The following is a 69,182-nucleotide window of genomic DNA, read 5'->3' on the forward strand; positions in this document are numbered from 1 at the left end:
GAAGAACTTGCCAAGCTGGGTACAGCAGGCTGTAGACTGTCCCTGCTGCCCCAGTGGGCCCCAAGGAGTCTGTGTGTGTGTCTGCAAGGAACGGGCTCAGGACCTGGGCTGGGGGAGCAGTGCTGTGGGCTCTGTGGCAACCCATGGGCAGGGACCTCCCAAGCATCCATCCTACCACGTGCTGGGCCCCATCCTGCAGCCCAGCCCCGGTTCTGCAGGGGACAGCTGGGGCCCAATGAGGAGAGCAAATGGCCATGGAGAGGGAATGGTGCCCATTCACCCCTCATACAACACGCCCCGATGGAGGACCTACAACACGTGCCATTCTAGTTTTGAGGCACGAACTGTAACAGATACACACGCAGGTCCCGGACGCTGTCCTGTGGGCCCATCTTGTGACAGGGACTGGGATGTCCCCCTGCCACCGCCAGCCTGAGGGAAACCCCAGCCTCTCTTGGCTCCCCCCGGTGTGGAGCAGAGTGGCTGCCGTGGGAAGCAAGCCCCACTCTTAGCAGCCAGTTGGGATGCCGGCCAAGACCTACAGGAACTGCTGGTAGAGCTGGGGGTCCATGCAGAGGTTGGCCGTGGTCCTGCTAGAGCTCGGGTACTCGCTCAGGAACCCCCAGGGAGGGCTAATGGTGACAAAGGGCACACGCCCCACTAGCCTGTCTGGTGGATGAGCAGGTATTTTAGCAGCAGTGACCACGCCCACATACATACCTGGGCTCTAGAGGTATGGAAGGCTCTAGAACTGCAGAGAGTACAGACAACAACCCTCACCAGCTAAGTGGCTCCGTGCACGCTCTCTGAGCCTTACGCAAGTGTCTCCAGTGATGGGTGTTGGGGGCGGAGCTTGGGGGACAGCACAGCCGGGTCAGCGTGCAGAAAGTCTTGCCTGGTGAGCACCTGCCACGTCAGACACAGGAACCAAATCAGAGCCTCAGGGCCCCTCGAGTGGCTGGTGATTTAAGCCGTGAGCGTTCCTACACAAGGGCTGTGCTATTGCTCCCGAAAGAGTCTCTCTCCCCCTGCAAGGCGGTGCTTTTGTTCTGGTCTTTTTGTAATTGCTGCAACTGTTTTCGAAATCTTTTCTCGGGAGTTGTTTTCAGAACTGTGACCCATTCTTAGATTCTTCCATGGACACCTTGAAGGTGGATTTAACCCGGTTAGAAATAGCACAGAGTCCCCCGAGCCCCGCCGTGGTGGTATGGAGGGTAAAGGAGCTGGGGATTTGGGGACTTTCCTCTTCTGGTGCTTGGTCTTCGGCCTTGGGTTGTATTGAGTCAAATGCTGGAGTGGATTAAGGTCCCAGGTGTTCAGTATACTCACCTCCAGGAGTCTGCAGTCGGGGGTGGGGATGGGGATGCAGAGGGACACAGACCCAAGGTGCTGCTCCCCCAAACTCAGTCCCTTCCTACCCCTCCCTCTCTGGAGACACCCACCTGTCCCCACTGACCTGCAGTTCCTGCCATCAGAACAAAGAGCCCAGTGAGGCGGGACTGAACCTGGCCCAAACCTGCCCAGAAGGTGCTCACCAAACACTGAGTGAGTGAACTAGAGGCACCCCTTCGTGAGCACTCCTGGCAATCTGAAGAGGTTCTCTTATCTTATGCACGGTTCCCACAAAGGGCTTGGGGACATGCATGACAGACAAGAGGGTGTGAGCTGCCCACGTCCCCCAAGTGCAAACAGCAGAAACCGGCCTTCCAGTGTGTGCACTGAGGCTCTGCCTCTGCAGCTCTTCTTGCTGCACACGTGTGTGCCCATGCACACGCACATTCCCATATACACACAAGGGTCTCACAACCAATATGACATGAAAGTGAAAGCTAGCCATCGACATAGAGTGGCTGGGAAATCCAGGCTCCCTCATTACTCATTTCCAATCTCAAAGCAAACACTGAACCCAGGTCATTGGAAGGAGCTCTTGAAACTCCAGCATCTGCCTCTGCACGTGCACACACAAACACACACACACACACACACGTGTGCATGTATATGCATGTGTGCACACAGACACTGTACCAGATCACTTTGCCGGCTCCCGGGAGAGCAGCACAATTGGCTCTGTCCACAACAGCACACATGAGACAACATAAGAACATGAGACTACTGGCCAGGCTTCATGGGATGAAGCATGATGACATCTATGGTCTGTGAGAGATCCATGCTGTGCTGGGGCCAGATGGGTGGGGCTGGGGCGCCAGGAGCCATGTGACTCCACACTCTGAGCATTGATTCCAAGGAGCTCTCAGCGGGAGCTTGACCGGGAGGACGGAGCTCGCCTCGCTTGGCATGGACAATCTGGAAGCCTCCCCCACCCGTGGGAAGCCTGGGTGCCCTCCCAGTCATGCCTAACAACCCAAATGACCCGAGGGGGTGGACAGCCTGAACAGACAAGTCAACTGCCCAGGGCATCCTAGAGCTGCCAGTGGATGCTTGCTGGAACAAACCCAGGAGCCTGGCACCATGCCCAGTGCCCCTTTGCCCCTTGGGTGGGTGGCCTGGGCCAGAGGCTGAGGATCTTCAGCTCCTTCCAGGAGCCACTTCCCTCAGGCTGTCCTTCTGCTTCAACCCAAAATGGGGTGTGGGGACCGCCCGGGGAGGTTGACTCCAGCAGGAGCCTGGCCGCAGAAAGAGAGTGCCACGAACCCCAGAGGCAGGAACACAGACCCATCACACTGGGCCCCTTACATGTAGTCTCCCCCAGTCTCCTACAAGCTCCAGGTCAGGATCTCCAGGGAAAGGGATGGGAGGAAGAGCAAAGAAAACACTGACTCCGTGTGACAGTGGCCTTGGCCTGGCCCTTCCCCCAGCATCTCTGAATCCATGCCCAGGGGATGCTGAGTCTGAGTTCTGAGTTGATCCCAGACCACCTAACTGGCTCTAAAAGCTTCCTACAACTGAAAAGAGTCAGACCCTAGCTCAGAGACCCCACACTTGCCTGGCCCAGCCTCAGCCTCTGGAGAGGGGCAGCTTTCTCATTTACAGCAAGGGCGTGGGGCTGCTGCTGTCTCCGTCCCAGGGCCTTTGACAAGACCTCAGACGAGGCCCTGGCTGCCTCAGGTGCAGAGGAAGGGCAGCTTCCCTCCAGGTCCCCAGTGGGGAGACTTCAGAGGCCTGCCTGCCTGCCTGCCTGAGGCTGAACCCACTTCCCAGCAGCTCCCAGAACAGGGGCCTGAGGGCCCAGACCCACCGGGTCACAACTCATGAGGCAAAGCTGATGATGACAGACCCGCTGAAGAAGCCGATCTGCCTGGCAGCCTCGGGCGGGAGTACTTGTGCTCACTGAGGCAGCGCTGGGGGCACGGAACAGAGGACAGAAGTTAGGGCACCCGAGGGTGGGGGTTAGAGCTAGCACAGATCCGAGAGTCAGCGTGGGCAGCTTCCAGGGGGACGTCCAGGCCAGAGAGCCCAGGGACGAGAGAGAGGAAAGACAATGGAAAGAGCTGTTTTGTTCGTAAAGGTGACATAATGGAGGGCTGGAGACCTGGAAGGAAGGGATGATGCCCGCCTCCTCCATAAGCTGCTGCCCTCCCCGCCCCACTAGCTCTCTCTTTCCCGGGGATAGAGGGTCTAAGTCAGTCCTGCAGAGGCAGGAGCACAGCTGGATCCTCGAGGAGAGAGAGGACCTGTGTCCTAAGGCAGTAGACTGGTGGGGAGATGGGGGAGGGGGCAAGTCGGGGGAGGGAAGGTGGGAGAAGGAGAGTCCGGGGGCAAATGCATGGCAAGCCGTGAGAAGACAGAACCCGGCAGACCCGCCCCAAGACCTAGACCCCACAGCAGGGAAGGGCAGTGGGTAAACAGGGCAGGAACTGGAAGGAGTGTTCAGATCCACACCCATCTGTCCCAGAAGAGGAGTGACTGGCTCCTCCCATGGTAGGGGGACAACGTTTGTTTTTCCGGTGGCTCAGACCTCACAGCTGGTACAGAAGCTCACTGTGGACACAGACTCCACAGTGACTCCACAGGCAAACACAGACACTAAGAAGCGCTTGGTCCTTCCAGCGTGTGGACTCACTGGGAGTCCAAAGAAGCAGGTGCAGAAATCCGGTAACAGCGTGCAGGGGAAGGCACACAGTGACAGAAGCCCTGGGGCATTAGCCTTGCCCGCAGGCTTCTGGGAACTGGCCGCCAGTGGGGAGCGCAGGAGCCGGGTGCAGCCCTCTGGACTGGGTGGGGTGCAGGTGCAGGAGCAGCACAAGCACCTGCATGGGGACGATGTCAAGGCGCTGGCAGTGGCCCTGTGCCATCGGCAGCATCCTGAGCCTGGGGAGGCCGAGCACCAGGAGTAGCAGCAGCACAAAGCCGGCAGCGTGGAGCTGGCAGCCATCCGTGGGAGAAGCAAGCAGGACACGAGGTTCCCCTGTAGAGGAGCCATGAGCAGGAGAGCACTGCAAACAGGAAGGCCAATGACTGTCCCCACACCTAGGCCACCACCAGCCACTGTCCTGCACTTAGCACCTCTATGCTTGGTGCAGAGTTGGACTCCAGGAAGGTGTTCAGGAAGCCCACAGCCTGGTTCTGCTGGGCCCAGAAGACAGCCGCCAGCTCAGAGTGCTTAGCAGCATGAAGGGCCTGTCAGACGCTGCTAGCAGCTGGTGGCCCAGGGACAGGTTCACCAGGAAAGCGTCCAAGATGCACGGGCGCATGTGCAGCCGTCTAAGTGCCGCGAAACAGCCCCAGCGACACAGTCAGCGGCGCTTTTCCCTGGCCCCTGGCTAGCGGCTGGCCAGGCTCCCAGGGAACAGTGGCGGCAGGTGCCCGCGCTCATGGTTCCACTCCAGGCGCAGGCGGGGAAAGTGGGGCGGCGGAGGGGCGCGTTCTTGGAGTCCCAGAGATCCACCGCACACGATCACGGTACCACGGTACGGAGCGCCGCGCGAAAAGCGGTGGTAAGCACGGGGTCCCCGGCAAGTACGCAGCCAAGCGCGCTGCGCTGCAGAGCTGGCGGGCGGGCGGAGCGCAACGCACCGGTCACTTCCTGCGGCGCTGTCCAGGGTGCTGAAAGCGCTTGCCGTCCCCCTGCCAAGGGCCAAGTTGCCCGCAGCACCATCCCGCAGCGAACCTAGGGGGGAGGGGGAGGGGTCCTGGGGTCACGGAGTTCTCTGCAGTCGCCACATGCAGCGGCTGGAGGAAGCTCCACGCCCTTCTGTCCCACACCAGGACGGTCCTTACAAGGGTCACACCTCCTCCTAATCCGGAGCTTCCTGGCCCAGCTGAGATGCTTAAAAGCTGTCCGCTTGTCCCTAGTTGTGTTGCCTTTTTCAGCGCACCTCCCCCTCCCCTGAGCTGGCACCAAACTGGAGTGATCCAGCAGTCTCGGGGCAAGGGGAAGCAGGAAAGCCAGCGGCTGAGGAGCAGGGAACTGTGTTGGATGGGCAGACAGAGCTACAGGAAGAAAGCCCAGGTGCACCTGGGTGGCGGTGCCCTTTCCCAGCCCCAGTTCAGGGCCAGGGATTGGATCTCTGTTTGCTGAACAAGAAGGGCAGCAAGAAATGGAAATGGCATGGGAAGAGAAATGAGGGAAGGAAGATGAAGAAGGAAAAGTAAAGAGGAAAGGAAGAAGAAAGGGAAGGAGAGGTAAGGGAGAGAAAAGCAAAGAGGAGGAGAGAAGGAAAGTGGGACAGCCTGGGAGGCATGACTCCTTGCTTGGTGCAGTATGGAACCCCGTTTGGAGGTGAGCTCTGCCTCTCCAGGTAGCTCTTGGAGGTCCTGGGAGATAGGGTCTGTCTCTCTCTCCCCCTTTGCTGCTGCCTTTGGGCTCCTGAACCTGTAGGAATCTTGCAACCCCTTCAGTGGCCAGTTGGCAGGACAAGAATGGAGGGAAGACACTTGGAAGCTGCCAATTTCTGGGAAGCTTTTTGGCAGCCCTGACATGAAAGGAGCCAGAAGGCAGTGGCCCTGCCCTGTCTTTCCCCACTCACCCACTCTCACTCAAAGGTTCTGCAAGCCTAGCCCTCTCCCAGGGACAGAGTGTGGCTAGTGGGGAGGGGGATCACCTTCATGGGGGTTTCCCTGGTGCCATTGCTATAAGGACTGGAGAGAACACAGGTGGCTGGGGGAATAGGGTGGACAACCTGCACTGGTCCCCTCACCCCAGCCACATGGCCTTGGACAAGTCACTTCTTGGGTCTTCTTTTCTAATATGTATAACAGGGATATTAATAATTATCAATCACACCTGACTTATGTGGTTGCAATTAGGATTTAACTAATAAATATATAGAGAAGGCTTCAAACAGTGCCCGGCACACAGTGAGTAGTCAGAGAAATGTCAGCCTTTAGCATGACTCCATTTTATAGTTGGGAACAGGGAAACTTAGATAAGTCAAGTGTCTCTTCCAACCTCACATAACTAGAAACCAGGGGCTCTAAGAACCAAACTCAGTCCTTATAGCTCTGACCCAACCTTCCGTCACCCTTCCAAGTGACCTCCTACAGAGACGACATCACAACAATTCCAAGCCCAGTCTCCATCCTCCAAAGGCAGTGACTTCCTCTCTCACTCTCTCTCCCACTAAATGCATTCAAATCCAAGAGAAATTCTCATCAGATCAGATCTTGTCTGACACCAGAGCTGTAACAACAAAGCTGTCCCTCCTGACTTTCCTGGGAAGAGCAGGCAGGTTTACAACCCCAGATGAAGTGAAGGTGGCCATGACAACATGGCCGCAGGGGCTCCTCCAGTCCCTCCAAGGCTCCTGAGTGGCCATCTGTGGATCGGCGGGTCAGTGGAGACATCAGATGCTCCGTGGGGAGACTTCAATCCAGCCTGTGATAGCAGCTCCTGTGCCCTTTGAACATCTCCAAGGAGAGACAGATTCCAGGCAGGTTGCTTGGGGGGGTCAAGAGCAGCATTCTGAGACATGAGTGCAGGAAAGCTTTGCCCATCGGTGTTACATAAAGGCAAGCCATCTGTTCACCCACAAGGATTTCTGGGTGCCCCACATGCATAACGGACTATGTCAGAGAGGACACAGACTGTGGAGATTAATAAGATTTGATCCTCACACTTTGATGAGCAGAGAGGAGATTGGACAACATAAGACCTGAAACACAAGCTCACTGACCACCTATAAGAAATAACGATTTTGGGGCGCCTGGGTGGCTCAGTCGGTTAAGCGTCTGCCTTTGACTCAGGTCATGATCCCAGGGTCCTGGGATGGAGCCCCACGTTGGATGGAGCCCCACGTTGGTCCTGGGATGGCAGCCCCTCTGCCTGCCGCTCTGCCTACTTGTGCTCTCTCTCTCTCTCTCTCTGTGTCAAATAAATAAATAAAATCTTTTTTAAAAAGAGAAATGATGATCTTATTTTTTTAAGATTTTATTTATTTATTTGAGAGAGAAAATCAGTGAGGGCAGAGGGAGAGAGAGACAAGCACACTGATCACGCATGTCCGGAGCTGAAATCAAGAGTCAGGGGCTCAGCCCACCGAGCCAGCCGGGGCCCCACTGATCTTATTCTTTTAAGACAAACGAATTGTTTCAATTATAATGAAATACTGTCACTTGTGAACCAACTCATTTCCACAAATGTGCCTTGGAAGTTTGTTATGTGCACTCAGGGAGGGGGAAAAACATGTGTAAGTAGAGAAAAGAGCAAGTACTAACTGAGGGTATTAAATTTTACCTAATTTTAAGCGTATTTTGTGATTGCGCTTATCTCTTTTAACTGTATTTAGCTCCACCACAGCCCCCGCCCCCGGGATGGGTATTCCTGTAGTAACTGGTACTCTGTTGATAAGATCACAGGGCTCAAACCCAGGGGGAAGGGGCAGCCCAGGCAGTGAGATCTGAGCCCTGAGGCTCTGGGGGACAAGAAGGAGTGCAAAACGCAAATATGGACCTCGATCCACCAGCATGGTCCCTCCAGTCCTCAGCCTTCCAGGCAAGCATCCCCAAGGAATAATCCGAAATATCAGGAAAAGTGCGGGAAATGGAAGGCAGGAAAGAAAGAGAAGTGGAGGAATCAGTGCGCAGCAGGAAGCCAGCAAATCGTTACTAGGTCCCCCCAAGGCAGAGCAGGCTGCAGCGGCTCACAGGCATCCGCAGGGCTCAGCCTAGTGTGTGCTGTGTGGTGGAAATCACAGAAAACACGTGGCCATCTCAGCCCTAAGCAATGCCTGGGAAAGCCAGGATGGGATGTGCCCACCCACCAGGGCGGTCAGAGACATGGTGGGATTATGAGCACCTGGGGTTCGTTCTGCTTCCTCATACTTTCCTATAACTCCCGCATTTGCTGTAGAAGCAGGAGCTGCGTGACAATAGGAAATCGCACAGGAAGAAAGGTCCCATTGAAATCCTCTGTCAAAACTCCACACGGTGTTGTCCCTTTTTCAGCCCAGACTCTGCCCTCCATGACCAACTGGTTGGTCGGCTTTGGAGCATCTTGGTTTTATAAAACTGTGGTAGACATGATTGTCCCTGGAAGGGTAGGCAGGGAGCAGAGAGAGGAAGACGTGAGTTGAAATTCCCCAGGCTTGCAGAGGGGTGGGTGACCGGATGGGCACGCCTTGGACACCACGCTCATCATCATAAATTAACTTTCCAGTCAGTTCCTTAGTGAAGCACAGAGGGTCCCAGGGCCCTGGGGAGATGGCATCTGTGCATGCAGGACAGAGATAGGAACAAGCCAGAAACCGGACATGACCCTGGTGGACAGAGGCTGTGGCAGAGAGAGACCCAGGGCTCCTCCAGGGCCCCCACGCGGCTCCTGACACAGCCTGGGTCTCCCCAAAGTCAGGACGACAAGACTCTGGCCAAGAAGGGGCAAGTACGAGATAAGTGGATAACGCAGACAGGTTGGTGGGAAGCTCATGGCTGTGGACTGTGACGGGGACAGATGTGAGGAAAGCTCAATGGCAGACTGTGTGAGCTAGGTCTGTCCCCAGGGCTGTAGGACAACGGCCGAGGGCTGTGGCCGGCCCTACAGGGGCTGTTTGGATCTTTGGTCTGGCGGCCCTGGAGGCTTTTGGGGTCTTAGCCTGTGCAGCCTGGGTTCCTGCTGCCGGGAGCTCTCGGCAGAGAAGAGCCCCACCCTGAGTGAGGAACCCGGAGATGGAGGAAGGGGAGTCTCAGAGAGGTCCCGGAGGTGGCCTGGCTCCCCTGCCTACATGGGCCGCCTCCATTGGTCCAGAGACCCCAGAGCCTTTAGACCACACGAAGCCCTTTGCCTGGTTTTTCCGCTGAAGCCCTTGAAAATCAGGGTTCCCTGCTCAGATGCCCCTGCTCTCCCATCCCACCCCTCCTCCTGCAAGAGGCAAAAGGAGAGCCTCCTCTTTCCTAAAACACAGGAACGGAAGGATTTCCGGCGGGGCTGACAACCTGACTCAGTGTCAGCCGGGGCCCAGTTTGTCTTCCGACAGCGGGCCAAGGCGCCGGGGAAGGAGGTTTCTGCTTTGGAGCCATTTGAGCCTGGGCTCAGATCCCTGCTCTCGGGCCCTTCCGAGCAGGGTGAACTTAGACTCTCTGAACCTCTGTCTCCTCATCTGTGAAACGGGAACATGACGGGAACACCCTGAATGTTCGTGTCTCCAAAAGTCACGCGTGGAAACTCTACTGCCCAGGGAGGTGGCCTCAGGAGGCGGGGCCTCTGGGAGGGGCTCAGGTCCTGGGGCGGAGCCTCTGCTGTATTGCACATTCACTGGCACAGCTAGTCCCACCCACCCTCCATCTGTCTCCCAGAGGCCCCGCCCCCTGAGGCCATCACTGGGGCGGTAGGGTTTCCACGCATGACTTTTGAGGAAAAGGACGTTCAGAATTGTGCTCCCAATTTATAGATGAGGGGACTGGCCTCAGGATGGCTCAGGGTTCCCTGCTCAGAAGGGACCGAGCAGGATCTGAGCACAGATGATGAGCAGCCCCAGGCAGGGCTCAGCTTGGCAGACAGCCAGGTAAGCCCCAGCGCCCCCTTCCGATGGTAAAAGCGGGGACAGCGAATGCTCACGAGCTGCTCTTTCCACCTCTTCCTGGCGGTCCAGGGAGGTGAGGGGCCTGTCCCCGTGCTCCCTCTGCTCACACCTGTTCCCACAGGGCTTGCAGATCGTGACCAGGGGAAGGTGCAACAGAAATCACTTGAAAAATCGTTAATGCACTTTACAGACAACAGAAGGGTCTTCTTTTCCTTGTTTTGGCCCTGGACAAATCTAGTCCCAGAGAGGCCAGGGCACTGGCCTTGGCCCGCCTAGTAGGGAGGGGCCAAGTTCTTGGACCCTGGGGCCATGATGCCGGCATGGCAGGCCCCTCCACTGCTCTGTGCCTGGTGGCCAGATTAGGGGGATCCTGCTTGCAGCGCAGTCCAAAGCTTGGCCCCAAGAAGAGACCTCAAATTCCCTGCCACTTTGTACATCATGGATCCCCCTGTTCCTTCTGTGGTGGGCACGGCTAAGCAGCACCTGAAATCCTGAAGCCCTTCGCGCCAGGCAGATACAGGCCCCTGCCCCAGGCAGCAGCCCCCACTGGTGACAGAGACGGGCACAGGTCACGAGCCCCCAGAGTGTGATGCGTGGTGTCATCAGTGATCAGGACTGCAGGGGCTGCCTGAGGGGAATAAGCATCCAGCAGAACAGGTGAGCCTGGCTTAGACACTCGGTGCCTACGTGGCCTCAGACGGAAGGAACAATGGGCAAAAACTAATAGAAGCACAGGACAGGTGCTTCCTAACTGTGGGCGCCCCATTCCCTCCCCAAGCCCAAGGGCGAGCACAGGGAGAGATCACCACCAGCACATCCCGAGGTGGCTTGCGTTGCTGGGTAGGGGCGGAAAGGGTGGGCTCCCCACGCCATGGGAGTCAGCAGTGGCCTGTGGATCCCTGGAAGAAGAAGGGCCGGCTCCCGCCTACTGTTGCATCACTGCCTCATCCATGGGGCCCAGCGGCCAGAGTCCAGGAGGGGCAGCCAACAGACCCCTGTGCCCAGTGAGGCCAGGGTTGGAGAGGAGCAAAGAGGGGTCCCCCAAGCTCTTAGAGGGGATCACATCTAAGCCAAGAGCTGTGCTCGGATGGTTAGCCAAGTGGAGACCATGGAATGTTCTCAGCAAAAGGGATCGTGTGCATGCAGGAAACTGAGAGGCACCCTACTTGGTAAGGAACTGGGCTTGATTCCCAAGGTGGGGGGCTCCTTGTGCTGCTCTCTGTTGCTGTGCTGGCAGGGCACAGGGCACAAGCTACCCCACTTGGCCCAGAGAGAAGACAGCAGACCCCAGCCTGGGCCCCAGCAGGGAAGGAAGGTCATGAGTCCCATTTCACAGATAGGAAGACTGAGGCCAGCGGCGGCCTCTTCCTTCCTCGAGTGGCTTCCTTTGGATTATATCGACTTTGAGGCAAGTCATTTCTTTGTTTTCATACCAGGAAGAACCCTCTTCAGATTGAAATTCCTTCCAGGAACCCTGCTTTCTGCTTCCTCAGGGAGAATGGTCAGGCCACCCCCGTGCTGAGAAAGGAGGTTTCTCATCGCTGTCCCCAGTCCCCTGCACCACTCGCTCACCCCGGGCCTCACTCCTGGCCCTTTCGACCAGCCTGACGGGGAGGAACTCTCACAGGTGCTCTAAAGGAGAGAAAAGGTCAGGGCAGGGAGCTGGAATTGCCGAAAGGGGGACTGGGGGCTGTGACTGTACCGACGCCAGCAAACAGAGGAGGTGACACGTTGTTCCAGCCTCCCAGCAATTGCGGTTACACGGGGAAGAAAGACAACTGAGTTCTGCACCCTTAGCTGGGAATGCAGCTCCTGGAGATCAAGGAAGGTGGGCAGCTCCTGGAGATCGAGGAAGGTGCCCTACACTGTTGTGGGCACTAAAAAATAGGCTGATTCGTTAGCTGGGGGACCCACCGGGTTCCATTTGGGCAGGTTTGGATCTATGCACCTGAGAACCCAGGTGTCCAGGCTTCTTACTGAGCTGATGAAACGGAGAAGACACATGAGATGGCGTAGCCCATGTTACGTAGGGTCTTACTCTGAATCCGTGTGTGTGCACGTACCTGCATGCGTGTGCTGGTAGGTGTGGGTGTGGGCAGAGGGGTGTGGAGGTGAGCATGTGTGCAGGTAAGTGTGGAGGTGAGCATGTGTGCATGTGTGCATGGAAATGAGTGTGGTGCAGAGGTGCATGGAGATGAACGTGTGTGCAGGAGTGTGTGGAGAAGAGTGTGTGTGCAAGGGGTGTAGGTGTGAAGGTGAACGTGTGTGGAGGTGAGCGTGTGTGCAGAGGGGTGTGGAAGCGAGCGTGTGTACAGTTGTGCATGGAGGTGAGCATGTGTGGAGGGGGTGTGGAGGTGAGTGTGTGTGTGCAGGTGTACATGGAGGTAAATGTGTGTGCAGAGGTGTGTGAGTGTGGAGGTGAGTGTGTGTGCAGGGGCACGTGGAGATGAGCGTGTGCATGTGGTGGGGGGTGACTTGTGCGCCCAGAGAAAACATGACATGAGGTTCACCAAAAGATTCAAGGTCGACTTCTCTAGGAACAGGATTTTTGTCCTGATTCCTAAACATCCTATGTGATCTCCTGCCTGTATCTTTCTCCTCATTGTGACGTGCATGTCCCATGTCAAAAAACAAAAACTGCTCTTTTCCAGAGACTCCGCCGCAAGGCTGCCCTCAGTGGAGCTGCAGGAACACATGTCAGCTGTTTGTGGTGTTGTCGGTCTGGAAGAGCAGCCAAGGTCCCGTCCACTGGGGTCTGCGTTGTGAGGCTGGAGGACCCTCTCCCTGCAGCCTCCCTCCAGGGTGCAGCCCGGCCAGGGGTCCCAGCCACCCCATGCACAGGGGGAGTTCTGAGGAACATGTTAAAAATTCGTAATTCAGCCCACACTGTAGAGACCCTCGGCAGGAGCAGGGATGGCCTCTCTGAGGAGGATCCAGAGGGACCTGACAGGGAGCAGACGGGGAGGGGGGCATTCTCTGCTGAAGGAAGTGACACGGCAGGGCAAGGGGCCTCGGGGGCTCGCGGACGACCCACAGGCCCAGACAGTGGCCTTGCAGTGTGTTCTTGTCTCTTTCGCAGGACACGTCACCCACAGCAACATTATTTGCTGTTTGTGGGTCACAAGTCTGGGTGGCGCTCACAGTCCTACGTGGCGGGGGTGCGACCCACATCGAGCCTAGTCCCCTCAGCATCCCGGGTCACTCTCAGGCCTGTCCCTGGGACCCTCTGCCTCCAGAGCCAGGAGCATGGCCCATTCCCACAAATAAGCCCTTTGGGAAGAAGGGATGTTCCTGATGAGGTCAGGCCCACCAGGATGCCCCTTCGTTAAAGTCAGGTTCCCGGTCTCACCCGCATCCTGGGTGAGACGATGATCCCGGCATGCATGCAGGGGCAGGACCCAAGGCAGCCGCCCTCTGCCAGAACAGTTCTAAGCACTTAGCCCAGATTAGTAGGGCTGTGGTCAGTGGTCTCGGTGTCCACTTCCGGCCAGGCCAGCCAGAGCCTGAGGGCAGTGAGCCCAGAGATCAGCAGGGGGCATGGTTGCAAAGCCACTAGCCTCCAGGCCCGGCTCAGGAGACCACGGCCCAGCGCCCTCAGGGCTGACCGCCCGCAGTCCCAGGAGCACAGGGTTGCCTGAAAAGCTTCCAGGCCATCTATTTGCCACCCTTCCCTCGCTGGAGGCCCTCCCAGGAGGGGCAGCTAATGTAGGGAACAGCTGGTGGAGAGGCTCATCCGCCCTGGGCTTGGCCGCTGAGGTGTGGCAGCTTGGCTCTGGGCCGTGGGACCCAGGCCAGGCCCCAGCTCAGCAATCCTGGGATGCCACGGCGTGCCCTCGGCCACGCTGGATCCTGTCACTCCTTTCACAACTGAGAAACCAGGGCCTGAGGGTTCTAGACTCTCCGTGCATTTCTCCCTCGATCTTCACATCCACTCTGGGAGAAAGGGGGTATCGTCTGCTTTCACAAACATGAGGAAACCAAGCTTTCACTCAGGTGAGTTAGGACAAGCTTCTGGGTCCCTGTTACATTCAGTCAACATGCGTGGACTGGGCACTGGCTCCAGGCTGGCCCCAGCTGGGCCTGGGGGCATGGATGCAGATGTGCTCTGGTCCCTGACGTCCATGGCCCACGACGGTGACACAGGCACAGCGGGGAGAGGGCAAGGGGGTGAAGGGAGCCCTCGGCCTCACAGATCCTGTTGCCTGCAGGCCACATGCAGAACACACTGGGAGTTTCCTGGGGCCCCCCAGGGATCCACCTTTTCTCACACCCCCACCAGCCTGCATGGACCTGCCAGGAGTCTGACTGGCCGAGGCTTGACTCTGCCCAGTGGCCCTGCTCAGTTACCCATGCCCCCAACCCCCCTTGTCCCCTTGCATAGCTCTTCAGTCATGCTCACTGGGGTGGCTCCTCCCCCTCCTGCTCAGCACAGATGCAGGTCCTGTCTATCTCCTTGGACAACAGCCTTCACTTGGATGCCTCCAGGAATGGTAAGGTGACCCATCCCCTATTCTAATGTTTTGGACATTCTTCCTCTTAATCTCAGGTCTTTGTGTAGGCCATTCCCTCTGGCTGGAGTATTGTCCCTGCTCCACCCAGTGTCCACTGTTCAGGCTGGCTCTGACCCTTCTTCAGGTCTACTCTAGGAAATCTCAGATTCTTCCTCAGTCAGGGGGACATGTCCTCCAGGGACCCCAACAGTCCCATGCCCTGACTGTGATGTCACCACTACATAATTACCTGCTTACATTTGGGGTACCCCCTCTAAGCTCTGGGGGCAGGGACTATATCATGGCACCACCATGCCCCAATGCCAGGCCTTAAGCTACACCCTTGAAGTCCCCAGTATTAACTCACATTCTCCCCAAGAAAGCCACACAGGAAGTCATTATTCCCAGTGGGAAGAGAGCCAGCTTCCCTGTAGGTATCCCCCTCCCCAGTGGAGTGGACATCAGTAAGTCAGGGACAAAGCAGCTGCTGGCCGCCAGCAATGCTGTCCTTCCAGCCAGTGTACTGAACAATCCTTTACCACCCCAGCCTTATAGATAGAGTACTTGAGTCTCGGGTTTTTAGTTGATAATGGAAATCAGCAATCAGGATTTGGCTCAGCTAGATGGGAGAGAAAACCCAAACGAGCAGAGAAATAAGGAAGAGTTTTGTCTCTCCCATAGTAAAGTCCAGAGGGGGAACATCCAGGGCAGAGGCAATGGGCAGTCACAAGATCATCCAGGACCCTGGCTCCAACCTTTGGTTCCGTCATCCTTACAGAGCAGCTTACATCTTCAAGGTCACCTCCTGGTCCAAAATTGCCACTGGAGCTCCAGCCATCACATACAAATTCCAGGCAGAAAGGAGAAGGAAGGGGAAGAAGGCAGAAGGGATATATACAAATAGCCCAGTCCCTTTGAACATTTCTCGGTAGCCTATCCAAGCAACTCCTGTCACCTCTCTTTGACCACTCTGGGTTACAAGGGAAGCTGGGACATGGAGTCTTCCAATGAGCGCATTACCACTAGGCTGATTGCTCACCCTTTTGCTCTCAGCCTCATCCCTGCTCTGTGTCATGGGGACATTTCTCAGGCTCCCAGGCCAGGTGGCCTTCAGGTAGGCTCTAGCGGTGGGAGATGTGGCTGGGGGAGGGGAGAAGCAGACTATCTGCTCTTTCCAGGGTCACGTGGGATCTCTGGACCCCTGCAGTAACAGCTGTAACAGCCTCGGTGCCGGTCCCAGCGGGCCATGTCTGCAGAACTCCACCAGTAGGCATGTACATGGGCTCAGCCACCGGAGCGAGCAGCCCTGATCTCAGGGCATCAAGCTCCTGCCACTTGCTCCCCCAGCCTTTCCAGCACTCAGTGACCAGCACCTTGTATTAGATCCCGTCTGAAGGACCTGGATGGGCTTCTGTTTTCCAGACCAACACCCTGGGACCCAGATCAAGAAAAAGTGGGCGGTCCTCCTGGTCAGTATTTCGTCCTAGGAAACATCATTTACACACACAGGGGACTGCGCAGGTCCAGAAGCCTGGCCTCCGCACCCACGGAGTCAGGTTGCTGCATCCCAGAGCACAGAGCAGAGCACAGAGCAGCTCCCAGAGCACAGAGGCCCAGACACACAGCCACACGCATGCAAACACACTCACACATGCATACACTCGCATGCATACACATTCACATGCATACTCACATGTGTACATGTACACGCACGTGTGCACACACGCATAGTCATGCACGCGCACACGGTCTCATTTGCTGGGACGTCACTTTTGTGACGTGGCTGCAGAGGGCTTTCCCTGGGGTGAGGGGAATGAGGGGGAGCTGGGCTGGGTTGGGGGGAAAAATGGAATCTCTAAGCACAACCCAGTGCCTCGCCCACAAAGCCACCCCCAGTCCCCGCAGCCACAGGCTCTCTGCACGCCTGTTTCCTCAGCTCCAAAACTGGGAACAGAAAGTCAAGACAGAAAGAGGAGGTGTCCAGGCCGCAGCACCCAGAGGACGAGTATCAAGCCTCGGTGCCTGTCCTCACTGCGCCGTGCACCCTCACGCCCCCCAGGGGCAGCTAGACGTGACTCGCAGGAGCCTGGTCCCCACCCCTTCGCGTGCGTGCGTGTCTGCACAGAGCTGCGGGTCTGGCATGAAGAGGAGGGCTGCATTCCAGTTCCCTGGCAGTGGTTTCTCCCCTAGCGGTCTGCAGATGAGGAAGCATCTCGCAGAGGACCATGTCCAGGGTCAGTGGGGGTGGGGCTCCCTGGATGTCGCCCCCCCTGTGCTGCCTGGGGCTCCCTAAAGAATGAAGTCTATCCCAGGGGCGGCCATGTAGACACAGCCCGAGCAGGGGTGAGTGGCAGGCAGATGGAGGCCCGCCCCAAATGTATGCCACGTTGGGTGACACTGGCGCAGCACCACCACCCCGCGCACACTCCCCCAAGCATGCCTTCCCAGCGCTGACCTTGCTCCTCCCTGGAGGCCTTGGCCTCGCCCGTGAAAGAAGAGTCCAGACGGGCTGACATCCCGGGAACACAAACCTTCCTTCCTCTGAAACTTGGAATATTTGAGATTCCACAGGATGCCCCAATGAACTTTTCCAGAAATATTTCCTGAGCAGCAAATTCTTCACCCTCCTTTGAAATGCGTCTTCCTTCTGCCCTGCTTTTCTGCTGCCCTTTGCCAATTCCATGGCCCAGAAACCTCTCCGGTTCACAGGGAGGCCTGCGTGCTTTTCAACTGCCTTTACTGGAGGGCCCTCGATGAAAGGCTGAGTTTTCAACCTCTGTCAGTCCCGGGGCCTCTATGGAAATGGATTCTGAAGGTGTTACCCACAAAGCACCTCCCACTAGAAGCCCTCCTGATTACCACCCAACCCTGGGGCAGAGACCTGGCTAGAGACCTGAATTGCCCTCTCCCTTCTCCTCCTCTTGGCCACCTCCTATTCATCCCTCAATACACAGCTGTGTTCTCACGGCTACCAGGCAGACTTCTCCCAGGCCAGGCCTGTCTTTGGTGCCTCCTCTGGGCTCCCCCAGCCTCTCTTCTCCCCTCTGTCACAGCAGAAACCACCCAAAAAAACCATCCAACAAACTGGGGTCAGTCAATACAGTTCAAAACCCTGCTTCTCTTTTACTGGGTGACCTTAGGGAGGTTCCTTAACCTCTCTGAGTTCAGTTTCCTTGTCTATAAAACAAGACGCTAATATAGCCTCTAAGGATGTCTCAGGTGTTCAGTAAGGTTATCTTTACAAGCTTCCTGGCACTGTAGAAGGACGCTGTCGCTGACCATTGTCGTGGCTGCTGTGTTGGCCGTGGACGTGTGGCCGTCTCTCAGCTCCCCGGCTTCCCTGCTGCACCCAGTGCTCCTGGGGTCAGGAACCGAGTGTGGCCTGTGGGGCTGTTTGCATCTGCTGAGCAGAGCGCAACTGCGCTGCCCGGAGACAAGTCTAGGACACGGGGAGGATTGCTGGAAGGAAGAGCAGCTTGGACTTGGCGGGGAAACGGGGCTCCGATCCACGTGGCCACCCACTTCCTTCCAGAGCATTCCTTTTCACAGTGGAAAGTCAGCCCTGGCAACCTCCCCTGCCGGAGGCGGAGGCACAAACACCGGCCAGGAGAGGGCTCCTCCAGATGGGCTGGGGAATATCTCAACTGCATCCTGGCCCAGCGTGCTCTCCAGCCCACTGCAGCCACCCAGACCCCAGCACGTGGGATGGGACTGCTCAGTGTGGGAGGCCAGGCGTGCGCCGGGGAAACAGCCAAGCAGGCTCTACAGGGGGGACCCAGACCAGGTACTTTCTCTCCTGAAAGTCAAAACGAGGAGATTGAAGACCTCTTTAACCCTTGCTGTGTCCAGCCCTCAACAAGACGTGGAGGGGTTGAGGGGGGCAGGGATTGAAGACCCAGCCCCTGCCGTCCAGCTGGAATACCACCCACGTCCTGCCTGTGATCCCATCGCTAAGATGGGAGCCGACGGGGCACAGGGGGCCCCCAAAGGGGTCCATCCTCCTCACCTGCACACCAGGGGCTGCCCTACCCCCGGCCTGCCACCCCACCCAGCCCTTTGTGTCGAAGGCAGGGTATCCTACGGCAAGGAGCCTGTCTATGAATGCACATGGTCCTTCCGTTCACTCTTTCTGGGCCTCAATTTCCTCATCTGCACAATGGGGAAATGAACATTACCCACCTCGCAGGGATGGTGTGTTGATTATCTCTGGGAGCAAAGAAGTCTTAATTAACTGTGCGTTTTTGCCCTGTCCGAGATCTGTTGCAGCCAAGCCAGAGACCAAGGAATCAGGCAGAGGAGAATGGAAATGCATTATTAGCTTGTTGGTTAGAAGAGAACAAAAGGTTGGATTCAGAAGAAGGTAGCTTGATTGTGCAGCAATAATCACTTCCTAATGGCAGGCCCTGGGCTTAGGCTGCTGCCCAGCCAGCAACAGCAGGGACCCCCAGCAAGCCTCCGCAAGCAGCTGTCCCCAAGCCTGGCGGCTGGGAGGAGCCACCACCCTGCACACCTGGAGTGGCCAGAGGGTGCAGAAACTGCCTGGGTGTGAGGTGTCCTCCCTCGAGGAAGGATGCTGTCCTCTGGAGGGGGCCCAGCGATGCTGGAGGCCAGAGCCCAAGAGGATCCAGGAAAAGTCCCTCCTTAGGATCTTGGGTGTGGGAAGCTGCATTCTGCCACCCTTGTCCCGTCCATATATTCACACACACGGACAGGGTGTAGACAGAACCGGGTGGGGACTTGGGGCACAGTGACGGCTAGCTGTCATACCGCTGGCCACTGGTAATTTGTCAAGCCTAAGTGCATGTGTGCCAGGCATGGGGCTAGAAGCTGGAGACACAGGGGTCCTGCCACCTGGGCCTCCAGCCCCTGTGCTCCCGGCTGTGGGTATCCGGTGAGCCAGCAGCTTCCTACACCCCAGTTCCCTGCAGGGTCCTTGAAGGGACGCTGTGAGATAGTGCACAGCCCCATGAGCATCCCTTCTTTTTCCCCTACCTCGTCCAGTCCCCGGTCCCAGAGAATGGTGGGTGTTTGCAGATGTCTTCGATCTAGAGGAAGCTCCCCTCCACTCCTAGTCCACTGAGAGTTTTTACCAAAAATAGGAACTGGTTTTGTAAAAGGTTTTTTAGCTTCTATTGAGATGATCCTATGTTTTTTTTTTTTTCATGTTTTGCTTGTTAATGTGGTAAATTACTCTGATTGCTTTTTTAATGTTAAACCGACCTTGCATACCTGGCATAAATTTGCTTCGGCTGTATTAACCTATTTACATATTATGGGATTCAATTTGCAAAATTTTTATTAAAGATTGACACCTACATTTATAATAAGAGATTAGCTTCCAGGCGTCTTCTTCAGACGTGAGGTCGGCTGGGACCCCGGATCCTCCTGTTTCTGCTTTGGCGTACTCCGTGTGCTGTGCTGTGTGTCTTCAGAGTCACAGTGCAGCTGCTATAGCTCCAACTAGCAGATCTGCATTCCAACCAAGAGGAAGGGAACAGGAAAAATTTGAAGGGGCGAGCACCTGGGGTCTGCCTCCCCCCATCATCCCTTAAGGAACATTCCTAGAGAACCCCTGGACCATGTCCACCTCCCCCTCATTGGCCCATGCCTGCAGCTCCAGCTGACCCTGCTCTTCCCCCCAGCCTGTCTGCCGGGGTCACCCCAAGCCCACCCCTTCTCCAGCTCAGCTCCACACCTGACGCCTCACCTCCCCACCAGAGGAAGCCTGGCTTCTTCCCTAATCAAGGTTCCCCATCACTTCACACATGGGGAAATAGAGGCCTCCAAAGATGGGGGCCCACCCAGGGGCACTCACAAAGTTAGTGACCCAGCAGGGCAACCAGGCCAGCCAGAGCCCTTGTAGGCACATTCCATCTGGCTCTCTGAAGATGACATTTGGAGGGGATGATGGATGTCTCTAGGACCACCCAGAATGTTGTCCCATGGCCAGTGTGCCAGGCGCCCTGAGCCCTCCGGAAATACGGTTATTGTCTTACTTATAGTGAACACTCTCTTTCCCTCCCCACACGTTTCTCTGACCCGACGCAGACCAGATGTGGCTCTGAGCCTCGGCTTCTGTGAAGGTTCCTTTTATCTTCCCAGAAAGCACTGTCTGCCCTGCTGGGCTCTGGGAGTGCAGCCAGGCCACCCACCTCCTCCTCACCTGGGGCACACTAGGACACAAAATGGGACCTGAGGGCAAATGACATGATAGCATGGGCAGGATCCACCCCACACCCCTTGTCAGGGTTGCAAAGAACCAAAGGAAGCCTTTGATGCATCCGGGGCTGCCCTGTCTCCTGCCACCTCCTGCCCATTTGAGAGATGGGCAGCCTGAGGTCCCGGCTGGTGTGGCCACAGGGGCCTGACTACGAAGCCAGCTATGAGAAGGGCCACCTGCCCCTGATGGTGCTCTCCTGGGCCTGGCTGTCCCTCCAGAGCCCTCACTCCCCCAGCCATCTCCCCTCCTGCGTTAAGGACCCCCAGTAGGCCCTCTGCCCCCTGCTGCCCTTACATGTGACTGAAGCCAGGTTGGCAGAATCAGAGCCCTTGCAAATGCCAGCCAGTGCAGAGAAAGGGTGCTTTCAAGGCAGAAAGTTTCCTGAATACGACTCAGTTCTTGGAAGTCACTTTTTCCTTCTCAGTCTGAGGAGAGGAAAGCAGCTCCCTGGGGGCCTGCTCTCCCTTGCTTCCTGCCAGAAGCCTATGCCTCGTGGAAACCCAGAGAGCACGGGCTGCCTCCCAGGCCAGGCCTGCTGCTGACGTGGCCTTGAGCCTGGGCCACCATGAGAGAACTCAGGAATCTTGCAAGAAGCCCGTGCTGAGAAGGGGCCGTTTAGACCCAACTGCCTAGCCCCTTGCGGCTGGCCCCCAATAGGTCATCTTGGGGAGCTTTCTGGGCAGGGGGCTGCCCTGCCCCTACTCTCATTTGGCCCTTCAGCCCACAGATTTCCACCCCAGAGCTCCCCAACAGCCCTGTGAGCCCCTCCTTCCTTCCCTGGAAAGCCCAGAGGAACTGCCTTGGGCACCCACCTGGTACAGGTCAGAGCAGAAGAGTCTGACCCCAGTTACCCAGGAATGCGTGGCTCAGCCCACAGCCTATACTCCTGTGCAGGCTGCTCCCTCCTGTAGTGGAAGACAGGCTCAGCGAAGGGGCATGGCCCAGCAGACTGTCCACATCAGGGGACTCAGGGCACCTGGCCCGTGTACAGGTCTCATGTGGGGACTCAGAGGCCCAGGCTCTGCACACAGAGGGTTGGTGACGGGGCTGGGACATGCCTGCCACTGCCTCTAGGGTAGGAGGCCCCGCACTGCCCTTCCACATGGGGAAAGAGCCGCACCAGGGTCTCGATTCAACACGCCACAATCCCCACCGGAGAGAAATGAGTTTTGAAATAAATTTCTGGGTGGAATCAGAGCTCCGGGAAACCTTCAAAAACTTCCTGGGTCTACTGGAGGCTTCTGTCCTGTCTACCCTGTCCAATGGCTTCCTGCTCCCTTTGTCCTGAAAACCTGAAATAATTCAGGGCTCCAGATTCAGCACCAATGCTGCCCCACGGACGGCTGCCTGGTGATTGTGACCAATCACTGAGGGCATGGCGCTTTGTCTTGTCTTTGTCTTGAAGTGGGGGCGGCACCTGCATGGAGAAGAGGCTCGGTCTGCATGCCAGTCCCTCGCTCAGGGTTTAAAGATTTTTTTTAAATTTCTTTATTTGACAGAGATCACAAGCAGGCAGAGAGGCAGGCAGAGAGAGAAGAGGAAGCAGGCTCCCTGCTGAGCAGAGAGCCCGATTCGGGGCTCAATCCCAGGATCCCGAGATCATGACCCAAGCAGAAGGCAGAGGCTTAACCACTGAGCCACCCAGGTGCCCTCGCCCAGGGTTTAAACTCAGCTCTGAAGAGAGCAGACTCCAGAAATGGTGTGCGGGTAGTGCTGGTTACACTGTTACAAGGTTACAATGTCACAAATGCCCTTCAGGACCTCCAGGCAAGATCACACAGCCCGGTAGCACGGAGCACGTGGGATGTCTGTGGTTCAACAAGCCTCTTGTAGGAAGAAAGGATGGACAGATGGGTGGTGTGTGACCAGGCAGGCCAGCTGCTCCCCTTGGTCTCCGAGTCTTCGTTTGTCCAGTGGAAGGGACTGCCTTGTTCACAGCACTGTCATGAGTGTTGAGCGAGAGGATGAGTGGGTCGGACTCCGTGGGGCAGCTGGGACACTGTGGGGCAGACTCACACTCAGCAGTGGGGTGGGGACCCCCGCTCCGTGTGCGGGTTTTTGCTTCACCCCCCGCCAAGGCCGGCCACAGCCCCCAGGAGAGAGCAGGGTGAGGCCCGGGCCTCGCACCCCCTGCAGGGGGCAGAGGGATGGGGGGGAATCCCAGCCCCGCACATGATGGCCAGTCACACAGCTTAACTCAGCACTGCTGCGCGGGGCGACCCAGTAACCTGTCCCTTGGGAAACAGACAGACACATAGGTACACGCATGTGAGGATAAAGAGAATCCTGCACTGAAGTATATAAGCATGTGTGTATGTGTGTTCTTCTATAAAGGTAAAGTAGATATACACGTCTATGCAATGCTTGATACAAGCCTAATATGCATGTGTGTATATGCATGTACATGTATGTTTATGTAAAGACATTAATTAATAAAAAATATTTTATAATTTCATAATATAAATTGTACTTAAATAAAAATATATTCGTTATTTGTGCATAAAGGACTATGATAACATAGTCTTTTCTATAAATCTGTACATTCATAGATTCACACGAATGTATGTCCAGACACATGCAGACAAGAACCGGTAAGAAACATACACATTGGAGACACAGCGTCCTGCCTCCCTGACGACCCCTCGACAAGGGGCCCCTGGGTATCTAAATATCTTTTGACTCCTGATCTAGAAAGTAAAACAAGAGCCCCCTCAAATTCTAGCAAAGGGCAGCACAAAACAGAGTTAAAAATGGCCCAATCCATCTCATCGTTTCCAATAAAACCTAAGTTTATGTGTAACAATCGTCATCAGAATTAATTTCCCATGCACTTCCATTGTTTCGATCCACTTGGTTCTAATGACCAACGTAAGGATAACTAAATCCAAAAGATGATGTAAAGTCTTCACATATAAAGAAGGATCGTAGAACTTTTCTTTTTTGATCTGTTTCAATTTACATGATTACGTTTGTAACACAGCAGCTTTGAGGATGGCAAGGCAGAACCGCACCATTTCCAATTCAGCAACTGGGGTCTAGACATCACAGACTAAGGTGTGTACTTTCCTAGAGTGGATAATAATCAACCACATTTGTTTAAATGCCAACATTAAAAACTAAGCTTATTTGGCCATTCATCACCATTTAAACTTGGGGTGACAGTGTGGAGACAGCTGTTCAACACTCACTTGGGGGACAGGCAAGAGGAAGAGAGGGAGCGCCCTGTCCCCAGCCCAGCCTGGCCACCCCTCTGGAAACTCCCACCTGGCCCCAGGAGCCCCAGGCCGGGTGGCCTCCTTTGGGCAGGGCACGTGGAGATGGAAAGGGAAGTCAGACCCCATCTGGTCTGGGGGGACCCAGACCCTCGGGGGACCCAGACCCTCGGGGACATGAAACCGGAAACCCTGCAGATACATGCCCCCTTCACTCCAGGCACATGGGGACAGCACTCTGCGCTCCTAGGAATGGGACGTCTGAGGTTCTAAAGGCCCTTTTTTGGAGATGAAGGAGCCCAGATCCCCCTTCACTTTCATCTCTGCCTGGAAATGACCTTCTCTCTGAGTGGCAGGGGAGGGTCCAGGCAGCAGAACACATAGCAGTCAATCGGGAGTGGGCTCTCAGGTGGCCCACCCAGAAGGGGTTCCTGGCCTCTGTGGGAGGCTGGCACAGTCGGTGTTAAGGTCTCTTCTCATCTCCCCTGCCCCGCCCCGAGCCCCGGGCTGTTTTCCTAGAGTTTGTCTCGTTAAGAGTATCTTTTCTTCTGTATGATTATTGATGGTTTGCTCCTGTCCCTTATAGTAACAACCAAACCCAGAGCCAGGACCACCGACTAATGTACCTGTACGCCCTCCTCCCCACCAGCGAGACAGTCCAAGAGTGAGCCGCCCACCCAGATGCCCAGGCCCATGCTCTTGTAAGCAGACATCCCAGGAAGGATCCCCACCTGTACATGCGTGTGGCAGGGGCAGTGGGGAGGGGCCCATCCTCCACCCACTGCCCTGGCCAGATCCTCAACATCCTTGTCCAAGACGAGGTCTCTGCGCCATGAGCTGGAGCTGTGGCCCACACCCCAGGGCCTCTGTATGGTCACTGCTGGCCAGTGTTCTACGGCGGGGATCACTCCTGACCTGCCTGGCCTCTTCAGGAGGGAGCGCTGTGCCCTGCCCGGGAATACTTCAGCGTTCCCCTAATGCATCTTTCTGATGGAGTTAGCCACATCCATGGAAAATGTAGGATGGACTGAGCATGTCCGCAGTATGTGTGACCACATTATCATCATGTCCCACCCCCCTGAATATGCAACAGTCTTAAGGACCCAGAAACAGGCCACATTCCTCTTTAGAGCTTCTGTATCCGACATGACACTGGGGTCACAGTCGGCACTCAGCAAATGGGGGGTGGATGGATAAATGGAAGCATGGATAAACACATGGGTGGGCGGGTGGACGTGGGGTGGGTGGGGGATGGGTGGGCGGGTGGACGAGGGATGGGTGGCTGCAGGAAAGGGAGGAAGACAGGACGGGTGGTCGGATGGGTGAGCCATGGAGCAAGCCGGCAGTGAAGGCTGAGCACGCCTCGGGTAAAGATAAAGGAGAATGAGGGCAACAGTGCACACATCCTCTTCACAAGAACGAAGTCCATTTATTTGCTAACTGATGGGAAATAACAGGAGGTTTGATGTGGAAACAGACTCGTGGACCCCCTTGGGTGCAGCCCGCCCAACCAAAAAAGCCTGTGGGAGGGGTGTGTCTGGCCTCGGTCCCTCCAGACCCCAGGATCTGCAGGGGCCTGAATGCGGGTCTTAATGGAGACCCCTGGAGGCCATCGGTCCTTGGGGAATGGATTCTGAGGGCCACTGTGCTCCCCCACTCTGAGGAGACACACTCCATCCTTCCAGGACCAACCCACCCTGCTCCCTTATTCTGATGGCTGTCCTGGAGGGTCTTCATGATGCTCTCCGAAATGGTCTTTCACCTGCATTGCCAGTGAGCACCTGCGGGCATCCCACCTTGACCCGGACACGGGGAGCCTCCATTCTCCGTTCCACGCCCCCAGGCTCCCCTGGTGTCTCCGTGGGGCTCCAGACGGAAACATTGCAGGGCCTAGAGGTGTCCTCCAAGACCTGTCCCACGCCCCTTCCACCACCACCACCGCAGGGATGGCAGGGGACTGCGGACGTCCCTGGAGGTCAGAGGTGAGTGTGAAGCCAGAGGTCTGGTTCTGGCCCCAGTTGTGCGGCTAAGTTCCTGCACTTAGCTTTGGGCTGTCCCTTCTTCCGCAAGATGGGGGTACTGACGCCATGTCAGGGGTTCACGGTGACATGTCAGGGCCTCAATCGAAGTAGAACAAAGTGTTCACCAGGGCAACAGCACTCCTTCCAGAAGCTCAGAGCTTGTCCTGAGGTGTGTGCTCCCAACCCCTAAGACCTTGACCTCTAGAATGGAAGGACTGCCCCAGGTCCAAAACCTGACCAGCCTGTCCCCAAGTCTCAAAGTTCCGCCTGCCAGGTCCCAACCAGTGTCTGCAGCTGACCCTTCGAAGAGAGGCAGGGGTCCAGGGTCAGAGCCAGTGCCCTCCAACCAGTCCCAAACAGGCCCCAGGGAGGGGTTCAGCTCCCCTCCCCCACAGCCCATGTCAGCAGATACTGAGACTTTTATCTGGGGCCAGAGAGAGACTTCTAGCAGCATCTTGGTGCAGAGTGACCCCACAGGGTAAATGGGGCCAACCAGGGGCTGTACTTCCAATTTGAGCAACTCCCTGCATTCTAGTCAGACGAAAGCCTTCTTGCGCATCCAAATCCTTGAGGGAAATGACCATGCTGAGGGAGGGCTGTTAAGATCCTGTTAAGACCCGGCTTCCCCATGGAGGGTGCTGCCTCCCAGTCGGGAGCTCCAATGTTGGGCACACACCCTTCATGAACTCATCTCTCTGAGCCCGGGATTCTGCACCCGTGAGAGGGGATCAGACACACCGCCATAGGGGAGACCCTGGGTGTCCTGACCAGAGCTCCCCTCCCCCAGCAGCAGGGGGGCTGGCTGACTCACAAGTTCCCCTTCAGAGGAAAACTGCCTTCTGTCAGCACCTCCTCTGAGGGCCGCCCCCACCCCAACCCGGAGCACATGCAGGCATGCCCAGATGGCTCCTTTCACTCTCCAGAGACCCTGGGTGGGGGGGCGGGGACCAGGCTGCTTCCAACAGAGACCCTGCCTCATCCTGAGAGCATCCCCAGCAAATCCTGAAGCCACAATCCTTGCCTCAGGCTCTGCTTCTAGGGGACCTGGGTGCAGAAAGAGCCAACCCCTGTCCAGGGTCTCCCCCATGCCTTCTGCCACAGCCGGCCCAGATGCTGCAGCCTCAGTCGTCCTTTCTCTCGGGAGGGGCCTGGGGGCACCTGCCTTTGCCCCTGCTCTTTCATGAGGGAGGGCACCTCAGCATCATGCAGAAACCCAGCTCCAATGGCTAGAGTGGGATTGAAGATCCTATTGTGTTTTCAGGTTACTCGAGAGCTGCGATTACAGAATCTCAAATTTATCTGTGCTCTGTTTTCTGATTTCCATGGAAACGCCACAGGCTCTCTGTCATCAGCTGTGGGAGGAGTGGCTGGCTGGGTGCTCCCAGGCCCTGCCCCTGCCAGCCCTTTGGGGGAGCGTGGTGCAAGGAGAGGCCAGGCAGGGAAAGGGGTGGAAAGCAGGTGTCACCCAAGGACACCCCTGCTTTACAGGCGAACACTTTGAGGCTCAGGGAGGGGAACAGACTTGTCCCCGAGAGCAGAGTCTCAGGACCCACTGGGAACAGGACTCTGGGGACACGTTGTCAGATGCGTGCAGCCATCACCTCATGTTAGGGCCGATGTCCCCGAGTCCTCATTGCAGCAACCACACAGCCACAGTAGGGTCAGCTGGACCCTGGTGGCTGTGATCACACACTTGAGGGACAGGCTCCGTGAGCGGCTGCCTGCACGTGGAGGTAGCTCGGAGTGGCCCTCAGCTTGGTCAGGCTTCCCCTCGGGCTGGGGAGTCGGTTGAGATGCGGCCAGGAGTTCCTGTCCATCCCACAAGGCCAACAACGACCAGCTGGCTGGAGATGGCACAACTGCTGGGACTGTCCCCTGCCTGCCTCTCCCAGCCCCAGTTCTCGCCCCAGGGCTGCTTTGGAGTCCTGTGTGGACAGAGCAGATGCCCCTGACTCCTGAGAGCGTGCTGGGCCCAGCGTTTTCGGGACTAGACCTCCACCTCCTGGAGGATCCAAACTGGGGGCCAACGGTGCAGACCGTGGACATGCGGGCTCGTTCTCGGGCCCTCAGGGCCTGCGTGCTTCTGTTCACTGACCAACAGCCCTGCTTCAGGTTCTGAGTGGAGTGGACAAGGGCGGAACCCCAGACCCCCAGGCAGGGGGCACCTCACCCCCCAAGTTAACTCTTCCTGGATGTTGTAACAGACATGAACTCTAGTTTAGCCAAAAGAGAAAGGAGAGAGAGAGAGAGAGAGAGAGAGAGAGAGAGAGAGAGAGAGAAGGGAAGGAGGGAGATGGTGTCACAGAACCCACAGCCAAGCATGGCTAGGGAGCTCAGGGACCTTCTAGAACCAGGCAGTATAGGAGCCTATGGGACTCTGTTTATCACTTATGCTTCTCTCAGGGATTTGGCCTGGTCCATTCTAGGTGGAATCACAGGACAGAGTAAATCCCCACCCACGTGACCCCAGGGTTTCTGTCCAGCCAGGCCAGGTCCCTCTGTTGTGACTGTGTGGGCGAGGCATGCGGTGGAGAGACTGCCACTGGGTCCCGGAGCAGGCGGTGCCCCTGGGACAGCAGGGGGTGGAGGGGAGTGGAGGGCGGGGCCCCCCACAGGCCCAGGCCAGGCTGGGGGAGTCGGCATGGCCACAGGTGTCTATAGCGAAGTGGGTTCCAATGGGGAAGCTTTCTCTGGCCGGTCTCAAGGGAAGGCTGGCCACACTGTACTGGGGGGCTCCACGGAGGCAGCCCTGGCCCACCAGCCTCAGCCAGGCCCTCGGTGAGCCCAGATGGAGGGCAGGCTGCCTGGCTGACCAGGCAGCACTTCTCTTGTGGAGCAAGATGGAGCTTGAGCTGTGGTTTTTATTCCTGCCAAGAAACGGCTCCTAGTCCTCCACGCTGGGCCTCCGCGGAGCCTGGCGGGGGGGCGGGCGCCAAACAGGCGAGGATCCACAGAGGAAGTGCACACGCAGCACTTGGCCGGCCCACAGGGACCCCCGGGCTGAGGGAGGGACCCCAGGATGGAGCAGAGCCAGCCCTGAGGTTACATCGGGTGAGTCGGCGTGGAGTCTGGAGCCGTGCCCTGGCCGAGCCCCGGCTAGCTCCGGAGAACCGTCCTGACTCCCTTCCAGCCTGGGCAGCAGGGCTGCGGGCTCTGTAGCTAGCACCAAGGTCTGGCGATTCCACAGGCTGGTTAGGAAACCGGGTGTTCCAGGCAATGCTCTCTGGGGTCCCCGAGGGTTTGTTTCACCACTTGGCTGGAGGACCTCTTTGCACTGAGCTCTCAGCGGGGTCCAGCATCAGGGGTGCCGCTCCTGGAGCTGTGGGACACCCCCCCATGGCTCCAGATCTCAGGGAGGCCCTAGGACATCGCGGGGACCCCATATCTTCATCTGGGACCCACGAGAGCAGGAAGAGCCCTTTCTCCTTCCCGTTCCATGTGCACTCCAGCGAGACAGCCCAGATCCAGCGCTGGGCTGCCATTCACTGTGTGGCCTTGGGCAAGTGTCTCAGCCTCTCTGGGTCTCTGATTCCTCCTCAGTGTAAAGACTGCAGGTGAGGACACCCTCTCTTGGGGGTTGTGTGAGGACGAAAGGCAACCCAAGGCAGGGGACCGGGTACATGTTTCCTGCCTCTCTGACCCCGTGACTTCAGGCCTCCCTCCACTGCCTCTCCAGGGCCACAAAGAAAGCCCAGGAGGGTTTCTGTCCACCACCCCTTTTACAGGTGAGAAAGCGCCAACCAGTGCTCCACCCAGGAGAGCAGCTCACGACCCACATGTACAGGGCGGACGAGTGCAGGTAGCAGAGGTCACTCCGGGGGCACGCCCTCTGCTCCTCTCCAGGGCCCCGCACATCCCTTCTCATGTGGACCACAAACTCTGCCCCTCTTGGCTTGGATCTCCACCTGAGTGAGTCTGGTGCTTTGGGCCGCTCCCTGGTTCAGGTCCTCAGGTGGGTCCCTTTGGGCACAGTTGGGGCAGAAGTGCTCCCTTCCAGGGGCTGTGGGCTGGCAGGTCTCACACTGTGATTTATAGTATGAAATATATATTTGGTCTTCATCCATCCTGGCACAAAGCCCCCAAAACTCTTGGGATCTCTCAAGTTCTGACAGTGACAAAAGTGTCTTGTTGTGTGAATGAGGTGACCTTTGAAAATTCCCCTGAGGTCCCACGGGGCTTGTTGCCAGGGAAACCAATCACGAGATTGGAGGGGGGTCCAACTCTCAGTATCCCCCTCAAGCCCCAAGGGCACAGGGGCTGGAGACTGAGGCCCAGGAGCAAGGCCGGGGATTGGATTAGTCAGGCTCGTGGGCACGTGGGCGAGCATCGGGGCCAGTGACCGTGGGTGTGCAGGGACGGGATGGCGCTTACATGGGGAGCCTCTCTCCCATCTGGGGGCTCTGAGCGATGTCCTCTTATCACAAATCAGTGACCCCCATACACGACACACTGGCCCAGGCTCCACAATGTCCTCTAGCCAATGGTCAAACCCGAGGAGGGGGCTGTGGGACCCCGGGATCCACAGGCAGGCGGTCAGAGTGCGGGTGACTGTGGGGTCTGAAGTGGGGAGGGTGGCCTCGTGGGACTGAGCCCTTCCCCGTGGGGCCTGACGGCACCTCCAGGAGGAGTGAGTTGGGACTAAGTTCAACTGGGGGCGATCTCAGCCAGGGTCCATGGAGAACTGAGCTAATTGCTCGGTAGTACAGGAAACAAAACCTCCACTGGTCAGCCTGGGAGGTGGGTGGAGTGGTCGCTCGTGTCAACTTATGGAAGGGATCGGGGCGGGGAGGGGACAGCCTGCAGCCTGGGGCAGGGGGACATAGCCACGGAATCTGGGACCCAGGCAAGCCGCACCACTGCTGATGGCTGAGGAAGCAGAGACCCAGCAGAAGCTGGTCACCAGGACCCATACAGGCCTAGGAGCATGTGTCTGCAAGGATGAGGACCAAAAGGCTTGTGCCCACCCACACTGGGGCACACATACCAGCGGCCCCGATGCCCCTGTCCTTCCTCGAGCATGGGCAGGACCTGCTCGTCACGTATCACCAATGGGGTCCATGGGGGGATGGGTGCCGCTCCCACAGTCACGGGGCACGGCACTGAAAGAGGTCAAGCCGGGCTCTCTGCCTTGCTGGCTCTCAAGAAGCAAGTGGCCCCATCCGGAACTTGCCTCCTCGAGCCAAGCAAGGGCAGCCTCTGGCCAACAGCCGGCAAAGAATGGGGTGCTGTCAATAACCTCAGGCTTTAACACACAGATTCTTCCCCAGCCAAGCCTGAGCAGAGATCCCATCCCCTGCTGACTTGTGTGCAGCCTGGTGTGGTCCCGAGTGGACGACTCCTGCCACAGCTGACCCGGGGCTCCTGGGAGGGGACACATAAGTCCTGCTCTAGGCTGCTTGGTTCATGGCTCCCAGCCGTAGATAAAAGACAGACAGAGGGGTCCTTATTGTCCACCTGACCCGTCTGTGGGAAACACGCAGGCGTGGTCAACCAGCGCCACAGAGAGAAGTCAGGCATGTGCCCCGAAGTCATGAGGACCCTCCAGGGATACACTCAGGACTCAGGGAGTGTGTTGTAAAAACACGCCCGTTAGCCTTTGTGGCCAACATTCAGGACTCTGAATTTTCAAGGTTGAACCATTTTGGAGAAGACCATGGCAGACTTATCAGAACAGCCGGATTCTCTCTCTGAAGGCAGCGTCAAGAACCCCTCTGTGGACACAGTCAGTGCTGTGTAAAGACCCAGTGGTGTTTCCCTCTAGGAGAGGTGGGAAACCCGGATGTCCGGCCTGGGGCTGTCCCACTGGCACCCAGAACCTGGGCAGGGGGCCTAACCCATGCGGCCTTCTGAAGCCCAGGATGGGGGAGAGCTTTGCCTGAAACCACATTGCAAGTTGGAAGCACGAAAGGGAGGAGACTCCAAGTCTCCACAGCCGGGTTTCACGCGGTCTATAGCTCCGCCCAAACACCTCCATTCCCAGACAGACTCTAAATCAAGAGGCATTCTGGAGTTCATACCCCCAAAAAATATCAGCCGGGAAAATCATCACCCAGCATCCCTGCCAGATAATCCTGCAGCTTCCACTTACACACCCCTGGCGACAGGATGCTCACTACCCAAAGGCAGTGTGTTCTACTTCTCATCAGTAGATAGCCCAAAATTGTTTTATGGACTGGGCAGAAATCTGCCCCCATTCGCGTTCCTGAATTCCGTGAAGTCTCACAGTGGAGGGTGGCACAGAACACGCCATTTTGTCCTCCACTTGAGGCCCCTGGGATGGCCACTTCTCCCCGAGCTGAGCTCCTCCACCTAGCCCCAGCTACTCCTCCTCAGCACGGCTGCCTCCCCAGCCCCTCCCCAGCCCTCAGAATGCCCCCCTGAGCTGCCATGAAGGGTCAGGTCAGCAAGGGAGCAAAGAAGGAGCACCTTCCAGAGGGCTGGATTCCTCTGGGTTTGGAGACGTAGGAACTTGCCAAGCAGAGGGAGGAGCTTTTCCAGGCAGAGAGAAGAGCATGTGAAAAGGCGTGGAAATGCAGCATTTCCCTCCCCAACCCACACCACTGGACAAGTCAATCGCAGCTGCTGAGCTTGAAGGTTCCGCCTCAGGGGTTCTGTGAGCAGGCCCGCAGAAGCCCCATAATCTGCATTTCCAAGACTCCCAGGCCAGGCCCACACTGTGTGTCAGATCACACTTGGAGCAGCAAAGAAAGGACTGCAGCTCTCTGCATGTGTGGCCATGTAAATTTGAATCATAATTACTGAAGCTAGAGGGGTCGTTCCTCAGTTACAATGGCCACATTTCCAGTGGCTGGTGACCAGGCCGGCACACTGGACAGTATAGCTTGTGGGTATCCCCACCGTTGCAGAAGCTCACAGAGGGCCAACTCTACCAACAACAACTAGAAACCTGGTGCAAACAGATGTCTGAAAGCATCAGACAATGATCAGAATCAGGTGTGATGAGGGGAGGGGTATATCCCTGACAGAAGGGGTGCACATGGAGTGATGTACATTAAAGACACTATCTGGACCACGCAGCGCATGGGGGCAGAGATCAGGCAGAAAGCTGTGGTCTTACCACCCCAAGGAGTACATGCATGGGGTTTAGGGCTGCCAAAATAACTGGAAATTGAGGGGAAATCACCCCACAATCTGCATATGAACTCCCCTGAAACCCTGGTGGGAGCAGGCCAGAAGACCAAGAGGATCTGGATGGGAACTGGACATGCAGCTGAGCAAGGCTCATGCGTGCCTGCATGTCACGGGGGACACTGTGTGGGATTCAAGTCCTACAACTGCCCCCTGAAATCCCAGAAAGGCCCATCTTAGCAGGAAGGCCTGTCCCAGGACTGGAAGGTGGGCAAACCAGAAACAGATTGGCCTTAACAAAGCCTGATGCCCAGCCTCCACCAAGTCAAAGAGATTCACTGACAAATTAAACAGGCACTAAAACAAAACTCAGTACTCTTTGTAGGAAGACAACAGAGTTCAGGATCCTATGACACATCACCCACAATATCCATTATACAATAACAGCAAAAAAAAATTCTCGTCATATGAGAAATAGGAAAATGTGACTCAAGGTCAAGAGAAAAAACAGTCAATAAAAACAGACCTGGAGATGGCCCAAATGTTGGGACTGGCCAGAAAGGACTTTAACCCTGATGGACAGAAACTAAAGAAATGGGAAGTTTCAGAAGTTCAGAGTTGTTTTTTTAAAAACAAACAAACAAACAAACAAACAAAACAAAAACTACGATATCTGAAATTTTGAAAAAATATATATCATTGAATGGGGTTAACAGTATATTGGATGCAACACATGAAAGGACCAACAACTTAGAGACCAGTTAAGATAGAAGTTATCCAAACTGAGACACGTGTTAGAAAAAAGGTTAAAAAGTAAACAGACTCAGTGACCAGGAGAGGTGGTGTCAAATGACCGGAAATACACACACTGGAATTCTAGCATCAGACACTGAGAGGAACAGAAAGAGCTGTACGGAATATTGGCTGACTTCCCCCCCTCCCCAAACTTGATAAAAAACAGCAACCCAGGGATTTAGAAAGCAAACCCATGCAAGATAAATAAAAGAAAATCACATCTCATGCACGTTACACATAACAGCTGAGAACCACAGATAGGGAAAAAATTCTAAAAATTAGCCACAGATGGAGCATTTGTTGCATACAGGGGTACAACAATGAAAACCACAGTTAACCTCTTACCAGAAACCTGGGCCAGAAAAAGATGGAATGACATCTTCAAAGAGCTAAAAGAAACACACTGTCAAGCCAGAATGTTATATGCAACTATAAAATACCTTTCAAGGGGCGCCTGGGTAGCTCAGTTGTTAAGTGTCTGCCTTTAGCTCAGGTCATGATCCCAGGGTTCTGGGATAGAGCCCCACATCAGACTCCCTGTTCATCAGCTCCCTCTCCTTCTGCTGCTCTGCTGCTCATGCTCTATCACTTTCTCTGCCAAATAAATAAAATCTTTAAAAAAAAAATACTTTTCAAAAATGAGGACCAAAAAAAATGTCATTTTTCAGGCAAACTAAAGATAGATGACTAGATAACCAGCAGACTCTTGCTGCAAGAAATGCTAAAGGAAGATCGTCAGGCTGCAAGGAAGTGATACCAGACGGAAACTGGTATGGACAGGAAGGAATGTGAAATACAAGAAATAGTAAATATGTGGGTAAATATAAAATTTTTTCCTTTTAATGTTTAAAAGTTAATGGACTGTTTCAGGCAACAGCAACAACACTGTGCTCCTAGGTTTACAACATGAGAAATAAAATGCCTGATTACAACAGCACAAAGAACAGGAGGCATGTAAATGGCATGACGTCACTGGGGAGGCTTCTGCCTATTCTAGAAGTGGCTTTAATATTGATCAAAGGTAGACAGTGACATGTGAAGGACATGAGCTGTAAATCCCGACCAGACATTAGAAATGCAATGTAAGGGACGGTAGAGTGCATGCCAGTTTGTGACTCTTCCGGGAGCCCCCCTTGCCCTGCTCCCCCCAGCCCGGCCACCCAGGATGGCCTCTCTCTTCCTGGAATCCAGCCTGTCACTGCCAGGACACGGAGCCCTGCTCCAGCACTCCTGCCAGTCCAGCACCCCTTGGCCATTCTGGAAGGAACCACCTCCATTCCCAGTGCCAGCTCAGGGCATGGCCCACCAGAGGGGCTTTGTTAAGTGTTTGCTAAACACCTGGCCCAGGGAGATCTTTCCACTTTCACTCAGGGTGCGGCTCCTTCCCCCCACCCACAGTGTTCTCCAGCTGTCCAGCAGCACCCCAGCCATACTGGCCTTCTAGTCCCGCCTTCCCTGCACCATGTGGACGGTTCAGGGGGGAGACCACGGAATCACTCAAGTTGGCAGATGCTCCGCAGCCCCTCACCTGGATAAATCATTGAGCAAGAGTGGGGCTGGAGGCCAGCCACAAAGGTTGCTGTGGCCTCTTTGGATTAAAAGTCCCTAGACTGCTAATTACCCAAGAAGCCCTGGAGGCCAGGTCCTCTGGGAGCAACAAAGGCCAGATGGATTACTGTGTGGTTTCAAGTAGCCTCCCAGTTGTGGCCCTGAGTGATTCACCTCCATTCATTAGAGGAGCCACCAGGATGAAGGGCCCAAAGGTCTGGGGTTTGATGCGCCACCACGACTGACACACAGGAGCCAGGGGGCCAAGCTCCTGCTGGGAGCCTGGCCGGCAGAGCCCTCAACAGCTGCTCTCATGTCTTCCGCTGTTTCCAGACGTCTCGCAGACAAGGATGCTTCAGCACCAACACGGGGAGGCCAGCAGCACGAGCCCTAACTAGCAGATGAGATGCCAGTACCTGAGCAGTTAGGCCCCCAGGTGCCCCCTCCAGTCAAGGACCTTGCTAAGGATGAGCCTCCTGGAAGAAGCCAGAGCCAGGTTGGAACCCTGCTCCCAGTAGCTACTCACCATGACTTTGTGCAAGTCACCTGGCCTGAGGGACAGCCTGCTCGCTGTGGCACTGGGTCACTGATGCACCACAGGGTGGCAGGGTTTAAGCACAACAGTGGGTATACTCTCTGTCATCAAGAGCAACAGGGCTGGAGGCACCAAGGGGCCTTGCCAAAGCTGTGTGTCCCCACTGGACCCAGGGCCATGAGGACGGTGTGCCAGGTCATGCCAAACAACCATGAAAACCGTTGCGGGGATTAGAGCCAGGTGACAAGAAGTCAACCAGGAGCTGGGAGACCCACCATTCACCTGACTTAAATATGTTTCTAATGAGCTGCCTCTCCCTGACCACAAAGCCCATGAGAAACCCCCCAGGGAGGTGCCGGCCCACTCTGAGCTCTCAGCCTCTCCAGGCTGGGCTGTCCCCCTGACACAGGGTCCTCCTGCGGGGGCCCTGGGTCAGTTTGCTGTGGCAGCTGTGCCCCTGCGTGGTGGCCCTCAGTGGGTAGTGGAAAAGAGAAGCACAGTGTCACCTCCCAATCCCCTTTGAGGGGGTGACAGGTCTAACAGGGAGAGGTAAGTGGGGGTCATCTCAGAGGTGGGAGTGGACCCCTGCTGGCCAGGGGGCACAGAGCAGGTAGAGGAGGGCAGAGAGGCTAGAGGCCACTCCCCTGTCCATGCCCCCAGGACCCTCCCTCGGGGACTCTTTGTCACTCCCATCCTGTAGACTCCAGCCACACAATCCTGTGGACATGTGTGCTGTGATGCCGTAAGAGTGGAACACTAGATGCAACAGTGACCTCTGGGCAGGGACACGGTGCCGGTGGCCGTTAAGAAGGGGTACCTGCAACCAAGAAAGGTCCGGGTGACACGGCTTAGTGGGCCACTTCTGCTGCCCAGAGTGGCACGCAGGGAGTCTCTGAGGCAGGGCATGTCCTCCTGCAGCACAGCACCCAGCCTGGCAGGACCCTTGGCCACCCGCCTTGGGACAGGCATAACCCGGGGGCACCTAGGAGAGCTGAGGTCATCCAACACCCACCCCTGATCCTAGCCAAGATGCGTGTTTTTCAGGGCAAAGCATCCACCTCAAGACTTTGTGGGGCCGCTCATTTCCCCAAGGGCCAGCCTACCCACTCTAAGACGAGCAGCTCCAGGGCTTGCGAAAGGGACAGGCGCACAGCCTGCAGGTCCAGGCTGCTGTGGCCACCATAGTAGCTCACCCTCAGTTGGAAAGTGAAGTGGACACATGTGGGCTACCAGAGCCTGGCCACCGGCAGCTGTGCGCCCTCAAAGGCCAGTCCCAGGGCTCCCACTTCATCCCTTAGAAGGGGCTCGGAGGGAAGGGGAGGTTGCCCCAGGTCTGAGCCCAAGGCAGGGCTTGTCTTGCGGGGAATCGTCCCAGAGGCGTCAGGCAGCAAGTGCACAGGAGACCTCCACTCACCGGTGTCACGCCGATGAAGACCCCTGGTGGCTGTAGCTGAGGTCAGAGGCAGGGAGGCCGCAGCCCCAGCATGGGCTAACCCAGCTCACGGCCACCATGAGAAGCCGGGGACTTTCTCCTTCTGCTCAGCCAGCCACAGTTGTCCACACCAGGCATCCCCCACAAACATGGCCAGAGGGGCCTCTGCACCAGGCCCCCCACCTCATGGCTCAGAGCAGCTCCATGTGCACCGGTCATGCCAATCGTAGCCCAAGGGGCACCACAGCGGCCACTGGCACCAGGACTTTTTGCCGGGAGCCTCCTGCAGGGAAGAGGCTGGGGGTGAGGAGGACCACGCCCACCACACTGGGTGAGGGAGGCAGGCACAGCACATCCGCAGGCCCCACCTGGCTGCGGCTGGTCAGGCACTCCCGTGCTGCACTGAGCGGTGGCGCCTCTCAGGGAAAGGGAAAAGTTCATTCTCATGGTCACGAGCAAAGCGAGAATACCCACACCGCGGAATACGCACTGCGGAAGTCACCAGGGCATGCCATGCAGAAAATGAAGGGCAGGACAATGCACATCGACGTGACCTTTCATGTAAAACTGAAAAAATAATTTCAAACAGAAACACACAGGGGATTTTTTTTTTCTCCAGAACAAAAAGATCCGCTGGCAGCACTTCTGGGAGGTCTAGTAGAGAGGGACGGCAAGGGGGTTTCCGCTTTCTGTGATCTTTAGATTTTCTGGCCTTGTTGGGTATCACTTAGGATTTTCTTTCCTATCACCTAGTACGACCTAGCTGAAGACATGACAGGACCGGCTGTGCTCCTGGGGTGAGCTCGCTCTCAGCCACGAGTCTAGCGAGCACGAGCCAAGCTCCCGAGAGAAGCTCCCGAGAGGGGCCAGATGGTCCCAGGCACTTCCTCACCTTCAAGACAATGAGATGTTCCAAGTGCTCCTGTGCTCTTTCTGGAATAAAGATGCTAAGCACAGGTGTGACCCCGTTTACAACACAGCACCAGCACTGACTCAGGGGTGGATGCAGGAGGGACACAAGCTTCTGCAGCGTCTGGTGTGCATGTAACTAACAGGCCACATTACAGGGGAATCCAGAGGAAGTCACCCGAACCTGCAGAGTCTGCAGTCCCCAAGGGAGCCAGGGTGTGCCCCTCGCACATGGCGGAAGCAGCTCACAGAACTGGCTTCTTCCTCTTGGGTGTCTGGGGCGGCCGCAGCTCTGCTGGCCCGTGGGCAAACGGGCAGCTGTCCGAAGGCAGAACACAGCCATCGGGGTGGTGACTGTAGAACCAGCACATGCGGGTCTTGAAAGCTTCCGAGCAGAGTCTTCGCTTTGCTTCCGAGTGCGGCTGCCTCTGTAGCTTCTTTTCTCTCCAGTCGCGAATGTGAACTCTCCCGTTCACAACTGTGTTTGGAACAAGGAGAAGACATGGCCCAGTCATTCTCCTCCAAGTCCACCAACTCACCAAGGCCTGGGGCTGCAGGCCCCCGACACCAGCAGTCCACGCCTGAAGGGTGAGCACCCGTGGAGGCCGAACCTGAAGCCTTGGCCTGGTGGGGCGGACATGGGGGTGGGAGGGAGGGCCCAAGGGAACAGGCAAGGAGCAAGCTGGGGGAGGCTGGGGGAGCCTGGAAGGACCAGCGCCAGGGGTCTGGGGTCTTTAGGAGGCACACGCTGAACACCTGGGGCTGGGGCAATGAGCGGCAGGGGGTGCTGCTGACAAGATCCAGGCTGCAACCACGGACAAGTGCCTGGGGCTGCACTAGGACAGGCCTATGGGCAGTGACCAAGGGCCTGGGAGACCACGGTGTAAGAGCCACATGTGGTCCCAGGCTCAGGTGCAGCTTGGGAAGCCGCAGTGGCGTCTATGGAGAGCCTCACCTCTGCATCAAAGAGAGAACAAGCAAAGCTCCCTTCCAGGCAGGTGAAGAGGAGGGTTTACTGGTGCCCAGCAAAGTCAGAGCCCCCAAACGCAAACAGTGTGGGGAGGGGTACAGCAGCCCCATTGGCAGGGTGGGGGCTGCCACAGGACACAGGGACTGGGGAGTGGTACAGCCCCAGTGGCTGCCCGGGCCCCCCACTGGCCTGCCTCCTGAGCCAGCCACCCCCATTAAGGCCCAGACTCCACCCAGGCGTTCACCTGGCCATCTGACCCCCAGAAGCCAGCAACTCCACTGAAACATGGCCAAAGCAGCCACATCCATTCTGGTTTTCCCTGGAAGCTGTAAGGCGACCCGGAGACAGACACGCTCAGGGAGAAAGAAAGGAAGCTTAGTGAATAAATCTGGCTCTCCAGCTTCTAATGAGAACTTGAAAGCACAAACTAAAGCTTGGAGTTTGCTTTCAAACAGGCTCGTGTTGTGGCAATAATGAGACTGTCTCTGTGGACTGCCATTTATTAAACATTTTCCATTAAGGAAAGGAAAGGAGCTGCAGAGAGGCGCCTCACAGACGGAGGGCCACATGGACAGCTTGCTCCCCCACGGAGCTGGCCTCCTGCACTGCTCCCCACAAGGCCGACGCCCAGCTTCCTTAGTATGAGAGCTCAGGTCAGGGGAATATCACTAGGTTCCACTTGATGTCCCTGCAGAAGGACGTGGCCCTGAAGTGTGTCCCGAAAGAGCCCCGAGGTGAGACTCCCACCAGGCACCTTTGGTGTGTGCCCAAAAATGCAAGGAGCCCTCGGCCTGGTCCAAAGCCTCCATAGGGGTCCCCACCCGAGGAGAGGCTGGCCTGCAGCAGGCTGTCACAGTGGTCTCGTGAGTTAAATGGGCACCTCGTCACGTTTCTGGAGCAACACCTGCAGGGCCAGGGGACAGGGGGCCCAGGCACCAATGACAGAGGACCAGCCCTGGCAGAGAAGGTTTTTCCCGAGCTCTCCCGTGACACACCCCTGTGCACCCCCAGATCCCAGGGAAGTTCCTGCAGTGCCCCTCCTGACACCCCCAGCTCCCATCCTGGGGAGGCCTGGGCCAGGCACCTGCACCCACTCCAGCCGGCTCACAGGTCAGAGCACCAGCGGGCCTTCCCAACCGCTGTGGGAAATACACTCCCAATCCTACGGTGGAATCACAGGATTCTCCTCCCAAACTACTTTCCCTCCCACAATCACTACGGGCAATTTACCAGAACAGTGCCCCATGCTCAGGTTCTGATCAGACGTGACCTGGGTTGCCAGGCCAGCAATCTCTAACCAGGAGAGACTTTAAACAAGTCCCCACGTGAGAGGCAGCCACAGGTTCATCATGGCCAGCACAGAGTGACGGCACCTCAGGCACAGACCACTCGGCTACGGCCCCACCAAGCCCCTGCCCCCAGCACCCACCCACCAGGGCACTGGCCCATCCCCACAAGGTGCTCGGCTCCGGCAAAACTGAGGGCATCCAAAATCGCTCCAACCTCCTTGGCCCTGTAAACACGACCAGAAACTAGAGGCTCTTGTTTCAAACACCCTAGGAGATAAGAGCACACTCCGTGCATAGTTTTTGCAGACCGTGAGCAGAATGTTTACTCAGTGCTCAGGCCCTGAGCTACCTACTCAGATGTGTTTCCAAAAATAAATGTGCTCCCCCTCCCCCGCCATGTGAACTGCATAGAAAAGCAGTCACATACATGCATATTTATAGTAGGGGGAAAAAAGCTAGGATTTCACAAAGTCAAATAGAAAGCCATGCTGGGAAAACAGAAGGGCAGCCCTTCTGGGTTGCAGCGGGTGTTTACACGGACAAAGAGCGTGTGAGACGGAGAGCAAAGCCCAGGTAGCCATGCCAAAGCTGGAGTACAGCAGGAACTGCAGGTTCAGGAAGGCCGCCCCCGCCCCCCAGTGGCTCCACTCCCCAGCAGGAGGCATGACGGCCCACACCCCAGCCACTGCAGCCACTCAAAACATGGAAACTCCAATTCAGTTTACAGGGCTCAATGCCATCATAGGCACTGCCCCGAGGAGACCAGGTTTAAATGAAAACAAAGTCTATCACTACCAAGGGTACCTGCGCCACCCAAAGGCTCGGTAAGCCTGCACACCTGAGCTCTCCCATGCACGCGTGGAGGGAGCCATGTGCATCCAAGCTCTGCTGTCCCCATGTGGGACAGCTCTCCTGTGCATGTGTGTGTGTATGTGGGGGGACTGTGTATACCTGAGCTCTCCCTTGCACACATGGGCGGCTGCACACACCCAAGCTCTCCCATGCACACATGGGGAGGGGCATGAGCACCCGAGCTCTCCCATGTGCACATGGGAGCCATGTGCACCTGAGCTCTCCCGTGCACACATACAGGCCTTGCTCACCTGAGCTCTCTTGTGCATGCGTGGGAGCCATGGGCACCTGAGCTCTCATGTGTCACGTGCACACACTGGCAGGGAAGATAAGGTGACAGCGCCCAACTCCCTTAGCTTTATAGGCTGGGAGTGGACAGATGCGCTCCATCGGCCATGGCCACTTGCCCCAAGTCATTGCCCAACCACTCTTCTCAGCAGCAGCAGCACCAGGGTGGGGGTGTGGGGACTGACCCAAAGGAGCGTCACTCAGCAGCTGCAGGGTGGCCGCAGGGGCGCAGGAGCAGCCCCTGCCGGCGGGGTCTTCTCCGGACCCCACGTTCTCAGCACATTTTCAGGCACCATCACCCAGAACCCACCACCTGTACGCCCTGCACCCACCTCCCAGAAAGAAGAGGTACTCAGCACCAGCCCACAGCTGGCCTTCCTGGGCCACCTCCCAGTGGAAACAAAATCAAGTGTGCTTCCCCAGATGCAGTCTGAAGGAGCCAGATGCTGTGCTGTGGGGCGACTTGCACTGGGCCCTGCCCTTGACCCTTGAGGCCCCCGATGTGGCAGAGAGCGGGTGCACAGATGGTGACCCCACAGCTGGCCTAGAGCTGGTCACAAAGGTGTCACTATTCCCCTGCCATCACGGAGGCCCAAGCCCTCCTTGCAACCACAGGAGGCTGCAGGCCACGCCCTCTCACTGCGCCCCAATTCCGCTTCTTCCCGGCACAGACCTTTAACAAAGGCTGTTCCTCATCCTCTTTACCAAGTCCTGGCCCAGAGATCATGTCCCCAGCATGGCCCTCCCGCCCCCCACCCTGTGGGAGGGTAGGCCTCCCTGCACATCACGACTCCGGTGGACACGCACCTATGGCACGACAGTGATACCAGACACCAGGGGCTCTAAAGCCCCTCGCTGATGTACTCAGGGGTGATCGTGGGCAGGCTGGGATTCACTCTACAATACTTTCACAAAGAAAAGGGGGAGAGGAGCTCCAAGAGGGAAACAGGACAAACGGCTGACCGCGCTCTAAGTAAAGGAACCTCCACTTTCTACCCCGGTCCCCGTGTGAGTATCTGTTCTGTGTCCCCCTCCCCACCAGCCTGGCCAAGAGCAGACTGAGTGAAAGGGCACAGGTTCCTGGGCCCCTCTATACCACCTGGCTATCCTGGAAGCGTGGAGCATGGGGCAGGACGGGATTGAGAGCTTTGCTCCCAAGGGCCCAGGGCAGACACACAGGGCAGGGCAATGACCGGCATCGGGGCTCCCTCCTCTAACTGCTGGGAGCTCGGGATGCTTCCAGAATGCAGGCAGCCGAGGGCCAACACAAGTAACAACCCCTCCCCCACAAAGTCCTTTAGTGACACCCAGCCGGGAGGTTTTCAGACTTGCTCTTCCTTCCATGTGAGGCATGAGCACATCCCGGACAGGGGTAAGGCCAGACCTGGCCAGGGGTGCCATGCCTATGGGGGCTGGACTGGAGAAAACTGGACAAGAGGCATGGCCAACATCTCTTCCTGGTGGAAGGCACTCGGAGAGCAAAAGCTAGGCATGGGCAGGGGGTTCTATCCTCTCTCTCTCCCACTTTCCTAGGTACCTAAATCTCCTCTAAAGCAAACTTCACTCAGGGGCACCTGGGTGCTTGATTGAATTTCTGACTCTTGGTTTCAGCTCAGGTCATGATCTCAGGGTCCTGGGATCGAGCCCCACATCAGGCTCCGCACTCAGTTCTCTCCCTCTGCCCTTCCCCTCAGATCACTCGTATGCGCACACTCCAAAATAAATAAATCTTTTAAAAAATTTAAATGAAAAATAAAGCAAACTTCACTTAATAGAAAAAGCAGGGACAGGGATGGCAGAATCTGTGGGGAAGAACCTTCTGATTCAGGAAATCTAGGCGTGTCCTCCATATCTGAGGAATGAGTGTGTTTCCGGGCTTGATCCCTTACCTTCAAACACCTGATGGTTGTTTCTGAGCAGCGTCTGCAGGCCTCCACACTCCCGCTTCAACCTCTGCAGTGTCTCCCCAGCCAGCTCATGGGCCACTTCCGCCAAGGAAAGGCTTCCTGTGGAAACCGGGTTTCCCCAACATAAAGGTCAATGGAGACCTTAAACAGGCATGATGCCTATTGCCCAGAGACAGTGCCAGCTCCTTCTGTCCCGGCCCCTCACTCATGTCAGCAAGAGGAGCCGTGAGATTGACTGTGGCTCTGAGGCCACGCCACATGGAGTGGGAAAAACACGGCTGAGCCACCACCCCCGGGGATGCCAGGGACGTCCCACCTGCCAGGCCCTGTACCTGGGCTCTTGCGTCCGCCCACCCGATGACTGCGCAGGCCAGCAAAGACAGCCCTTCCTTCCAGACATGGAAAATCAGTGCCGCCGTGCGGCCCGGCCCGACGCCCAGGGGAGCAGCCGTGCTGTGCCTGGGATTCCATCTACAGAGCCAGCCACCTCAAACCAGTTCCGAGAGCAAGCGGGCCGTCTAAGGAGAAGGCTGAAACCCTTGCAGATGGCCTCCCCTGCCCCTCCTGGGTCCGGCCCTGCTCCAGCTGCTGGCGATGGTGCTCATACACACAGCTGCATACGGCCTCTCCCTGGATGCTCATCCTCGGCCGTGTGTGTGTCCTGACCCAGCTGTGAGGGCAGGGGCCACCTCCTCCCACCCTGTGCCCCCTGCAGAGATCACTCAGGGCCTGGAGACAGACCTGTGCCTGTGTCACACAGGGGCAGGCTGCGGAGGGGTCACTAAACTCCAGCAACCAGAAGGTGAGAAGACCACCCGAGGGCAGGAACCTATGGGCTAAGAGGCCAAGGGCACAGGTCCACCCCACTGGAGCACCTCAGGCCAGCCCCAGACACCGAGACTCATGTGGCACAATGGCCCCCCCAGCTCTGCAGGGGTCTCCACCGGGCAGGCAGGCCTGAGACCTGAGACCTGACGATCAGAGCCACCCACTATCTATATCGGACCCAAGAAGACCCAGGTGGTTACCGCTGGGAAAGTGCCGTCCCAAGCACAGGCATGGATCTCCTGAACTCAATCACTTCTGGGTCTGAAGGTCGAACTCCCCATTTTCAGATACACACACACGTCTCTGAGGCACCTGCCTGCCTACTTCAGGGACTCCTGGCCCCTCGAGGCCCCACTGGAAACCCCCCACCCAGCTTGCCTTCCTCTTTACTTGGGCCCCACCTCAGTAGGGCACAGCAGGAAGTGGGGCACCAACCCACAGAATAGGCCATAGCACCTAGTTACATGGGTGGTCAGCCACCCGCAGTGGGGGCTCTGGCAGAGGCTGCCAGCACATCCCTAGAGAGGCCCTTCGGTCAGACGCCGCCAGAGTCAGTGATCCATAGGGAAGGGGAGCTGCTCCACAGCCCTGCCCCGTGGCACGTACACCAGAGCCGTGGAGGCTCTGGGCAGGACGACGTCACCGGTGGGGGAGAACAGGCTCGCCGCCTGCTCCTGGGCCTCCACTCACAGGCAGCCAGGCAGCAGCCCCAGACAGGCTGAGGTAAGGCTCCCCCGGATCCTCCAATGACTCCAACTCAGAGGCAGTCTCAGGCACTGCCCAGCCCAGCCAGCTCCACAGCGCCCTCTGGTGCCGCCGCGCAGGAAAGAAACCAGCTTGGATGGGGCAGCAGCCTAGGACTGGAAACACTCACTTTACAAAAATAACGGAAGCCCACACTTGGTTCCCTATCTCTCCTGAACACCACTGATTTCAGCACGTTACTTATCCTATGAGGACAATCAGATACAACTGTCTCCCTTTCACCACGTCTGAGTTTTGCACTTGGGGGATTTCAAAGAGAACCAGGTTATCTGACTACGTCTCCCAAGTGTTACCCTATTGTCAAGGCGACAGTGTGCTTTCCTGGCATTCAGGACTGTTTTCCATTTGGATGACCCCTATAAACTGAAAATAAAGAGCTCCACCCCCTGAAGTTTGGACAATTCTGTGAAGGTGAACTAAAAGTCTGAACACCATCCCTCTGCCCTCAGTGCCTTCCTCCGAAGGAATGGAGTCCTGCACATTAATGGGAACTGTAGGGAAACCTTTAAACAATCAGTGTCGGTGGCCCATTCATCCTCGATGTCCCTTTAAAATACACGTAATTAAAAACAACCACACAGTTTCAAGTTGGTCCTAAAGGAGAGCTGAGCCACCACCTGAAAGCCAGCAGGCATGTGGCTGCCGGGGGCCTACCTCCTCGGTTCCAGGCCTTGGAGCTGCTGCTGGAAGAGCTTCCTGTGTTTAACTGCTCTCCATTCAACAGCAAATGTGCCACTTGCAAAACCACTTGGTCAATAAAATCTCGAGGAAGGGTGGCACAGTTCCTCACGCGCTCAGCTTTCTCTCTAGGCTGAAATCCAGACAGCCAGAGTTGGTCGGCCCGGATCTCCGCCCTTCCTGTGGCAGCCCCGGTGTCCAAGGTCTGGTGCCCGTCAGGGTGACCTGCGTGTCCCACTGTGGCCCGGGGTGGAAGAGGGACAGACACCTCACTGGGTGGGCTCACGGGGCGGCCCCGCCTGCTGTTAATGTACTGGGTTCTCTGCTCATCCATGGAAACTTCTCCAGCAGGTGGGTATGTTCTGGATTTCCCGATGAGACAAACCTGTGTGTGAAAAACAGCAGGGTATATCACCAGGCTCCTACAGCATGGCCTGGTTTCCACTTAACTCTCTTGTTCTGCAGCACAAATTAAAAGCTTTAGACATTTATCATGAAAGAAATGCTTACTTTAGGAACCAGTATCAATAAAAACGTCCAGAATAATCCAAGAGCAAAAGCCCACGAAGAATCTCAAGGCTCAGACTTTGAGGGCCCTAACACACATGTAACAACAGAGCCCCCCACTGACCTTACGGCTGTGCCTGCTCTGAACACTTCACTTGTGGGAGCCTTCGTGTGACCCCAAGCATGGACGCTGCTGGGAAGCCAGACATCTCCTAGGACCTAGGACGTCCTTCTGGACACCTGGTCCGATGAGGGGGGCATGTGGCCCCTGCAGAGTACCTGGGGCAGCAGGAATGCTCTCTTTGAGCTTTCTCCTCTATACAGCTCAGAGGAAGGCGGCCACACAGGCATCCCCGGGGCAAGTGAGGCCGGTCTGGCGCCACCGCCCTAGGTACAGCATCTCTCAACGTCCTCCCCGGGTGAGAGCTACAAAACCAGCTTACAGGCAATAAAAGCAAGCATCAGAGCCACCCCTCACTACACTCCAGCTCTGCCACCTGCTCCCTATGTGATCGTGGGCAGGTGAAGTAACATTGCTGTGTGGGGACAAATGTGCCAGGTGCCCCCATTGAACAGTATGATGTGTGCACACCTGCTCTCGTATCTGCCCCCCAGTCCACCGGGTTACAAGCAAGCTGAGGCTCAGAGAGAAGCAGGGTATGTGCCCTCCAGCAAGAAAATGGAAAGACTAGTACAAAAACCCAAACTGGGACCCTTGTATGCACATGACCCAAATCTCAGCGGTTCCCGGTGGGACTTGCTGACATGAGGGCACTTATGAGAATGACACCGTGGCTCAAAAGCACAGGCCCAAAGGAAGCTTTCAGAGTGATCTGAGTGGTGACTGCACAGGCAGCAATGATGTACCCGAGGCCCCAGGGGCCCCACTCACCGCCACCACTGGGTGCCCACAACGAAGGCGCCATGTTATCGCCTCCCCTCCGGAAACACGGGGACACAGGTACGGTTTGCAATGTGTGTGACAGTTCGCGGTGAGCAGGGGGCAGAGCCAAGAGCTCACCTCATATATGTCTTGGGTCCTTCTCACCATATCAAGCAATTAAGCAATCAAGCTTCTAATTGGGATATGATGGGTTTTTGTGTTTTGCTGGTCAAAAAAGCACACTGACAGCCACAGAGTCTGACAAAAGGAAGCTACCAGAGATTATCACAAACTGGTGGCTCAGAGGGTGAGCGGGAAGGCTACCCAGTCCACTCTGACCCCCCCCGGCGGGGAGGTCATACTTGCTGTTTTCACAGACTGGGCAAGGGCCAAAGGAGAAAATGGGACTCATGTGGAACTTCTGAACCAGACTTCAATTTGGGCCAGTCACTGGGGAACCCGAGGAGTCGGTACTCAGAGCGGGCAGCCACAGACAATACTCGGGCCACCACTATATAAGTCAGGCTGACGCCTACTCTGGGCAGGTACCCGAGGGCCATGTGCAATTTCTGGGAAGGAAATGAAGACTTGGCCAGGGTCCTGCAAAGCCACGACGGGAGGGGCCCTGGGTACAGAATGAGCCCTCCGACGCCCACCTGTGGCTGAGACACTGAGATCAGCACAGGCAGCTTCTGGAACGCATCCAGTGTTGAACACCAGCAGCCCTTTTGGTTCTGTGATGCGACCCTCAGCCCCCGCATCCAGATGCCAGCACCCCACCGAAGACGGCGAGCCCATGGTGACCAGAACGCACCCTTTTGGTTGACGGGATGCGCAGGCAGTCCTCCTCGATGTGAAAACCGCAGGCCAGTCCCACTTCTGTGACGAAATCAAGGTACTCTCGGTACTGAGTCTTCCTGCTCTGCCTCCGGGAGTACTTCCCGGTGAAGTCAAAGAAGCAGCAGGGAAGGACAAAGAAACGGCAGCCATAGGAGGACCTTCAAAATCAATCCACCAAAACCGAAAGAAGATTCAGCAGGAGAACCACGTGGCTATCATGCCTTGGAATAAGACATGTGTGCTGGCGGCTGCTCATGTTTTCTGATGAGAACATGAATAACAGCTCTCCCTAATTCAGTTTCTAGAAACAATGCAGCATGCCATACTTTCTTCATAAAACATGAATCTAATTACTTTCATAAAAACTTGCTCCCTCGCAGCTGTTCTCCTCAACTGCAACATAAGACTTCCAGAAGCACGTGAGGCTTCAGACGGGAGGGCGGGAGCTCAGAGGCAGGCACGGCAAAGACTAAGACGTGCTCCTTGACCTACATTACCCTTGGAGAGCCAGGGCAGTTCCAAAGACCCTGGATGGCAGACCATAGCCACAGAACATTCGAGGCGACATCTCCTGAGCCAGAAGGGCCGCCGCCCCACATGCAGTCCCTGGGCTGAGAGAGAAATATTGTTCCAAGGGTCACCTTGTCCACAGACTTTTCCTTTGTAGACCGGCCCTCACTGTCAGAAAACAACTTCCAAGAAAACACGACCTGTCTCCACACCGGCTAAAAACACCACCAAAGTCCTTGGTTTTCATCAGCGCTGTTGAGCAGAATGCCGTGAACCACATTTGGGAGCTGATCTTCTCCAGCCAGGCAGAATTCAGCCCCGGCCTGATACGCTCGACAAATCATCCTTCCGACAATCTGAGCCAGCTCCATTTCCGGTGTCCAACAGCCACTGGTGGCCAGATGCGGACAGAGAGGGCACTCAAACCTCCCCTGCCATCCACCCTGCCGCCCAGGCCACCTGCTCACCGGGCTGCAATGACGGGTACCCACGGCGTCAGTTCATCGGAATGGTTACCAATCAACCAATCAACGTCAGGGAAAAGGGTCTTATCACTTGGGGTGATTGCACCTTCCTGAGAAAAAAACACAAAACAAGACCGTGTGTTCAGTAAAGCAGCACAGAGCTCCCGAAGCAAGGCTGGCTTGCTGGGCATGGTCTCAGCCCCACCCTGGAGCCTTGGGGACACCGGGCGGGCACCTAAACATAGGGCTGCATCTGCTCCAGAGGGCGTGAAACCCAGCGGCTTCCAGCATCATCGCTAGAGAAACCAACCATGCCCTCTGAGTGTTCATCTCTTTCTGATCCGTACAAATGCGCTTCTGTACGTCAACATACAAGGAGCTGCAAGAGGTGGGACAAAGGAACCGTTTCCACACTCCAGAACATCAGAGCCACAGAGGGCTTTAAGAACAAGTGAACAGAACACAACAGGTCTGAAGTTGATCTAAGTGTGTAACGTAATGCATCACGCAACCTCACGCCTGCCGATCAACGTCACAAAGCACGCCCACGGCAGCACAGGGAAAGGTAAGAGACCAGAGCAGCTCACACACAGCAGAAGCCTCTGCTATCATGTGATATTTTTTATAAAATATTTTATTTATTTATTTGACAGAGAAAGACACAGCGAGAGAGGGAACACAAGCAGGGGGAGTGGGAGTGGAAGCAGCAAGCTTCCCGTGGAGCAGGGAGCCCGATGAGGGGCTCGATCCTAGGACTCTGGGATCATGACCTGAGCTGAAGGTAGAGGCTTAACCCACTGAGCCACCCACGCACCCCCATGCGAGGTTTTGTAAACACTCAGACACCAAGTAAAAACCCACTCCACAGGTAGGTTAACCATTCTGATAATTCCTATCATTAAGCTGAAAGCAGCTTGATTTTATGACTTAAGAACAGTCATTATGAATGACTGAAGTCAGGTTCCAACAGTGGGTCTGTCGGTAAAAACCGGAAAGATAGAGAGAAAGGACATTATACAACCACTCAAAACCCTACTCTTGAAGCCCCAAGGGAAGCAAGTGCAGCTGCCATTCCTTCATCAAAACAAACAGAGAAGACACTAGGACAACCCCACTTCCAAGGCCATTCCGTAGGACAACAAAAACCATGGGTCTTGTGCAGACGTGATGTAAATGAAAGTAGAATTTAAACTCCACAATCTTTCTGATTCTTACATAAGCATCTGGGCTTCTACTTACATACATGCTAAAACACCGAAAACAGTTCATGTCAACAAGCATATGTGTCATTTAAAAGCGGGAAAAACAAACCTTTGACAATATTCTCTATTCCCACCCCATCTAGATTTAAAGTTGCTTATTTCCCTTTAAACGGCCTGCATGAATTAAAACACAATTTACAGCTGCTGTTATTTAAGACAAGTGGTTTTGCTTACAATCAAATGAGGATTTGGAAAGAAGCTGGAAACTCATGCTCAGCTTTTGACCATGCAGAGAAAGACAACCAGCCACAGAAGCAGCCGTGAACTCCCTTCCACGAATCTTTTTTATTTTTTGCGATATTATTCTCAACTTTAGAAGAAAGTGAGGCAGAAGGGATAAAAAGAGTCTCAGAGTCTAACTACTTACAGATGAAGTGGCAGAGCTGAGATTTGTTTCCCAAGAGCAGCGGGCAGAGTGGGGGCTACAAGAGTGGCTGTGACGCCCGTAGGCTTCCGGGACAACTACGTGCCTTGTGACGTCTGTGTGCTCTTACACTGTCCACAGCAAAAAGTGAACACGAGATGTCCCATCAGCACTCTGCCACCTGGGAGGACAATCTGCATCCTAGTCACACCCTGCGTATAACTACAGGACCAAGGTCCTGAGGGCCACCAGGGCGGCAGAGCCCCGTTGGGTGGAGGGAGGAGCTGTGTGTGCAGACCCTTGCCGCTGAGCCCTCCGCTGGCCGACTTGGAGGCCTTGACTGGACCCCAACTCCATAAACACTGAATACCAGACCTGACGTGGGACTGCTGCTCAGGGGGCTGGTCACTTCCTCCCTTGGGGAGACACTCCTCTCTGACTGGTACCAGGACAAATGAGCTAATCCTGAGCAAGGTTGCGGGGACCTGGGTTCACTGTGGCCTGAGGGTCATGGGCTCTGGAAGTCAGACCACTAGATGGCCCATAGGAAATGTGCGTGGCCCAGCTCTGTAGCTCCATGGGGCATCTGCACACCTGTGGCCCCGCCCCGGTCCAGCTGCATTTTACCTTCCTCTCCTGGGCTCCTCGGCACCTGCCCTCTTGCTGGGAGGCCCTGCCGGCCATCCCCACACACAGCACAACCCAGACCCACGGCAGACCCCTCACCCCCCTCAGCGTGTACCACACCTGCCACCCTGAACCTGCTCTGTATGCATGGGTGCACAGCCTCCCATCACTGTCAAAATATCAGCACCTGAGAATACCTGGTAGGTTGAGGGCACTCAAGTATTTGGTAAATATGCAAACCTCTACTTTTTCTCCTGTTTTTTTTTTTGGGGGGGGGGGGTGCATCTCTTATAGCATTCCAAACTCTCCTTGAAAGCGTATTTGAGGAAAAACCTTTCTGAAAAGCATTATGACAATATCATCCAAAACATCTCAAGTTTGGCCTATGACAAATTTTTTTTTAAGTGGACTAAGACTGATGCACAAGGATTTACACAGTGTGACCTGTCCTCTGAAAAAACCACTGAGAACAGGAGGTGAGCCAAGAAGCAGGGTGCGTGTGTCCTGGCCTCCAAGAACAGTGGGCATGATGGGGGACCAACAGCTCGCACTGCTCGAGGACTAGCTAACATGCACGAGGCAGCTGGAAAGGTCAGCGCCGGGCACGCTCATGAAAACAATTGCCCCAGGGGGCAAGCACACCAAGAGCAGACAAATGAACACGGTCGGTACCTCCAAGCAAGTCTGTGGTCCATACATGTCCCAGATTTTTCTTCTCCGGACATCGATCCCTCTGCCTGGGTGCTAGAAGAATTTCAGAATGCAAAGGTCAACGTCAGTACATCATAATAAATGAGCAAGAATGCATTAAACTCTGCAGGGTGAGTCGGCAGCGTGAAGTGCGGGATCCCTGATGGTACCCACAGCTTCTCTTCTCAGCGACTGAGGAAGGTCAGATCCCGAGGGCTGCTGAGGGTCACCAGGAGTCTTCACCAAGGGGAAAGACAGTCGAGGCATGGGAACGGGTTCAAGGCCAAAGGCCCAGAAGACACACCTGGACACAGAGCTCCCTCTCATGGCCCAGAGTCAGGCCCAACCCCAGTGTACCCGCCCCTCCAGCTGGCCAGCCAATGAGGCCTGTCCCCCTGCAGCGGCTTCGCCCCCAGGATGCATGCCCGTGCCCATAGGCTCCCGCGGGGCAGCCATGCTCGTTTCCAAGTTGGGAGGAGAGAAGAGGTGCACAAGGTGCCCCGGCCTTACCTACCAGCCTGAAGGTCACCGCCCAATGTGCTGACACGCCCTACCCCAGACAACTTGTTTACAGCTGTTACTGTCACAAACCCATTTTTTAACAAAGCAAATAAGAAGTATTACAACAACCCCATTTTAAGTCCTACAGCTGTGCACAGAGCGCCTTTCCCACAGGGCAGAATGCCACAGAAGTCAGTGGGGGTCACGGGGTGATAGTCACCTCCCACAGTGACTCCGAGGGAAGGCTGGACACCAGCTGGAAGCACAGAACTGGGAAGCTCATGGCTCACACTGAACCGCTTGCTCTAAGCGACAGGGGCTGTTCTATCGCATCCCGCCTTTACCACATGGATCTGACACACCCCTGTCGCCAGTGCATACCATAGCGGGAATGTAACGGCCTCTACATGGGGATTCCAGCTTCTGGAGGACAGAACCCACCGCCGCTCCTTCCCCTTCTAGTGCCCTGACATGTCTCATTCCCCAAAGACACCCGACGGCCAAAACAGCCTTGCTGTGCGAAGTCGTCCCTAGGCACACCCACATGAGCCCTGTTCCAACCAGCAGGATGGCCATCCTCTCCCCGAGCCACACAGGCCCCCACTCTCCTCAGTCCCAGCCCAACAGCCGGGCAGACTCTGGGTTCAGCTCGAACCAGCAGTGAAAAACATCAAGGACCCTTGTCCTGGTCTGGGAGACACTTGGAAAAGGCACTAGGTGGGCCATGGGAGCGCCCTTACCCCCTCGGTGCTCAGGATATGGACGAGGAGACCGTTCCCACATCCTAAGTCAATAAAGGACTGCTTGGCGGTCAAGCCCAGTTCAGCTCTTTCTTCTTCCCACAAAATCTAAGTTAAAAAAAAAAAAATAATAATAATAATCAGTACCTCATTCATTCCCTCTAAGAATAACTCAAGACACAAACTCTGCATGAGTTATAAATCGCGTTTCCAGGACAGGTGGCCAGTCCTTGTCTGTGGCCCTGGGTCTGTGCAGGTGACACACAGGTGAGCAGAGGGGCTGCCCTCTGGGGTACCTCGGGGGTCTCGAGGCCGCCTGTCCCAGCAAGAGACCACATGGAAGTGGTCCTCTCCAGGTAAGAGCTTCACAGGCTACTGCTGGGTCCTCATGCCTTCTCTCTGTTCTTCTGGGCTATACCTTCAGATGAAAGGGAATGAGAAATCATCTGGGCCAAACATGTGCTAGATAGGAGAGTCAAGACAATTCCATCAAGGGCACACCCAAATTCCGGGGCTAGCAAGCTAGCCAAGGATGGACCCAGGAGTGGAGGGCAAGTGCATGTCACAGGGCAAGTGCATGTCACAGGGGGCCTGTCAGAAGCTCGAGTGGTGTCGTGGGCCCGTGGTGAAGGGGTGCTGGAAATGCCCAGCTGAGCTAGAGCCCCTGCGGGTTGGCTTCACAGCTCAGGCGTGCTCCTCTCCCACAGTCAGACGAGAGTCCATGCCACCAAGCCTGCACGCAGGCTTACGGATTTAATGACTGTTGCTCCCCACCAGCGGCGGAGAGCACGCCGCCCCCACCGCAGAGGGGCTTAGGCAACTGGACGCGTGCTTACCAGCAGGTACGCAGCAATAGCCACATCTTCATACACAAACTTCTCAGGATCGGTTACTTCAGGCCACACCTAAAACATTTTCCAGGGCATATGTAACTGTTCGCTCGTCACCCTGCCATTTCACGACACGTTAAGTAGCCGCATCAGCCTAAGTCAAATGAGACTAACCAGGCAGGAAAGTTGTAAAAAAAAGTTCATTCCGAAGGCAGACACAAATAAAGGCTCTCTTACGGTAAGAGCATAACATAAAGACACACCAAATCTTTACTGCACATGCATCACGGGACACGGCAAGAGCACTGCAGTCCATGGCAGGACTTTGCAACAGAAATGACGGATGAGGCTGTTTAGATGAGGCCACATCAAGGAGAATGCTCAGCTCTCCTTTTCCATCGTTCCTGTAGATGAGGAAGAGGAACAAGGAACCCCAGACGAGGAAAGCAAAGGGCTCAGGAAGCCGGGCCCAGCTGTCTGGTCTGTGGGCGCCTGGCTGTCATTTGTCAGGGGTGGCCCGCAGCAGGGGGTCCCCATTTCCCTCTCCGGAAAGCTAAAGCCTCCGCGGCCACATGGGACAACGAGCAGGTGCTCCGAAAGCACCGGCCGCTCAGACATAACGCCTCACTGCCCACACAGGCCACATGCAGAACAGACAGCTGGCAAAAGAGGAAAAACCCAAGACAAGGCAACACGTTCTGATGTCCATGTCTAGTTATGGGGGATTAAACAGGTCAGGCTCGCTCACTAAGGACAATTTCAAAGGCTGGAATAATAGATGAAGTCCTTTCCGGAAGGAAATGAATAGTTAGGAAGATAATGAAGGCCTCTCGGGCCAGAATCTGGAAGTGAAGGGGCCACCAGCTTTGTCGGCCAGGCTAGGACCCACACACTACAGCAAGAATGAAAGGGCACAGTCTCTAGCCTGTGACCTTTGGAATGTTCTGTTATACGATGATAGGTAACTGAGAAAAAAAACCACACACATATCTGGGTGCCTGGTAGCTCAGTCGGTTAAGAATCTGACTCCTGATCTTGGCTCAGGTCTTGTTCTCAGATTCATCAGATTGCACCCCACATCAGGCTCTGTGCTGAACATTCTCTCTCTCAAGATTCTCTCCCTCTACAACCCCCCTCAAAACAAAACAAAGCAAAATGCAGAACACACACACACACACACACATACACACAAATGACAAATCATGGTTCCTTCCAGAAAGAGGGCCATACGTGGGCAAGACTACAAAAGAAGTTCAGCTACGTTAGGGAAACTTTATTTCTTCCTCTGGATGTGAGCACAGAGGTTTGCTGTTACTTTCCCTTTACATCTTAAATATAAAGTTAAGGACATGTTCTGAAATTAACCTTCTTTCTGCAAGTATACGCTTTTTATACTTTAATTTTTCATATATTTTCTTTAAACATGTTTAACTTTACATAAGGAAATGTGGCAATTTCAGAACTAATATCCAATATTTTCAATTAAGTACTTTGCTTTTATTTGCTTGCGAAAAAATTAGCCATGTGCAAAAAAAAAAAAAAGAAGAAAGAAAAGATCCTTTTCCATGCATCAAGAGTTTCACAGTTTGCATCCCTATCTATGTCAAAATACAGCCTACAATGCAGGCCCTTAAGTGGCGTAGTTTTGACTTGAGATCTGTGTCTGCATACATCACAAAGTTTACCGGAAAATGGCTCTTCCTGGCATAATTTGGTCAATGTCCCCTCATCTAAAGGAGGGAATCACCAATGTTTCCCCAGTTACCTTGACCATGTCTTTATACTTCTCCTTAAGCATCTGGTATGTTTTGCTGTACTTGATGATGGAAATGAGGGACAGGGTGCTTTTAAATCCGCTCTTCTTGCTCTCCACAGACCACCGGGCCAACCTGGCCAGCAGCTCTTCTCCCAGCCAGGCAGGCTGGGGATAAACAATGCCATCCGAATGCCATCTTTCTGGACAGAAAATTAAAATAGATATGAACCTTTAAAAATAAGAGAAATATGAATAAGCAGAGCTGGTTTCAATTCTTATTTTTAAATTAAATATTTACCAAAAGAGAGGACATGTTAAGACAGCTGTAAGTATAAATTATTTGATCTGAAACCCAACAATTGGGAACTAGTGGCAGAACTTTCAACAAATAGAGAAAAATACATTTTTTCTAAGAGCAGAAAGAATTCTTTTCTTACAAATGCTATTAAAAATGTATTTACCCATCCTATGAAGCCTGTCCAAAGGATGGACACGTAACAGAACTCCTCCTACTGTCTGCTTCACACACTGATTAGCTGCCTTCCAGATGTCTCAGAATTCTCCTAACACTGTGTTTTTATGTATTTTCACACATGCAACTCAAGTGTGAGTACACTGGCTCACCAAATACTTCCCGGCCAGAAAGCGGAGCGCTCAGCCCCACAGCTAAGGATGACCACAGTCCCCATGTAGCTCAGGGCTGTGTGCGCTGTGTGTCTCCACCCACTGCTACCTGCCCCATGCCAGGCCTCTGTCCGTGTGTTGAATAAGCGAGTAAAAGCTCACCCCCATAGACTCAGATCATAAGACACTGTCTGAGGCCATGATTCAGGCAGACCAATAAGGGGAGAATGTCTAGTCTGTCGGGTGTGGAAAGGCTATAAAAAGGTGGTGTTCCACAGCAGCCCTAAGACAAGAGGAGGCGTGGGGGACAAGGGTGCATAGGGGTCAAGGACAAGTGGGGGGCGAGGGTGAGAGGTCAGGTGCTCTGACTAGAACTAGGGCTGTCACGCTTTTAGCCACGTGAGCCCTGGAGACACATCTCACCCCCTTTAAGTAACAGGCTCCAGCTGTGCACTGAGAGGCACACCTTGGGGAGCTCACGCTGCAGGAAGAGCCTGGGAAGGACTCAGGCTGCCCCCTTCTACCCGTCCCTTCACCCTTTACCTTGGAAGCTCCTTGCTGGGGTAGGCACACCCTGTCAGACCCCTCCCCTGCTCGTCCCTGGGCCTCGGGCTCTTCTCCCAGGTGTCCCCCAGAGTCCCCATAGCCTACTTGCCCACCCGCTTAGGGCTTACCTGGGATGCTCCCTCCTCACGGGCACTGCCCACCCAATCTGTGTGGACATGACATGACACCGCCTTTGATACTGAGGGGCCTTGGGGACACAGACATGGTTCCCCTGCTTTCCGGCCCTGCATGGTCCTTAGCACCAGGTGGTGGCAGAGTGAGTTTGTGTGTGTGGCGCTGCTCCTGGCCCCCTGTGGAGCATGAGATGGGACAGGCACACACCGACACCACTGTGATGACAGAAGACCATGAGGAGTGCAGTGCACTACTGATGCAAGCCTGTGTCAAGTCCCATTTCCCTTGTGCTCAGCACCTGGCCCAAGTGCCCAAAGGGATGTAAGGGACAGCTGCCTAGGGGCTCGAAGACAGGATACGCCAACCCGGAATGATGGGAGCAGGCAGCTGAGTCTGAGCCCTGAGCAAAGAATGGAACTGCCATGCGTGGAAACATGCCATCGTGCTGCTACGACCATGCCATGCTGGGTGCCTGCACAGCAGCCCTGAGCGCAGGCCTTCAGGGGCTACCTGCCAGCTCTGCCATCAGCGCCCCCCACCCAGTGACCGCCACAGGAAACACGCTGTCCCCCAGGTGCCTGCTCCCAGTCCCCACTCTCCAACACAAGCACATGGAGGAAGGGCCCGGGGCCAGGTCTCTCGGGCAGTCTCTAGATAATTCTAAGAGTCTTCAGCCAGGCTCTAAGTCTCGCTATCAAGTTTCTATGCCTACAACAGGTCCCTTTGAAGCCTAGGCCCTCCTCAGAAGTTCAAGAATTATTAAACCCATCACACAGGTAAGGAGACTGAGGGCCAGAGGCCACATACCCAGGGTCATACTCCTAGTGGGCAAACCCAGGTATATCTGCCTGCATAAGCAGGCTCTTCCCGCAGTATTCCCCTGCTTTATACAAGGCCACGTGCCAAGCTCAGTCTGATTCAACAGCACAATCCCCAAGGTTGTTCTGAAAGTACAGACCAGAAATGGCTCTTGGGAAAACAGCAGCAGCAGCAGCGTGATGAAGTGAATGTATCCTTCCTCTGACTTTTCCATTTAAAAAACATCAAAGGGAAGTAAACCAAGTTTCACACTTGCAGTACAGGCCCAAAGTGACATGGAACAAAGGGGGCTACTGAACTACCACTTTCGGGATAAGAACCACTGACTACCCAATACATACAGAGCGTGAGCCTCAGCAGGAAATAAAAAAGGAAGCTATCCTGACTCCCCATTCCCAAGTTAGAAGAAAGAAAATAATAAGGGGATTTGCGATTACTCAATTAGGCTAAACCTATGTGCTACTCATCACCCTGGCTATGTGGACTGGGCAGAATACAGACTCAGGCCAGGTGCTGAAAAGAACCAAGACACGCCATGGAAAGGGCACCTAGAAACAGGAAACACATTCCCAACCCCCTTCACTGCCAAAGGGCACCTTCATCTATCTCTTCAATGACCCTGAGTCCTGCAGCTCCCCAGACATGGGACAGAAACCATACAGCTCTGGAAGAGGACTCCATTCTGGAGCTCTTACCATTCCTCCTGGCTCTGACTGAGCCGGATTTGATACACGTTGCTCGTCTCAACCTTTACATTCCCACCATCATCTTCTTCCAAAGGTAAAAAAGTTACAGTTCCATTGAGGACATCTGGGGGAAAAAAAAGACAGGGATAATCCAGTAAAACTGCTCGGTTCAGCGTTTTCTAGAAGCAGTACTAAGAAGAGTCATGACTCAGGCCGACTTTGCTCTCCCAGGGCTTCCCTCCTCCCCACCCCCCCCCACTCCCCCTTTATCACAGCATCCAGGAGGACAGACACGTTTGATGTCCTATTCACTGCTGCATCCCAGGCCCACACAGCAGACACGCTCAGCAGCAGCTGAAGGGAGAAAGCCCCAGTTGAGGACCACTGCCTCTCCCTCACAGGGAAGCCAATCTGGGAGTGCAGACGTCTACATCTGAAGCCCTCGGGGGCACTGACTCACCAACCTCTGTCTGGTAGAGGGGAAATGGAGATCAAACACAGGAGACAGAAACTGGAAGAGGTCCTAAATTTGTGTGGACATAACAGATGAAAAGAGCGCCTCCCAGCAGAGGGGACACGTGGGAAGAGCCTTGCAGAGGCAGAGAGGCAGACAGCGCTGGGAAGTGGGAGTGGGAGGGAAGGCGCCTACAGCAATTTGGTGTTGTGGAATGTGGTCCCACAGCCTCTCGAAGGCAACTGGCACCCAAATGCCCCAGGCTGTGTCTCTGCCATGTGACAAGGCACAGAGGGTCTCTGCAGATGTGACGAGGCTACAAACCTCAGGAAAGGGAGTACTTGGGATTAAACAGGTGGCTCAGGTCAGTCACAGGGGCCCAGATAAGCTGAAAACTTTCTCCAGCTGGAGGCAGAAAAGGAGGATGCAAGCATGAGAAGGACTGGACACCACTGCGGGCTCTGAGAAAACCCGATGGAGGCCTCCAGCAGCTGCTCCAGGGGCAGGCCTTCCACTCATCTCTTCCCCTGCTAAACTCCTATCCATCACTCAACACAGGGAACGCCTTCACCTTCTCCTTCAGGCATTCCAGACCCCTCCCAACAATGACCCCATTCTCTACACTAGAAATACATATTTCTATACGTCCCTTCAAAAAACAGTAAAAAAAAAAAAAATTTTACAACCTTCCTAGGACACTGCAAAGGTACTGACATAGTAACCGTGTGTGCCTCTTCACTGATCTGAGGTTCACCAAATGCTTTTTCATCTAACTGCATCCTGTGCCAAAGATTCTCTCTCTGACCCAACTCCAGCCCGCCTCCTCTGCGCCCCGTCTCAACGAGGCTCCAACCTGGCCTAGAAGCTTCACTCAACCCTGACACGGCTCCTAATAGCTCAAGGCTGCAGCCCTAGAATGACCCAAGCCTCCCCCAAAGCTGCCAGGACCGTATCTGCCCTGACTTGAAGGTGGGTCCCGCGCCTCCGCGTCCCGGCGTCGGGGGGAGGAGCCTAGGTTCCTGGAGCCCGCTGAGAAATCCCGCTTCGGCGAATTTCCACCTCCCTCGTTCCGCCCGTCACCACGAGACAGGCTCCTACCTTGCACGACTAGTTCTCTCCTCGGGACAGCAAGCGGGCAGCGAGGGCCTGTTTTCGGGATGAGGGTTCTGAGAACCACGGCGAGCTCGCTCGGCGCCTCCGGCTGAGATGCCGCCGCGGGCCCGCTAAGGAAGGCCAGCAGCTCTGGATGGCCGCCGTCGAGGCTCTGAGAGAAAGCGTCCCAGAGAGAATCCAGATCCGAGGCAGGGAACTCGCTCTCCCCGACTCCAGCCTCGCCGGCCGGCCCGGAACCCCCTGCGAGCCGAGCCGCGGCGGCCGCTTCCCTGCGGTTCTCCCTTTGCCCGTGCCGGGGCTGCGATTCCCCGGGCCCGCGAATCGCGGTGCCCCGCGCCGGGCCTGTAGTCTGCCCGGGACCCAGGCCCTCGCCGGGGGAGCGAGGACGGGGTCCCGCAGCGGCCCGGGGCAACGCCACACTCCGCCGGGCCTCCAGTCGGACGCCACACAGCCGTTTGTTGGCCACCTGCGGCCTCTCCAGCCACACGGCCACCGCCGCCCAGAAGCCCCCCGGGAGTAGCGCACCCGGGTCGCGCACAGCAGCCCGGCCCACCTCCGCCATGGTTAGCCCGCGCCCAGCGCTGCGCGACTACGGCGTGCCGCGACGACGCACGGGCGGCGCAGCCTGCGACGTCACGGGGCGGGGCGGGGCGGATCACTCAGCCCCGAGGCGTTCCCGCGCGTTACGCAGTGTCGCTCACGCTGGCATCTCCGGGGCGGCCCGCGCGGCGCGTGCTGCTTGCAGGGGCGCGTCCTCCCTGGGCTCGGACGACAGCCCTGGCGGCAGTGTGTGGACACTGCGTCGGGCTCGCCAGGGCCGGGGCGTCTGTGGCGGATGCAAAGAGTTGGCCGAGGTCCGGGCAGCGCGGGCCTGTGGTCCGCGTGCGTCGGGTGGCCTCTGTCGCCGGCGTGTCTCCTGGAGGCCCGGGGCGGGTGGCAGGGCGGGCCCTGCCAGGCTGAGTCTGCAGGAACTGTGCCATGCCCCAAACTCCGGGAGCCTTTATCTATTGGTACCCTGGCCCCACTGCTGGGGCTCCTCTCACCCCCTCCAACAGTCGCTGCGGAGTGCAGGAGAAGCGCGTGATCTCTGGGAGAGCAGAGCGTGCCCCGGGTCTGTGCAGTCAGAGCAGCCTGCACGAGCGCGGGAGCCCCAGACACACCTGTTGACGCCCTCGCTGGGTCTTGGACCGCGTGGTTCTTGTTTATGCTGTTTGTAGGTTCCACCTTACAAAGGGAAGAGCCAGTTACTTTGCTTCCAAAACTAGTTTATTCAGGAATCGCAGAGAAATCTCGAGCTATGGTGAGCCATAGACAGGTCTGAAGAGACGGAGGAAAGGTCAGCTTCTCTTGGATTTTAAGAGGAAACTGGGGATGGAGAAGACCGGGAGTTTGAGGTTGGGCAGTTTCTCCTTGGCGGCAAGCGTGCTTCATGCCCTGTTGCGGGGGTGGGGAGGGACCTTCCTTCTTCGTCTTAAAAGGAGATGGAATTCGTGTGAAAAATGCCCTCTCTTGTCCCAAATAATTCTTTCTGCAGGTGATGCCAGCTGTAGTGAGTGGTACTTATGTGAGCGCTCCCCCTTCAAGGGTTCCCAACTCTTATTTATTTATTCATTAGAGAGAGAGAGAGGATGAGCAGGAGGGGCAGAGGGAAAGAATCTCAAGCAGACTCCAGGTGGAGTATGGAGCCCATACAGGGCTCAGTTTCACACCCCTGACATCATGACCTGAGCTGAAATCAAGAATTGGATAAAACAGAGAGAACCCCTCAGGCACTCCCCCAACACACACTTTAAATGAGGCTGTTTCTCTTCCTCTTTCCTAAGGGCTGCTATGAGGATTCACCACACAGTGAGGGGCATGGAACAACAGAAATTCATTCTCTCATGGTTCTGGAGGCCCAGAGAGGGAACACTTCTTGCCTCTTTGGTTTCTGATGGTTGCCAGCAATTGTTGGCATCACTGGACTGTAGCCACATAACTTGCCTCCATGGTCACACACTTTCTTCGAGTCTCTTCTACAAAGCCCCTACTTCTAAATAAGGCCACAGCTATAGTGGGTTGGGACTTGGACCTGTTTTTTTAAGGGGGGGACAGAATTCATCCCCCAACTCTGTCCAAAGGGGCCTGGTTAGAGCAGCCAAAAGACAAGTAACGACAAACTTTCCAGTTGCTAATATATATGTGTGTGGGGGGGGTACCTGAGCCAAGTGTGGAGAATGCAGAGCTGAATGCAGCCACTTGAGCAAACTTCAGGCCAATGGCAGAGGCAGACATCTAAGACATGGTTTTAAAACATGAAAAGTGGGGTGCCTGGGTGGCTCAGTGGGTTAAAGCCTCTGCCTTCGGCTCAGGTCATGATCTCAGGGTCCTGGGGTCAAGTCCCACATCTGGCTCTGCTCAGCAGGGAGCCTGCTTCCTCCTCTCTCTCTGCCTGCCTCTCTGCCTACTTGTGATCCCTCTCTGTCAAATAAATAAATAAAATCTTAAAAAAAAAAAACCATGAAAAGTGCAACACTCAACACAGGGTTGCGGGTTCAGAGGCCTTGGGGTTCAGAGGTTACAGAAAGAGGGAAGTTCCTCAGGCTCAGTGTTCTACACTGAGTGTTATACACCCCTCTGGGGGTGTGGGGGCTTTAGCTTGTCCTGACATTGGCTGATGGGTCCCTGCTGCCCTGCTGTGTGTCACAGGAGTGCAGGAGAGAGAGAGGATGCAGCAGAAACCTGGAGGCCTAGGGCTCTGGGGTGAGAGGTCATGAAGCCAGAAGACAATGCCTAGAGGGGGCTGGAAAATTCCAGTTGGCAGTGGGTGGGAATCCTTGTGTAAGAGTTTGTCGGCTCCTTGCTGGAACAAGAACAGATTTCACCCCACCTCTTGGCTCGTACCTCCAAAGTCTGGATTACTCATCACCAAGGCCCTAACCTTAGTTTTTGGCACAGAGGAGCTACCTAGTTAATTACTGAGTGGGCGTGGAAGGGAGCGAGGAGTGGGTGAGGAAGGAAGGATGGGGATAGAGAGAGACAAATGGCCAAAGCCAGGCAGGAAACTTGAGTAATAACAATGTGTTCAAATCATTGCACTGACCAGTGACGGCCAATAGAGCAAAGGGCTAAAGATGAGCAAGGTCAAATGGGGTGGAGTGGAGAGATGTCAAAATGATCAAGAATGGGTGGATGGGGACTGCTGCAGAGGACTGCCAGTTCTTGGTCAGTGATGTCACCGCAAGAGCTCTTGGCCTCCCCTGCTGTTTGTACCTGCTCCACTGCCTCTCCTGGAAGTCTTACCAGGAAGTATCTCACAAAACCTGCACAAAACCAAGCTCCCCTTCTTTTCCCCCTAAATTGCTCCCCTCTCTGCTGGTCTCAGAGGCATCTCTATCCGCCCAGATCCCAGCAGGACAACCCAAACTTGAGTGTGACCCCTTCCTCTCTTCCTACCTCACCGCCATTCAAGAAGTTTCAGAGACCACCTAGTCCTACCCAGAGATGTCTAAAGCACACTCCTTGTCAGACTCGAGTCAAGCAGTGTCCTAAGGCCAGAGGGGAAACTGAGTGTGGGGTGCTGGGGGGCTGGCAAGCAGAGACCAGAAGGTGGGTTGTAGGAAAGCTGGGGTCAGAGTTGGGAAGAGTAGTCCTGAACCCAGTCATCTGTGCAGGGATCCAGTGGAAAGATGAAGGAATAAGACTGAAGCTGGCTATGAGCCAGCTCCGAGCAGCCTGAAGGGTTGCACCGACCTGTGAAGCAGAGGGCTGGGTGAAGAGAGAGAGCGGGGAGCCTCTGCTTTGTGTGTGCCCACCACCCCATGAGATACAGAACCAACAGCACAAAGTCATCCCCCACCCCTGCACCAGCTGCCTGCCACAGGCCTTCCCACCTCTCACCTGCACCAGTTCACCTGTTCCTCCGTCTTTACTTCTAGCCTGCCCGCCAGTACCTGCTCCCCACCTCTGCACTGGACTGCAGTGATTTCCAAATGGAAAGATGTTTATCTGATATCAATAAAACACGTGAACCCAAATAATTTTCTAGTAGTCATTATTTTGGGAGAAACTGATCTAAAAGTGTGAATTATTACTCTATAGTTCATTCATTTTATAAAAGATTCTCAAAAGTATATCCATTTGAAAAACAGTGGCGTGTACTTTTATTAGACCAGTAATTTTTATAAAGATTTATTTATTTGAGAGATAGAATGAGCGAGAGGGGAGAGGGAGACAAAATCTCAAACAGATTCCATACTGAGCATGGAGCTAGACATGGAGCTCGATCTCATGACCCTGAAATCACAGCCTGAGCCAAAACCAAGAGTTAATTGCTCAACTGACTGTGCCACCCAGGCGCCTTATTAGACCATTATTTTCTATTTGATTTTCAGGCCCTCCTGGGTGCTCCTGTGGACTCAGGGACCCCTTGTAATGACAACAGTGCCTGGTGGAGAATTAATTCTGTTGGCTTAGCATGGTAGATTCAGGGTCGTAGCCGGTCATGCAGACTTTCCCTTCTGCTTCTGCAACAGGAAGAACCCCCTGATACTGAGTCTGGGAACACAGGGGAAGGTCCTACAAGACCAGCCAAGAGGTCCCTTGGCTTCGCACAGGACAGAAATCAAAGGCAAGCCAGAGAAAGTGAGAACGGAGTTTACCGGAATAACATGAGTGACAGAGAAGAGCGGATGAAATGTCTGGGAGACTCAGAAAGGAAATGAGAATGAGCCGCTTCCTCACTTTGGGTTAGGGGTTTATACTGGAAAAGGGCTCAGGGTACTGTTCCCCCAGGAATCCAGGGTAGCGTCAGTCAAAGGAGATTGTTGGGTGAATGACAAATGTCATTCTGTGGGCGCCTGGGTGGCTCAGTGGGTTAAAGCCTTTGCCTTCAGCTCAGGTCATGATCCCTGGGTCCTGGGATCCAGCCCCGCATCAGACTCTCTGCTTGGCAGATAGCCTGCTTCCCCCTCTTTCTCTGCCTGCTTCTCTGCCTACTTGTGATCTCTGTCTGTCAAATGAATAAATAAAATCTTTTTTAAAAAATGTAATTCTGTACATAACCAAAGGTGGGAATACTGAAGCCAGCATCAGCGGAGGCTTGCTTGGAGATAATGTCCTGGAACAAGTTTGGGACCCAGCTTTTCTTAGATGTTATCAGGTGTTGGGGACCTAGGACAAAACTCAGAGGATGATTCACTTTCTTGCTTCTCCCCATGAAATGGGAACATAGCTTTGTTGGCTCATTCAGAGGCAAAATGCGGAACGTGAGTAAACGGGACCCAGCTGAGGAACTGCGGAGAGGGAACCTTTCTGAAATGGAGTCCTGTCAGTTCCCCTACCTCAGTGTTCCCAATGCCGAGTCCGTTTTCAATGAGAATCACAAGTGTGACAATGTGCAGCTATGGAACAAAGGAGAAGGTATTTCAGAGTGGAATGGGAACAGAGAGAGACTTCCCAAATATCAGCCAAGCGTTGCCACACAGTTCTCCCACGGGTGTTGGGGGTTCAAAAGGCAAGCTGGGGGCAAACCCCAAGCTAACACCCCCAAACCTCCCCCAGGTGGGAGATGTGTGACATTCCTCAAGCACTTCTGGCTGCTGGAGAACAAAGGAAGGGGAAAAACCCAGAGGGTTGACTGATACAGATCACAGTCCCACAGGACATGCAGCTCCATGAGTTTGGAATTGTCTCAACGATTTATAAGGAAAAAAGCAGTCTTATCCATAGCAGACCTCCAGAAATCATAGAGTCAATTTCCTGGGACCCTAATATCACCCTCCTTCCATAGGATAAGAAATCTTATATAATCACCCACTGCACACAACCCCAGTGCAGCTCTCTCTGCACATGGGTTCTGTCCCCAAGCTTTAATAAAAACACCGTTTTCCATCAAAAACATCTTAAGAATTCTTTCTTGACCATTTTCTCCAAATCACAATTATCCCAAATTATTTGCCCCACAACGTGGGGCTTCGAGTCCTTTCGTCAGGACTCTGAGCCATGGTGCAAATTTGGTGAGTACTTCCTCTCTTCTTCCTTTGCTCTCACTCCAGGGGCATTTCAGAGAGTGTGGTCTTATTGGAACATGTTCATGCCCATTGGTTAGGCTCCAATGCTCTAGCTAAAGGCTGATCTACAGCGCTGCCTTTTGCTGGAAGTTGGTACCCTGGCCAGGATGGTAATAAGACCTAGAAACTCGGTGCCCTCTCTTCATTCCTGACCTTACACAAAGCTGTCTGTCTTGGGCACAGGAGAGCACCTAAGTCCCAATCTTGACTCCCATGTGAGGTCTCCTCCTCCTCCATCCCTTTCCCATCTCTGGTCTAGTTGCTTCTGACCGTGGGACCTCCACTGGGAGCCCGCTGAAACCAGTACGCAATGGAATTAAAATCCAACCCAGGACCGAGAAGCTGACATGTAAGTTGACTATATGTGTTGGAATGTTACTTAGACCATGATGAATCTTTACTGTCTTCTGTCAATGTCCTCTACTAACTATTTAAATTACAAAATTGGGTAATTTCCCCCTTGGAAAACCTTTCTAGGGTTCTCCAATGGTTAACAACTGCGGGTTTTTCGAGGCAAGGTAAAATAGGGCACGGCCTTCAAGACAAGGCATGGAGTCCTGGTCCATGCCCTGGCTCCCACTTTGCAGTCTAGAAAACGATGAGGAAGCAAGGGGTTGCTTGCCTTCCTCCTACATGGCCTTTGAGGGCAGGCAGTGATAATAGCCATTCCATCTGAGGGATGCTTCAGGTCACTTTGACACCAGGAATCTCTGACGTATCTTTTGTGGGATGCCACCTGGGAGTTGGGGGAGGGTTTCTTGGCTAATGGACCTTCTCTCTTCTTCAGTTCCCTGGACTCTCCATTGGAATGCTTTTTAATGCACTGGAATGATTTCAGGTTGCAAAATTTAAGAAAGTACTGATCTCCTGTAACACTGCATGGCCTTGGTAGGATCTGTCCCCTAGATCTCTCCTGCAGGAAAGGAACAGGGCAGATGGATGGAGGTACTCCAGATCCAGGGCTTCAGGGTCCTAACTCAGGACCCTGACCTAAGTGCCTCCTGCGGAACATGTTTGTTCACTTAACCAGGCCAATAAACTCTCTCCTGAAAGATTAAATAATAATTATTAAAATGGGCTTCCTCCTGACAGATCCCGGGATGGAGGAAACAGGCCCTCCCTAAGGAAGGGGAAGTTGACCCTCTCACTCTGCTTCCTCCTAACAGATGTGGGGGTTTTCCGTTCATCCAACTCCTGGGTTAATGTCTAGACTAACTGGAGCCACATAGAATGAGTTTGCAAGTTTTCCTTCCATTTCTATTTTTTGAAACAGCTTCAGTAGAGTACATATTAATTCTTCTTTAAATGGTTGGTAGAATTCCCCTGGGAAGCCATCTGGCCCTGGACTCTTGTTTCTTGGAGAGGTTTTTGATTAGTGTTCCAATTTCCTCGCTGGTTTTTGGTCTGTTCAAATTGCCTGCCTCTTCCTGTTTCAGTCTTGGGAATTTATAAGTTTCCAGGGATGTATCCATTTCTTCCAGATTTCCTAATATGTTGACATATAGATGCTGGTGATATGTTCTCACAATTGTCTCTATTTCCTCGGTATTGGTTGCGATCTCTGATCTTTCATTCACAATTGTTTTAATTTGGGTCCTTTCTCTTTTCTTTTGGGTCAGTCTGGCCAGAGGTTTATCGATCTTATTAATTCTTTCAAAGAACCAGCTTCTACTTTTGTTGATCTGTTCTATTATTCTTCCGGTTTTTGTTTCATTGATTCCGGCTCTGATCTTTATTATTTCTCTTCTCCTGCTTGGTTTAGGCTTTATTTGCCGTTCTTCCTCCAGGTCCTTTAAGTGTAAGGCTAGCTTGTGTACTTGGGATTTTTCTAATTTTTTGAGAGAGACTTGTATGGCTATGTATTTCTCTCTAAGAACCGCCTTTGCAGTATCCCAAAAGTTTTGAACCGATGTTTTTCATACTCATTAGTTTGCATGAATTGTTTAACTTCTTTAATTTCCTGGCTGACCCATTCATTCTTTAGCAGGATGTTCTTTAACCTCCAAGTGTTTGAGTTCCTTCCAAATTTCTTCTTGTGATTGAGTTCCAGTTTCAAAGCACTGTGTTCTGAAAATATGTAGGGAATAATCTCAGTGACCCAGTATGTGGTCTATTCTGGAGAAAGTTCCATGTGAGCCCAAGAAGAATGAATATTGGGTTACCACCTTACACTAGCTAGACTGGCTAAAATTAACAAGACAGGACACAATAGGTGTTGGTGAGATGTGGAGAGACAGGAACCCTCCTACACTGCTGGTGGGAAGCTGGTACAGCCACTCTGGAAAGCAGTAAGGAGGTTCCTCAATACATTAGAAATAGAGCTACCCTAGGACCCGGCAATTGCACTACTGGTTATTTATACCAAAGATACAGATGTAGGGAGAAGAATGGGCATATACACTCCAGTGTTCATAGCAGCAATATCCACAATAGCTGAACTGTGGAAGGAACCAAGATGTCCTTCAATGGACGAATGGATAAAGAAGATGTGGTTCATATATACAATGGAATATTACTCGGCCATTAGGAAGGATGAATACCTACCATTTTCATCGACATGGATGGAACTGGAGGGGATTATGCTGAGTGAAATAAGCCAAGCAGAGAAAGACGGTTACCATATAGTGTCACTCATTTGTGGAACATAAGGAATAGCGCAGAGGACCACAGGGGAAGGGAGGGAAAACAGAAAGCGAAGAAATCAGAGAAGGAGACAAACCATGAGAGATTCTGGACTTGGGAAACAAAGTGAGGGTTTCAGAAAGGACAGGGGGTGAAGGGATGGGGTAACTGGATGAAAAGCAATAAGAACATGTGAAGAGCATTGAGTGTTTTATGCAACTGATGAATCATTGAACACCACATCAAAAACAACTGATGTACTGGGGCACCTGGGAGGTTCAGTGGGTTAAGCCTCTGCCTTCGGCTCAGGTCATGATCTCAGGGTCCTGGATTTGAGCCCCACATTGGGCTCTCTGCTCAGCGTGGAGCCTACTTCCCCCTCTCTCTCTGCCTGCTTCTCTGCCTACTTGTGATCCC

General features: G+C 54.9%; 1 protein-coding gene across 2 annotated transcripts; it reads right to left on the minus strand.

Moving 5' to 3' along the window:
• Nucleotides 1–37,800: 37,800 nt before the first annotated feature.
• TRMT44 (tRNA methyltransferase 44 homolog) lies at nt 37,801–60,690 on the minus strand. 2 transcript variants are annotated; one of them, XM_059380077.1, is made up of 11 exons: nt 60,079–60,690; nt 58,536–58,650; nt 55,726–55,945; nt 53,967–54,035; nt 53,131–53,238; nt 51,872–51,943; nt 48,950–49,056; nt 47,947–48,130; nt 45,719–46,127; nt 43,454–43,570; nt 37,801–38,643 (listed from the first exon to the last, which is right to left on the minus strand). In XM_059380077.1, exons 1-11 carry the CDS (start codon nt 60,653–60,655, stop codon nt 38,411–38,413), a joined length of 2,211 nt encoding a protein of 736 aa, XP_059236060.1. In that variant the 5' UTR covers nt 60,656–60,690; the 3' UTR covers nt 37,801–38,410. The 2 variants fall into 2 exon arrangements, with proteins under 2 accessions (XP_059236060.1, XP_059236066.1); XM_059380083.1 differs by lacking the exons at nt 47,947–48,130; nt 48,950–49,056.
• Nucleotides 60,691–69,182: the final 8,492 nt, after the last annotated feature.

The sequence above is a fragment of the Mustela nigripes genome, chromosome 1 (genome assembly GCF_022355385.1).
Source record: "Mustela nigripes isolate SB6536 chromosome 1, MUSNIG.SB6536, whole genome shotgun sequence".
In the NCBI taxonomy this organism is placed as follows: Eukaryota; Metazoa; Chordata; class Mammalia; order Carnivora; family Mustelidae; genus Mustela; species Mustela nigripes.

Coding starts and splice junctions, on each gene's coding strand:
- TRMT44 (XM_059380077.1), bottom strand. CDS start 60,655: ATGGCGGAGGTGGGCCGGGCTGCTGTGCGCGACCCGGGTGCGCTACTC. Junction 58,651..60,078: donor GAGAGAACTAGTCGTGCAAG/GTAGGAGCCTGT, acceptor TTTTTCCCCCAG/ATGTCCTCAATGGAACTGTA. Junction 55,946..58,535: donor AGTCAGAGCCAGGAGGAATG/GTAAGAGCTCCA, acceptor TTATTTTTAAAG/GTTCATATCTATTTTAATTT.